A 72,089-nucleotide genomic window follows, 5' to 3' on the forward strand; every position below is an offset into this window, starting at 1 on the left:
TATCTCATTAGTGGGCTTTTAGCAAAAATCCGAGGTGGGTCATGGACATGTCCATACTCGTCTTTTTAGCCAATGAATACCCTTCTATTTCCATATGAAGGGGGATCATAACTTAAATAGTTGTAGCTCTCCCAATATTGCTCTAAGTCTTCTTCTTTAAGAGAAACTAAGAGTATAAAGTTAGGGTTTCCTGGAAAAAATTAAAAACACATTGAACACGCCCTTAGAGGCTAATAGACTGAACCACATAAAAATCTCCATCTAGTAAATTTCTGTATTTTATTATTTTTCAAGTACTTCAGTTTAGTTTCTAAAACACTCGGTAAATATTATGTATGATAATTTAAATTTTAGTTAAATAAAGAATTCATTTATTATTGGATAAACTTCAAAAAAAAAAAAAAAAGAACAACAACAACAAAAACCAAAACTTCATCCTCTCTCTCCTTAAGGGTCAGCCAAGAGAAAACTAAGGAAAACTAGAAATTTTCCCTCCATTTTTAAACCAGAAATGAAGAGTATATTAGCAAGAATTTTTGTGCCTTTCTTGTTGAGAACCAAGGTAAGCTCCATTCCTTTTTTTCTCTTTGAATATTTTTAATTGTGAAAGCTTGGTTTGAACATGCAATACTAGGTTTTGGTTTTTGTTTGGCTTTAGATTGTTTGGAGTCAATTTTCGGTGATTGATTCGAGTTGTTGGAGCTAGTTTAATTGCTTCTCGAGTGTCTTGGTGTTGGTTAGCTAAGTTTGAGTTTAAAGGGTTTAAACTTAGGTCATCAATGGAAAAAACTTGATTCAGTTCCTTAATGATGCTATTTCTGGTTGGGTTTGGTCCTTTATATGTTAATTAGGTGTTCTGAAAACTTCAATTAAATTTGGGGTAGTTTTGAGAAAGTTTTCAAGGTATGGTGTTTACTACCATTTTCTTATAAATGGTGAACCAGTTTTTGTGGCAGAACTTAGAAATTGCTAAACTATTTGGGGTTTCGATTCACAAGATTTTTAAGATTTTGGAGCCTAGTTTTTCACATTTTATCGATATATTCCACGCTATCTATCGGTACGGAAACTCTTAGTTTTAAGTTTAAGTTCCCAAAAAGTCATTTAGCAAGTCACTTACAAGTTTATGCAAATTGTGACTTAGGACCTTAAATCGTCGAACAACAGTTTTCACTCAGGTGGACCGACACACTTGAATTTGGAATTCAAGTAAGATTAGTATAATTAATGATATGCATGCTTACATGTTGAGCGTACATGTTTTATATTTTCCTAGTAGATAACGTATCAGTAAGTGTACATAGAGCTGCACTGAATAGTGATGCATAAATATTTGGCAAAGTATGGATTGATGCTATCACATCGGTACGAATAAAGTGTTGAGTATAGACTTATATTATGGTCAATCGTACTATTGTACAAACGTCTAGACTTAGTACGCATTGGACGTGGGATAGGATTGTGATTAGGTGTATGGGTGCCTGGCTATGATTTGGTTATATGATTATGTTTATGTTTATACTTTTTTTACTGAGTTTGTTGACTCACAGATATCAATTATTTATATGTGTAAAAGCAAAGGTTGAACTGCAGTGAACTCAGACTAGATGAAGATTGTACATATCGAGGCAGTTAGACCTAGAGTGTTTAGATCTTAGGGATAGTAGAGCTTTATTTTGATAGTCGCTAGGCGACAACTTTTGAATACAAGTATTTTAGAAAATAACTGTTACTTTTTAAATGGGATTCCAGAATATGTATTCTATATTTTTATTTCTGTTTAAGTTAAAATTTTAGTTATTCACGTTTTTCAATAAACCTTTTGATTAGCAAATGAGTGCACAATAATTAGAAATTACAGTAATGTGCCTAATCTAGTAGGACGTTATAGTTTCCCTTGCCAAGATGAAGAACTCAACCCTAGAAGACCTACTGGGTGAGCACAAAATGATAATGGGACATCAGTGGCTCGGGCAGCTGCAGCACTTGGAACATTCATGGCAGACAAAGAAATCGACTTGCCAAAAGTGGGAGTAAAAAAATTTACCAATTGAGGGCACAAACAAGATCTTGTCTTGATAAAAAATCATAGTAAAATCTCTTTGTACCACCTTGTTGTTCAAACTTAAGGAAATAGATGGTGTCCGACCGTCTTAACACCTAATATTTCTAGCCTTTTATCTCAATTATTTTTCCTGTTTTTTTAATATGATAGAAAAAATTTAAGAGCATAAATAATTATTTTTGTTATATAAGTTAGAACTGATGAACATTTTTTTTGGTTATGTTCGTGGATGTATCTCAAACTTTTAAATTGTGTGTGTGTGTGTGTGTGTTTTTTTTTTTTTTTTGATGAATCAAGTGAATTTCATTGCTCAAAAATATATTTATACAACCAAATAGCATTCTCCAAAGTAGAGAAGAACCTAAAAAATAATAAACTTTACAATGCTTCTAACCATTCTTTATCACTAATTGACGCTTTCTTTGGCCATGTACAAGATATTCTCTTCTTTGACACATTTTTAACTTTACACACTATACTATCTACACTCGGCATCAAGTTTTTCCATAGAATGTCATTTTTAGCTCGCCAAATGGAGTATACAAGGGCTGCCAAGACAGCAGCAAGAATCATCTTTTTAACCTTGCTAACCTTCATTTTCACTACAACATTTAGCACAATTAGCGGCGGACCCCTCCGTCGCTATTGGTCCACCGACTGGCCGCTAAAGGGCATTAGCGGCGGACTTCGGCCGCTATTGGTCCGCCGCTAATGCTTGGCCGCTATTAAAGGTATTAGCAGCCAAAAAAGGGGTCCGCCGCTATTAATAGTATTAGCGGTGGAGCATTAGCGGCGGGGTCCCGCCGCTAATGCCCTTTGTCAGTTCGGTATAAGAACTGATTTCCCAATGGCGGAGCGAGGTGTTATTCTGTCTTTGAGGAAAGCTGCTGAGGAAAAGATTGGGGTTGCTGCAGCAAAAAATTTTCAAATTGCTGCTGTGACAAACTTTGGAATTGTTGTTGCAAAGACGGCTGTTGTGGTTGAGGAGGTTGTTGTTGCTGTTCCGGAGGAGCGACATAACTCTGAGAAGACGAACCACCAGGCGACTGCGACTGACTATACGTTTGAATAAAATTGTCAAAGCCTGGGTCAAATATATGAGCACGTTGTTCAGGCGTCAAATTACCCCCCCCCCCCAAGTGGCACGCATAGTTGAGAATATTTCTGCCACAGTGCTCATCATATCAGTAGTTGGTTGGGGAGGCACCGTCGATTGAGTTTGAGGGATCGGTTTCTTTCCTTTGCCCTTGAGCCTTTTACCCACGCCTCTTTGATAGTCAGATCTTTGGCCTAGAACTGTTTCCAAAACGTCAAACTGATAACCAGTATCAGATTTAGATTCAGTTCCAGTATCGCTCTGGGATTGTCGTTCAAGTCTTTTCCTATCAAGCTCCTTGATCAGTTCCTCCTATTTAAATCAAAATTATTAGAATATATAATTAATATAAAATATAAATTTTAATAATAAATCATTTTATTCACTTACATAATCTTTTGCAGCTAATTCATTAACGAAAGTGCCAGACGGCTTTTTCACATGGATCTCCTTCCGTGCTTCAACTACATGCTCTCCAGGAGGACCCCCCCCCTATACGAACATAAACAATTTAATTAGTTTATTATAAGAGAAAAACATTATTAACAATTAAAGAATTAATACATACCATTCCGTGGCGTATGGAAGCCAACGATTTTGTGCCTTGCGTTGTTGGATATTTCATTAGTTGCCGATTCGATTTATTTTTAGTTGAACGATTCAAAAATGCCTCGCTAACGAACAATTCGCAAATCGGTTTCCAAGTCTCGGTATTCAAGTAGTCAGGGGGGAATTTGAGAACTGTCTCCCAATCTTCTGGTTTTTTGTAATGTTGTTTAAAATGCTTGTGTCTGAGTGTTTTTCGCTCACTATACCGCTCAGCCATCACCGAATATAAAGTCTCCATAAGTAGGTCTCGGTGGGGATTCCTGCCATCACCATCCCCACCATGGTATGTCGCTAACGTAGCTGACATTGTACTTTACTTTGAAGACGGAAAAAAATGTAAGAATTCACAAAATGTGAAACACATAATTGAAAGTTCACACAAATGTTAATGCAAAAGAAATTAAAAGTCATTTAATTGTAAAATGTTTAAGTAACAAATGTTTACAAAATAAAAGTTACACTGACGAATCACTATCATTTCCATCATTCACCAAGATTACATTTTCATCCTCCACATGTTCAACTAGTAAATTATCTACTTCTTCAGCAATATAATTTTCATCAAGTTCATTATTCTCTATCTTAGAATCCACTAACTGATCGGACGATTCAACAATTACTGGAGGTTCATTCGATTGCATAATCAACTCTCCAAGATCAACAGTCAACACAAAATTGGAAGAGTTAGAATCACTAACAACATCAACATCAGTCTCATCTTCATTTTCATTAATGTCCCAAATTTGTCGATGGCTAATATCTTCAACAACCTTCCAATCGCGACCTCTGAGTGGATCTTCAAGATAGAAAACTTGCTTCGCCCGGTTAGCAAGGATGTACGGTTCATCTTGATACCAATATCCACGAGTATTTATACTGGTTATATTATTTTCAGTGATTGTCTTCTTTCTTAATAGATTAGTGTTATACCATTTACATTCAAACAATGTCACTGTATATGCACCAGTATAAGATATAGTGATTACATCTTCAAGTGTGCTGTAGTAATTAAACCCTTCAGTTCCAGCAACAGTAAAACCACTATTTTGTGTCTTCCGCTTTTGGTCTCGCTTCGACGCACTAAACCGAACACCATTCACTATACAACCTTCGTAAAATGTTGCTAAGTAATCGGACCCAGAAGCTAGAGCGAGTAACTCATCACCATTTTGTAAAGTTCCAAGCTTCTGCAACTCATATATCTAAATACATAAAATGTATTAATATGAGAGGAATATAAATGGTTGAATTAAAACTTTACAATTTTGTCATTATACCTTCTTATGAAACCACGGACGGAAAGTTTGCCTATGCAAGACATTGTGATTACCATTAGGATATTCATGCATGATCTTGTCCAAATGTTCACTGTGAAGTATGATAATTTTAAGGTACGATAGAGGGAGATAGAGAATAAAAACTAAAAATTTAATAAAATAATTTATAAAAATGTAACAAACTTACTCTAAGTAAGCTTGGATTTTAGGAGAATTTTGAAGAATGTACCACTCAGCTTTTTCACGACCGATATGATCAAGAGGCTTGATAATTCTGCTAGTTAAAGGACGGGATTGAGAATTAAAAACTGAGAGATAGCGACACACAGAAGGCGCATCTTCATTTCGATCAAGCCGATTAAATCTTGTTTCACACCCTTTAAAGTACATTGAACAAAAGGTTACTGCCTCATCAGCAACATAACCTTCTGCAATTGACCCTTCAGGACGTGCCTTGTTTCTCACATAATTCTTCAATTTTTTCATGTACCTTTCAAAAAGATACATCCATCTCATAAAGACCGGGCCACCCAATATCGCTTCTTCAGGCAAATGCAATACCAAATGTATCATTATGTCAAAAAACGCTGGAGGAAAAATCAATTCCATCTTGCACAATAACATAATTAAATTATTTTGAGCATCCTCCATATCTTTTACATTTAGAGTTCTAGAGCATAACTGTCGAAAAAAATTACACAGCTGAGTAATAGTTGTTGCAGTGTCACGAGGTAGAAATTTACGGACACCAACCGCTAGTACTCGCTGCATAATGACATGACAATCGTAGAATTTTAACCCAATAATGTTAGACTCATCTGGAGAAACTTTGCTCTTTAAATTTGAACAGAAGCCATCGGGAAACTTTATTCCTTTAACAAACTGACAAAAAAGTTGTCTTTTCTCACGAGTCAAAACATAAGGAGCATGCGGTTTCATTAGCATCCCATTCCCATCTTCATAAATCCACAACGATTCCCTAATACCCATCTTCTTTAAATCATGTCGCGCATTGGTTGTGTCCTTTGATTTATCATTATCCAAGATGGTTCCTAGGAGACTATCACACACATTCTTCTCAACATGCATGACATCAATGTTGTGTTTTAAAATATTCGTGCTCCAATACTCCAACTCGTAGAAAATACTTTTTTTCCTCCAATTACAAGTTTCTGCAACTCTTCTACGTTTCACGCCCCCAAAATTTTCATGATGTCCGGGAATTTGGGGTTCGAGAGTATTAACTTGTGATAATATCTCTTCACAAGTAAATCGTCTTGGAGGAGGTCGTCTTTCAACTTTACCATCAAATCGAGTATCCCTTCTCATTGCATGGTTACTTGGCAAGAACCTTTGATGACCAACATATGATGTCTTCCCGATCACTCGAATGGACGTCGTGTCTTCATTACAAGTAGGGCAAGCTTTATAACCTTGACCACTCCACCCAGACAAGCTACTACGAGCAGGAAAATCATTCACTGTCCACAAAAGCGCAGCACGCATGGTGAACATCGAGTTGGTCGAACTATCTCTCGTTGGTACCCCAAAGGTCTTAAAAATATATCCATGTCTTTACCAGGAGATTTTGCACCAAGAATTAGGGTAGATAGTAAAAAATAATTATCTTTCATACATAACCAAGGTGGTAGATTATAGTTAGCCAACACCACTGGCCACATGCTGTATGCAAGACTCATGTTGCCAAATGGATTAAATCCATCAGCAGCTAACCCAAGTCGAACATTTCTTGGGTCCCTTGCAAACTCGGGATGTTTTGCATCAAAGTCTTTCCAAGCTAAACCATCGACCGGGTGTCGCAACACCCCATCATCTTTTGATTTTCCAGTATGATGCCATATCATGCTCTTCGCTGTAATCCTCGAACTATATAATCTTTTAAGTCGAGGTGTCAACGGAAAGTATCGCATGACTTTGCAAGGAACTTTTTTTGCTTTGCCGTTCTCGGAAGTAACCGAACGACTAGTTCCGCAAACTGGACAAGCCTCCTTGGATGCATTCTCCTTATAAAATAGGCAACAATTATACAAACAGACATGGATAGAGTGATAACCCAAGCCTAATTTCTTCAATCTCTTTTTTGCCTCGTAGTAAGTTGCTGGAATATTATTTTCCTTCGGAAATGCAAACTTTAAAAGCTTCAACAATTCTTCAAAGATGTTATTAGGAATTTTTCCTCTAACTTTTAAATGCAATAGCTTTTCTAAAAAGTTGAGAGACGAAATCCAATCACAACCTGGATACAATTCAGCTTCAATTTCCTCAAATAAGTCATCAAAATGAGGGTTTGTGGTTGGTTGTTCATCTTCTCCTTGTACATCCTCTGTTGTCGAGGGAAAGAAGTCTTCTAGAATAGGAATCATTTCATCCTCTGATTCAACATCGACAACTGCTACATCATCGACAACATCCTCAGGCTCGCCGTGATAAATCCACTTCTCATATCCTTTCATGAAACCTCGATCAAATACATTTGCTCTAACCCTATCTATTTTTTCAAACCTACTATTTATACATCTCACACAAGGACATCGAATTCTTCCATCACAATCCTTATGTTCTGATGCCATTGCTAAAAAGGCTTGTAGACCATTCCAAAATTCATGACAACCATGATTTCTGATTTTGGTCCAAGACTTATCGATTGTCGCCATCTACAATTTAGGCGACAAATAAAGTGTTACAAATTTGAATGATTTGTAAAGTGTTATGAAATATAACAAAGCTATGGTATATATTTATAAGTATACCAAAGCATTGAGATATTCTTTTCAACATTAATAAAATTTTATGAATATTTTATGAATTACACACATTTAAATAAAAATTTTATTTATTAAATTATAATTACAACAGTTTAATTTTTATGTTATTTATTAATTTATATAAAAAAAAAGTAATAAATTTAGTTTCTAGATTTAAATAATTATTTTTTAAAACAATTTATTAAAAGTTGATAAACTTATCTATTTTCCCTATCTACAATATAAACCACAAATGTAATATTAAAAGTTTAATAATTTATAGTTATATGAACGTTTTTTAGATTACACACATGTATTTCAACTTTTAAGTAAGATAATAATATTAGCAATTTCATTCTAATAAACTTTTAAAAAAATTTATTCATTTAATTACCAATTACTTTAAATTAAAAAAATAAATAATTTTTTTTTATGAATTATTTATTTTTAAAAAAATATATCATTTAAAAATTTATATAATTTATTATAATTTAAACTAATTTTTTTTATTTAATTTATAAAATTAAAAGTTTATTTTTATAAAATAAATTTATATTAAATTATAATTTTTTAATTCTATTATTAATCTCAATTTTTTATAATAATAAACTTATCACAACATAAAATTCCATTAACATATTTTTTCTTAAAACTAAACATAAAAGTTTATTAATTTAATTACAATTTATATTAAAATTAAAAAAATCATTTTATTTAACTTTTTAATTTTTAATATTTAAATTATTATGTTATATTATACTTTTTTATTTTTTTCATTGTTTTCATTTTTCTTTATTTAAAAAATAACAAATTACAAAACTTACAACCTAAAATTATATTTGATAATTTTTTCACTATTATCACTATATTATGATAATATTACATATTTAACATACCAAACAAAATAATTACATCAAATAAAAATTATAATATAACAACAACAAATAAACATTAATAAATACATACAGTTCACAAAAGAAATTGTGTGTCCACTTTCTTGATCCTTTCACTTAATCTGAAAATAACAAAAATAAATAATTTCAATTCCACAAAATAAATTAAAAAAGTAAAAAAAAAATACAACAATAAAATATTTATATAAACTATACAAAATATAATCTTTTAGCATATATAATATTATCAAAACAATATATATAATATACACTTATATAAACAAAAATAAAATTATATATATATAATATACAAACAATACATTATATTTCAAAAATATACCCAAATCATATATATATATACACAGTTAATATATAAACTAAAATAAAACAATAAATATCGAAATTATATATATGAATACATACAGTAAACTAAAAATACCCAAATAAAACAATAAATACCCAAATTATATATATATACACAGTGAACATATATACCCAAATAAATCAATAAATACCCAAATCAAATATAGATATATAAACAGTCTACATATACACACAAATAAAATAATAAATACCCATATCAAATATATATATACACAGATTATATTATATAAATACCTAAATCTTATATATATACACAAAATAATATATATATACCCGAATAAAATATATATCTATAAATACACATTATATTATATATATACCAAAATCAACAATATATATACTGATCTAACACAAAACAAAAAAAAAACAATCTAAATATACATATATACACAGATTATACATACCATAATAAACAATATATATAGATATAACTTATACATTTTTCAATTTTAGATGAAAATAAATCACAAACAACCCAAAAAAAAAAATTCAAACACAAATAAAAATGAGAAAGTGTAGATTCAATACCTGTGTTGGAGGGCGCCGTGCGATTGTCACCAAAATCAGAGGCGGAGGGGAGGCGGAGGCGGTTGGGGGAGGCTGATGGTTCGGAGTGGAGTTTGAAATGGGGATTAGGGTTTGATTTTTTTAAGAAGAGAGGAAAAATGGGAAAGTTGGGGCTGATGGGGTTTATATAGGGCTATTAGCGGCGGGGTATTAGCGGCGGACCCCGCTGCTAATAGTAATTAATTTATTTATTTTTTTTTTAAAAAAAAACAAAATACTATTAGCGGCGGGGTCCGCCGCTAATACCCAGCCGCTAATACATTCAAATGTAATGGGCAGGAATTTTCCCGCCCACTCATTAGCGGCGGGGTATTAGTGACGGACCCCGCCGCTATTACTATTAGCAGCGGACAGCCCGCGACTATTAATTTTTTCAAAAAAAAAAAATATCAGCCCCCCAATAGCGGCCAAACAGGGTGTCCGCCGCTAATGCGGGCATTATTAGCGGCGGAGGAGCTCCGCCGCTAATGTGCCCGCCGCTATTAGGGGGAATTCTTGTAGTGATTTCGGATTCACCTTACTATTCGATACAAAGAATTAGAAGTCATCCTCCAAGAAAGCCAATCTTTTATTTTCCTTTAGCAGTCAAACGAGAAGGGGTAATTTGGGTGTTTTGATTATATTATATTTTGTAAATTTTTATTAATTGTTAAATTTAAGAGATCAATATTATTTTCAAATTAATGTTTAATAATCAGTATATTTTAATTTTATAAACTCTATTTTACTTAGGCAAAATATATATGTATAAACTCTATTCTCACAAGGATGCTTTCATGCTCTCTCGTTTTGAGAAGAGCCTTCTGTTCAATATGCTGAAAAAGCCTGTAGAAACCATGGATGATCTTCTTGCCAAAGCTTCAAACTTTACTGTCTTGGATGAAGATGGATGGGAAAGTAATGCCGCTGGGAGCTCTGTAGTCGGCGAACATTGTGCGAAGGCTAGGATCTGCTCAAACCGTCCGATGAGCCGTCCTCTGCTGAAGACAATTCTAGGTCGTGTTTGGGGCATTGCTGATAACAATTGGGGAGTGGAAATCAAATTCAACAACAACCATTCTAGTTTCTTGGTCTTTTCTTTCAAATCGGCTGAAGACTTGAACCGTATTTTAAATAAAAGTCCTTGGTTCCTTAATTATGGAACTCTAATTCTTGAAAGAATGGTGAATCTGCCCTGCGATTGGGAACAAGAACTGCTCCGATTTCCAATTATTGGGAGAGTTCTCCACCTACCCTCCTGCTCGATTACAAAAGGCAACTTGGTCAGATTAGCAACTATGGCTGGTGAAGTTATAGAGGTCCAATCCCCCGACATCCCGAAAATCGCAACTAAAGGTTATTTCAAATTCAAAGTTTGGTGTGATATAACGAAACCTCTGTTTACAGGGCTCTTATTTCCTACAGAAGGCAGAAAGATATGGCTTCCCTTCAGGTATGATCGCCTCCCCTTTATGTGCTTTAATTGTGGTTTTTTGGGGCATATACTCGGGTTTGTGCAGAGACGCCCAAGATGTTTAACGATGGCCTTGGAAACTGGAAACCGAGTTATGGACCATGGTTAAAGGTTGATGACAAACGTGATACTAAAACTCAGAAGAATGCTGCTATGGATCCCCCTATAAAGACCACATGTGGTACTGGTTCTTTTGTTCAAGAGTCCCCCATACCTACGGTCTTGTCTCAAGATCAAGGTCAGGGAGGTTATCCCATTCACTCTTCGACTTCAAAGCATATGTTAGAACTCAGTTCGGGTTTGGCTTGTACTGATACAAATAAGACTGCTTTGTTCGAGAAGGAAGTGGAAGGAATGAAGGCAAAAATACAGGGTCATAGTGAGACTATGAATGTCAACAGTAAGAGAATGGGCTTATGGGGTGAAGACAGTTCAAATCATCAAAGAGCTACAGCTATGGACATGGAGGTTGGACTCAATTCTGGTCTGGGAAAGGAAAGCACAGAGGCTTATATGCATAATCTTAATTTGATAGATGTCCCTATAACTTATGCAGATAAATTGGGTAATGACACTAAGGTAGAAGGACCTTTAAAACGAAGGAAGGTGACCCCAAAAAGAATCAAGAACAAAGGAAAGGAGGGCATGATCGAGAAAAAGTTAAAGGAGGTGGCTAAAGAAGATGGGGGTAATTCATCAAGGGGAATTTCTAGTTTTGTGGATTTGAACCTTGACACTACAATGGAAACGGCAAACCTAGATGTTCTAGGTCGCCGAGCGCCATGATTGCCATGTTTTGGAATGTCCAAGGCCTTGGGAATCCTTGGACATTAAATTCCCTAAAGTCCCATGTCAAAGATTATCATCTCGGGATGATTTTTCTTTCGGAAACTCGTTTGAATAGCTGTGGTATGGAATTGGTTCGGGTGCAATTGGGATTCGCTTGTTGCTTTACGGTGGATGCAAGGGGTAAGAGTGGAGGTTTAGCGCTTCTTTGGTCAGAAGATTTCAAAGTTGAAATCAAGTCTTTACGATCTCTCACATTGATGCATTGGTGGAAAATGACCTGGGGTTCATTTGGCATTTCACGGGGTTCTATGGAAGCCCGGACCCCGGAGGAAGGATGGACTCTTGGAAGCTTCTGAGAAGACTAAAAGATATGTTCACTAATGCGTGGATTTGTGGCGGCGACTTTAACGAAATCATTAACCAAAAAGAAAAAAAAGGGTGGAGGTCAAAAGCCAGACTACCTTATGAAAAACTTTCGATCTAGCATCTCGGAGTGTAAGCTGAAGGAAATCTCCTCGGATGGAAATTCTTTTACTTGGTGCAATGGTCGAGCTTCTAATCTAATTTTTGAAAAGCTGGACAGGGTGTTGTGCAATTCGGCTTGGCTGGACAGATTTAAATCTAACAAAGTTACTCTTCTAAAATGGTGGAATTCTGACCATAGACCGGTACTGGTGGAAGCTCATTTCAGCAACAAAAAGGATCAGTTTCAACGAACTTGGGGGTCAAGATTCCACTTCAAACAAGCGTGGGCGGATAATGATGATTGTAATAAGATTATACAAGAAGCTTGGGGGATTAAAGTGTTGGAATTTATTTTACCAGGAACTTAGATCTACTCACAAGTATGTTGATTTAACAACCTAAATATGAACTTCTAAAACGATAGAAAATTAAACACATAAGAGTATCAGAAATCTTACATTGGGTGCAGCGGAATATATGTTGTTGGTATTATATTTATCCAGGATCTTGGATCTATTGCAAGTATGTTGATTTAACAACCTAATATTGAACTTCTAAAACGATGAACTAAACACATAAAAGTTAAGAATAACTTACAGTGATTGCAGCGGAATTTATGTCTCCTTCCACTCAGATCTCTAACCCTTGATTCCTGTCTGTAGCAGAGTATAATCAAGATCTGAGCCCGAAAGTTCTTCAGTTGGATGTGATCCTTCACAGTCTTCCAAACTATGATGAGATACTGAATGATGTGAGTGGGCACTTCTCTCTCACTAGGGAATTTCGAAATCTCTCTTTATTTTTCTCTCTTATTTTCGTGTGATACACTTTGCAGAGCAAAGTTTCTCAAGCAACACATATGCATGCAAAGAGAAGAGAGGGGCTGCTATATATAGGAAAAGAGAAGACCACAACTTTCCAAATAAACAGTTTCCTCTTTTACTGTGTAATAGAATAACTGCTTTATTTAGTGTTGTTGTTACTGATATTTCGCAACACCAAAAAGTACAATTTAACTGGTAAAAGAGAGAATTATTTGAGAGATGACAAATGCGAGTATTCAACCTAGAATGGCGAGTACTCGAATAGGAATGCGAGAGTAAACAACAAAGCTGGAAAAATAAATGAGACGTTGAATTATAGTGGTTCAGTCAGATTTCGTTCTGCTTAGTCCACTGTAGCAAGGGATTCGTAGGTGCATTTTCACGGTGGATCACCCCTTTATATATAAAGCAGGTGCCCAATCGGTTACATGAGGATCACATTTATTGTTAATCCATTATTTACACATTGAATTGCAATGACTAAACTCAAACAACGTTAACATTAATAAATGTATGACAGTTACTGAATTCATCAACGTATGCGTCTTTCGCATCTGCGAGTTGACCGTTCATGTTCCGTCTGTTGAGCTCGTAGGATCGCACATACGTTTGGAACGTCTGCGTCCTTAAGTAATCGCCCGTTGTAGACGTCGCATGTTGAAGCTGGTAACATCTGGACATGCGAACTTATATTGGTCTGTTAGGGCTGTTGGGTCGCTGGGACCAAAAACTACCTCATAGGGCATCGGTCTCCATACTCGTCGCGGAGGTATAGAGGGAGACACTCGCACATGTTCTGACATATGCGAGTTGGGTCTACCCTGCATAATGAGGATTATGGTTATGCGGTGTGAATTAGGTCGCACCCGCAATATCTCGCTGGTTTTATCCTGGGCGAGGTCTAAACTTCGAGAAGTCTCTCACGGACATTTCAGCTTTCATTGGGAATCTGAATACACGTGTCCTTTTAAAGAGGAGTCTGGTCTCGAGTTTCTAGGTGAGAGAAATCTCACTATAACACATGCCCCTAGTTTCGCGACGTGACTAGAGCGGTCACTGAGGGAAACTATTGCTCGAGAGACAGGTGAAAGGTTGTCACGAGGAGGTGACCTTTTGGTTGTCCCATCGAGGGTTTCGAAAAATGACGGCTGTAATGATTAATTTTCATTATCTCTAGGATGCCACGTCACAAAACCCTTCGGTTTTCGTGTAGGCGTGGCCATAATTGGCCGTTAGATTGGACGACCTTAGGCATTCTGACTGCCACGTGTCACGATCCCAATTAATAAGGGATATGGGTATTTAAACGCTTTGATACGAATCAAATTTCCCATTTTTCCCTCTTTTCTTAACTTCCCTCCAGTGCATACTCTTCAGACAAAATCCACTCCCAGATTTTCTGCCACTTTCCACAACATTTCCATTCTCAGAAGTGATCGAGAATAACCGCAGGAATCAAAACTAAAGGTTAGCTTCTAAATCACTGCATTTTCGCTTTCTGTTTTTGGAGAAAATGTGCTTTGTTTTCTGGGTTTGGATGTTTTTGAAAACTTTTAGGAGTGTATGCTAGTGGGTATTTATGTGTTTTGGGTCAATGAAACTGGGTAATATTCATAGTGTAGGACCTGTAAACTGACATAACCGTATACAATTCATAGGCACTGATTCACGTCTCGAATGCTCGCGGACATTCGGATGAACAATTTGAATGTTCGCGGGTATTCGGTTGAACAACTTGAATAATCGCATATTTCCAAGACTTATTTCCGCTTATCTGTTGACTAGACCTTTTAGGATCTTTACATGTCGCGGGCTGAGTGGTGAGAGTATTAATTGCCATTCCAAATGGTGGGTGTGTCACAGTATTCTAATGGCTATATATGCGATTATATGTCCCTTGAGATACTGAGATACACCCAGCCATTTGTTGACGTGCGTTAATACTCGAATGATCGTACTCTTTGGTTGGTAGGTTGTCTCGAAACGGTGGGTGTCTCCCAGTAACTTCAGGGTTATGCTCGAAAATGCATACTTCTTGAGTCACTGGGATACGCCCAGCCGTTTCTGGAGGTATACCGCACAACCGAGGATGCGTGAATTACTCGCCCAAAGATAGTTACATTTCTTCTTGCATGCTGATAGGAGGGTCAGTGTTCGCATGGAGCCTGACTTTCTTGTCGAAATGCGACTTTTATACTCTAATGCGGGTGAGATCACTTACCTTTATTTTTTCACACATCCATCACGCTGAAAAGATCTTCTATCTTTCAGATGAGCGATCTATCGGACAGCCAGCAGCTCGGCTCAGGAGGTCGCGCTTTTGACGGGGAGTCGTCACAAGAGAGAGATAGTTTTCTCCCTACGGACATCTCCGAAATGGAGGCTGCGGAGATAGAGTTAGGTCCGATGTCTTCTGTAGACATCGAGAGGATGGTACAGGAGCTCGCTGAACCTGGGACAATCGATATCCGAGATAGCGAATCCACAGTGTCAGCACGCGACTACCTCATCCATACGAGACACGCTCCCGACATCGAGGTCGAGGAGGTGGAGGAGGAATGGACTACTCCAGTCCGCGAATCAGGTGGGGAAGAAGAGGAAGCGGAAGGGAGTGGGACGGACTCGGTCGACGACTCCCAATTGAACGAACCTTTCTCATGCGAAGACCTAGTCTCGAGAGTCGTCAAATCTGACTTCACCACCTTCGTGAGGTTGAATTTGTTGCGACTCGCGTTTCAAAGTCCCAAACCCTCTCAGAGAGCGCATCTTCCGTTCACCAACCCTGCGATCATCCCTACGGAGGACGTGGTCATCTCAATACCCATTCTTCGATGTGGTGTATCGGTCCCATTTCATCCTTTCGTCGCAGCCATTCTCAGACGTTATGACGTATCGCCTTTTCAGCTAACACCCAACAGTTATCGCACTGTTCTAGCCTTCTATGCGATGTACATGGAGTATGCCCATAGGGCTCCGTCAGTAGAGGAGTTTAGTTACTTCTATGACATAAAGAGCGTGGGTCTTCATAATGGCTTCTTTTGCTTTAGTAAATGGGCGACTTCTGAAATAAACGGTGTTGAGGGGATGGTCTCGAACATGGGCGACTGGAAGTCGAAATGGTTTTATGTTTTTAAGGTTCCTGGGATCAGGACCGACTTTAATCGCAGACCCAGTATGTCGCATATTTGTTGACTTAGATAAAATCTGTTACTTTGTTTTTCGAGATCTTTTGCTAACTCGTTTTTTTTTGTTGTCATCGCAGATAGACCAGCTCGACCAACGCTTGACGCGAATAAGAAGGGGGTAGCTGAAATTCTTGGGAGTCTTCCGGTACAAGATCGCGACTGGCGATTACTGTGTACGACTGCCAAATTACGAGAACATAAACTGATCCCTGAGAACGCGAGTCTTCAACGGGAGCCAGTATATAAAGAACCTTCTGAGAAACAGCAGGAGCGGATAGATAAACGTCTTTCTAAGCAAACTCCTCGACAAACTTCAGGTAACTCGTCCTTTTGCTATAAATTGACGGGTAGGATTGTGATTTTTACTTATCTGTTCCTTGTGTTTGTAGACATGACTTTCTTGAAGTCTGCCCCTGTCCTGAAGATCAAGCAAAAGGGTGGAACACCGGCGACTTCGCCGGTCGTTGCCCAGAAGAGGAAGAGCGATGTGATGACTTCGCTTGCTGCAGATTCCTCCAAGAAGTTGGCTAAGACTACTCAGGACAAGGGGAAGAAAGTCGTGATCGACTCTCCTGTTCGTGCTCGCGACTTTCTGTCCATGCAGGAAAAATTACTGGCTGAGATTCCTTACGAGGATCTTGCTTCTCGATCTACTGAACTGGCCGTGCAATCCATGGCTTTGTTCATGAAAGCCGCGGCTACTCCTTCAAAGGAAACTGATTCGCTGAAGAGGCAGAACGTCCATTTTCAAGAGAACATAAAGAAGCTGAAACAGGAGGTGGCGAGGATGGAGGAGCTCAACAGGGCCAAGGAGAAGGAGCTCGAGGAAGTCAACAGGGCAAAAGAACAGGTGGAGCTCGAGCTCAAGAAGTCGCAGGACACGGTCGCTGAGATGGCTCGCGACTTGGAGGCTGAGAAAGAGGGTGGGAAGAAACAGTACGATCAGGCTGTGTCTGACTACATTTACACTACTCTTTCCAAGGTCCCTGACTTCGACTTCTCGCTGCTTGGAGCTGAAGCTGCTGAAATGGCTGAAGCCTTTCGCGCGATGTCTCCTACCCAGACTCAAGGTAACCTTCCGGATGAAGTCGAGGGAGTACAGGCTGAAGAGGTCGAGAATGAAGTTGCGAGCAAGATTGCAGACGAGGCTGCTCCTGATGAGACTACTCCCGTTGCTTGATTATTTTCTATCTTACTTTTGTCTTTATTTGCGGTACACGGGTACTCGCATTTCTGTACTTAAAGAAATTTATCTTACTTTTTGGACAAATTTCTATCCTCGCAGGGATAGCTTACATTTTAATATTTACGCAGTACACGGGTACTTGCGATTTTATATATATTTAACTTTGATCACAGCTTGGTGTGAATGCAATTATATATATATGCGACTTTAATTACAGCTTGGTGTAATAAAGTAGGAAAAACTCGGTAAATTAAATTACTCGAAAAACTTAATAAGTGATTTTATTCAAGCAATCAGTAATACATGCGGGTACACATGCCCCTATACTTAGGAAGTATTTTGAACAAAAAATATCTAAGTATAAGTACTCGAATTATCATAACTGAATAACGCGAATATTACTGATAATAAAATTTCAAGCTCTCGCTATTCCATGCTCGTGGAATCGCGGTTCCATCGAGTGTTGCGAGTCGATAAGTGGCATCACCAATTTGATCTGCGATTTTGTATGGTCCTTCCCAATTGTCTCCAAAGACTCCGTGAGCTGGGACTTTGGTATTTGGCATTACTTTTCTAAGGACCAAGTCTCCTACTCGCAGAGGTTTTATCTTTACTTTCGAGTTAAAGTACCTTGCTGTTCGTTGTTGATAAGCCGCGTTTTGTAGTTGCGCTTTATCACGCTTTTCTTCTAAAAGATCAAGGCAAAACAACTGATTCTCGCTGTTCTGCGAGATATCGAAAGCATCTCTGCGCAAGGATCCTGCCCCAACTTCTACTGGTAACATGGCCTCGCACCCATAAGAAAGTGAGAAGGGTGTTTCGCCAGTTGTAGATCGAGGGGTTGTATTGTAAGACCATAGGACTTGCGGTAATTCATCTGGCCATGCCCCTTTGCGGTCTTCTAATTTTCCCTTTATGGTGTGCTTAATTATTTTGTTGACTGCTTCAGTCTGCCCATTGCTCTGCGGGTAAGCGACTGCAGAAAAGGCTTTTTTAATTCCTAAATCATCGCATAGCTGTCGCATCTCTTTACAGTCAAACTGTTTCCCATTATCTGAAATGAGCTTGTGCGGAATGCCAAAGCGACAGATGATGGAAGTGTAGACGAACTCGCGCAACTTCGTTGCTGTGATGGTCGCGAGTGCTTTCGCTTCAGCCCACTTTGTGAAATAGTCAACCGCGACTACAGCATATTTGACTCCGCCTTTTCCCTTGGGTAACTCGCCAATTAAATCAATTCCCCATATTGCAAAGGGCCAGGGACTCGTGATAAAATGGAGGTTACTCGGGGGCTGGTGTGTGTAAGTGGCTATTCGCTGGCATCTATCACACCTTTTTGCAAATGCGAGGGCATCTTGTCGCAATGTTGGCCAGTAATACCCTTGCCGCATAATTTTTAAGGCAAGGGAATTACCTCCAGTATGATTGCCACAAATTCCCTCGTGTACTTCACGCAGTATGTAACCGCAGTCTTCTCCACTGATACATTTGAGAAGTGGTTGACTAAAACTTCTGCGATACAAGCTCTGGTCATATATCACATAGCGGGCTGCTCGTTGTCGCAATTTCCTTGCTTCTATTTTATCATTAGGTAAGAGCCCCTTGTCAAGGTATGCGAGGATAGGGGTCATCCAGGTAATCTCCTGAACGTCATCGATCTCCATGATTGTTTCTCGATCTATGGTTGGATGAGACAATACGTCTACCGGAATTACATCGAGTAATTCGGCTTCTCTAGTGGAGGCCAGTCGGGCCAAGGCGTCTGCATGGGCATTTTGAGTACGCGGTACTCGAGACACAACTACATGTTTGAACTTCTGCATGATTTCGCGAACGATGGCTAAGTATTTAACCAATCTTCCGCCTCTCGCTAGGTATTCTCCACTTACTTGACATACCACGATTTGAGAATCGCTAAATGCTTGTAGGTATTCGACTCTCATCTCGAGAGCCAATTTCAGACCTGCGATTAAAGCCTCATACTCGGCTTCATTGTTAGATGCAGAGAATTCGAAACGTAGAGCAGCGTGTACCTTGAAATTATTGGGACTGATTAACAATATCCCACTGCCAGAACCTTCATTATTTGAGGCCCCATCGACATACAATGTCCATACCTCTTTGTCTATCGTGGCGATGTCATTTCCACCCTCTACAACCGCTACCTCTGTGCTCGGGAACTCAAGTATAAAATCTGCTAGGGCTTGCCCCTTGATCGCGGTTCTTGGTTTATACTTGATGTCGAACTGACTCAACTCCATAGCCCACTTTAATAATCTTCCCGATGCCTCTGGCTTTGCCAAAACCTGTCTTAAGGGGAAGTTTGTCAAAACTTCAACGCTGTGAGCCTGGAAATAAGGTCGCAATTTTCTTGAGGATATTATCAAAGCAAAAGCTAGTTTCTCCATCTGAGGGTAACGCGTCTCGGCGTCCAATAATCGCTTACTGACGTAGTACACCGGGTGCTGACGTCCTTGGTCCTTGCAAACAAGTACTGAACTGATCGCATACTCGGAGACTGCTAAATAAATAGACAAGACCTCTCCGGGCAACGGTTTTGATAGAATTGGAGGTTGCCCCAGATGCGTTTTTAGCGCTTGAAAAGCCTGCTCGCATTTCTCATCCCATTGAAACCTCTTGTTACCCTTCAGGATCTGAAAAAACTCTTTACACTTGTCAGAGGATCTGGATATGAAGCGGTTTAAGGCTGCGACTTTGCCTGTGAGGCTCTGAACCTCCTTTGGCTTAGTCGGAGACGGCATTTCTACCAACGCTCTAATCTTCGCAGGATTGGCTTCTATTCCTCGCTGATTTACCATAAAACCGAGGAATTTTCCGGAACCCACCCCAAAGACGCATTTTAAGGGGTTTAGACGCATCTTATATCGTCGCAATATGTCGAACATGGCTTGCAAGTGCGTGATATGATCCTCCGCATGTTGCGACTTTACGAGCATATCGTCAACATATACCTCCATTGTCTTTCCAATCAGATCTGCGAACATCATATTCACTAGCCTTTGGTAAGTCGCACCTGCGTTTATTAAACCAAAAGGCATGACCTTGTAACAGTATAATCCTCGATCAGTAATGAACGAGGTATGTTCCTGGTCTGGTTCGTACATCGGGATTTGATTGTATCCCGAGTATGCATCCATGAAGCTTAAAAGTGCGTGGCCTGCAGTGGCATCGACAAGCTGGTCGATGCTAGGAAGAGGAAAGCTGTCTTTGGGACAGGCTTTGTTCAAATCTGTAAAGTCAACGCATGTACGCCATGAGCCATTGGGCTTTGGCACGAGTACCGGATTGGCTAACCAGTCGGGGTAAAATGACTCCCGTATAAAGCCGCAGGCAAGGAGGCGGTCAACTTCTTCTTTCAGCGCTTGCTACCTCGCGGGGTCCATTTTGCGGCGCTTTTGTCGGACACCTCGCACTTCGGGGTCAATGTTCAAGCGATGACACATGACCCGTGGAGATATCCCGACCATATCTGAATGTTTCCAGGCAAAAATATCAAGATTTTGTTTCAGAAAAGTTGTTAATTGTTCTCGCAACTGTATGTTTAATCTAGAACCAATTTTTAAAACCTTGGTATTATCTACAGGATCTATAGGTACCTCAATTGTGTCTTCCGCGGCTTGGGCTGCGGCGGTGTGATCAAGGATTCTCGGATCCAAATCCGGTTTGTCTATGTGCGGTACCTCCTCGATCCTGAGGATCTCCTGGCGAGGTGGTGGTGCGTCCAAAAGGTGGATAACATTCACTGTCCTTTTTTCTGCGAGCTTGACAGCCGCGTTGTAACATTCTCGAGAGTCAGATTGGACTCCCCTCACTGATCCTACTCCAGAGGGAGTAGGGAACTTCATTGTTAGATGATAGATCGAAGTTACGATCTTCATCACCTTCAGAATTGGCCGTCCAATTACGGCGTTATACGCTGAGTATTGATCAATTACTGCGAAGTCGGCCATCGACTTGGCAGTTATTGGGGCAGTTCCCAAAGTGATTGGGAGTTTGATCATCCCTTTGATAGCTATGACATCTCCCGTGAAACCATAGATGCTCGATGTCATTGGCCGCAAATCTTTTTCTTGTAGCCCCATTTGCTTGAAGGCTTGGAAGTTCAGTAAATTCACCGAACTTCCATTGTCGACCAAAATGCGATGGACGTTATCTCCACCTATATTGGCGACTATCACAAGTGCGTCAGAATGCGGGTGGTGGACCCATCTCGCATCGCTCTCCATAAAGACAATGTCCTCGCATTCTCTCTTGAAGAGCTTCTCTGGCCGTTCACCAAGATTGTTCACATTGGTAAGCGGCTTCTCTTTGGCTTCTCTGGCATATCGTTCTTGTGATTTGCGAGAGTCGCCTGCGATGTGTGGTCCTCCGATTATAGTCAGGATATTGCGAGGTGTTCTGGAGCCACTCGCATTCTGGTTTTCTCCTTTGTCATCCGCTCGGGGGTGACTTTCCTCGCTCCTTTTATACTTGTCGAATTTTCCCCTTCTGATCAATTCTTCAATTTCGTCCTGCAATACCCAACACTCCAGGGTAGTGTGGCCGATATCCTTGTGGTACTTACAGAACTTTTTGGGGTCTCTTCGGTCGCGATTTCCCCTGATGGGGGGTGGCTTCTTGAAGACGCCGTTCCTTTCCTCAACCGCATAGATGTGGTCTCGAGGTACGGCAAGTTCGGTGTAATTGACGAAGCGAGGTCCTCCTTTTCTTTTGGGTGAGGACTCCTTTTTTGGAGGCGACTTAGCCAACTTCGGGCTTCGCGGTTTGCGTGGGCTGCGTCTTCTGGGGCTTCGGCCCCTGGAATTCTTTCCTCGCGGACTGCGGGACCGTGACCGCGGTATGGGTGATCGCCGCTTGTTCTTGCCCTTCTCCAATTCCGCCAAGGAGTTCTCGATTCTCTTATGAGGTTCGGCCATGGCGAAGAATTCTACCAAGGATTCTGACCTTCGGGCCTGTAGCTCCTTCCAAAAGTCGGTTCTTGGCAAGACACCTGTTATTAGCATGCAAACAAGCGAAGACTCGGGGGCCTTCTCAACTTTTGTTACTTCAGCGTTAAAACGCTTGAAATAATTCTGCAAAGACTCACCAGGTTCTTGCTTGATGTTTGCCAAAGTCGTATAGGGTGGCCTATACGTCATCGTGGCCTGGAAATGTGTGAGAAATAGATCGACGAAGTTCTCCCATGTCGATATCGATGCCTCTGGTAATTGGGTGAACCAATCATGGGCATTCTCCTCCAGTGTGGCCGCGAGAATGCGACACTTCGCGAGTTGCGGCACCTGGTCCACTTCCATTATGGTGTTAAATTTTTCTAGGTAGTCTAACGGGTTAGAAGTACCTTTATATTTGAGGGATTCGGATAAACGGAACCCCTTTGGAAGTTGGGCCTGTCGCACTTCTGCGGTAAAAGGCGAGGTGCCGTGCAGCTTGTATATGGGCTTACGCTGCTGCTCGAGCATCTTCAAAGCTTGCAGAAGCATACTTTGGTCGATTCCTCCTGTCGCAGGAGGTGGAGTTGCTACAACAGTGGGGCTCGCAGCCACTGCGGCAAGGTTCGAAGGGATATTAATCCCAGTGGTCGCGATCGGCGCGATGGGCGGGTTATTAACTGTGTTGACACCCTGATCGCCCGTATGGGGATCATGGAGCGTCTCCGTGTTATGCGGGCCGCGGGAGCGCGCCCTAAAGACTGCATTGAGATGATCACGCAGATCACCTCGGTGTACACGGTAGCGTCCTCCTTGCTGTGTTTGCACAGAGCCAGACCTCGTATACCTGCTTGGAGTACGGTCATGCGAGGATGAAGAGGCTGACTCTGCGTCGTTATCTCGAGGGTGACGACTGCGAGGGTTGCGGCGCTCAGGATCCTCGTCGGTTTGTGCGCTCTGGTTAGGCAACCTTGCGTATTGGTCTCTTGACGTCGGGTGATTCAAATCCAAGATTTCAGGATCAGTTCTTCGTTCCCTGCGTGTATGGTTAGTTTGACGTCGAGAAATCGTTACCTGAGGGTTTTCGTTACGAACAGCAGGGACCCGAGGAGGGCGTCGAGCTCGGCTCTGTCCGTCCACCTCGGCTTGTAGTGCTCGCAGCTGGTCCTGGATTGCGGCGTATTGATCAGTCGTGAGCTGGACCACTCCTTCGGACACGACCGCCGGGGTGACAGGGGGAAAGTGCATGGTTGCTGGTGGTGTGGACGTGCCTCCGACTTGAGGACCAGTTGTTTCTGGAAATAGGTTGAGTGGTCTGATGTTGCTCCTCCCTACCCCGCCGTTGATGACGTCTACAGGTGGCACTCCGGTTCCAGGCAATGGTACGCTCATCGTTCCAATGTTGATGGATTCATTGTTAGCTCCGTTAGCGTGATTTCCAGCCATGTTGAGTGATGTTCTTTGAAGTGAATAGGATCTTACAGTCGATTTCCCACAGACGGCGCCAAATGTTGTTACTGATATTTCGCAACACCAAAAAGTACAATTTAACTGGTAAAAGAGAGAATTATTTGAGAGATGACAAATGCGAGTATTCAACCTAGAATGGCGAGTACTCGAATAGGAATGCGAGAGTAAACAACAAAGCTGGAAAAATAAATGAGACGGTGAATTATAGTGGTTCAGTCAGATTTCGTTCTGCTTAGTCCACTGTAGCAAGGGATTCGTAGGTGCATTTTCACGGTGGATCACCCCTTTATATATAAAGCAGGTGCCCAATCGGTTACATGAGGATCACATTTATTGTTAATCCATTATTTACACATTGAATTGCAATGACTAAACTCAAACAACGTTAACATTAATAAATGTATGACAGTTACTGAATTCATCAACGTATGCGTCTTTCGCATCTGCGAGTTGACCGTTCATGTTCCGTCTGTTGAGCTCGTAGGATCGCACATACGTTTGGAACGTCTGCGTCCTTAAGTAATCGCCCGTTGTAGACGTCGCATGTTGAAGCTGGTAACATCTGGACATGCGAACTTATATTGGTCTGTTAGGGCTGTTGGGTCGCTGGGACCAAAAACTACCTCATAGGGCATCGGTCTCCATACTCGTCGCGGAGGTATAGAGGGAGACACTCGCACATGTTCTGACATATGCGAGTTGGGTCTACCCTGCATAATGAGGATTATGGTTATGCGGTGTGAATTAGGTCGCACCCGCAATATCTCGCTGGTTTTATCCTGGGCGAGGTCTAAACTTCGAGAAGTCTCTCACGGACATTTCAGCTTTCATTGGGAATCTGAATACACGTGTCCTTTTAAAGAGGAGTCTGGTCTCGAGTTTCTAGGTGAGAGAAATCTCACTATAACAAGTGTGATTCACCACTTTCCTATTTAGGCTAGGCTTTGATTAGCAATTAAATGACAAATTAAATTGAAAAATAATAATTGGGAAAAGGTAATCATGTGGCCGGCCATGGTGTGAAAAGGGCCTCACATTGATTTTGCAGTTTCCTCAATTTTATTTCTATTTCTCCAAAAATGCCATTTTTCCAATTCTAATCATTTAAATGCCAAAACCAATTATTTAATAACTAAAATAGATTATTAAATAATATTGCCATTTAAAATTAATTATTAATTCAGACATGCAAAGTCTCATAATTAATAATTAAACCTAGAAACCCTCTTATTTACGATTTCATCCCTAAACTGTGAGAATTCACAAATTATACATAGTCTAACTTTTAGAATTATAATTGATTAATCATAAATCAATTATAGAGTCCTACAAACAGTATAGTCTCAACTAGAATGGGGACCATGGATCTATATTCTGAGCTTCCAATAAGTTGAACCGATTTACCAAGTAAATTCCTAACTTATTAATTCCTCGTTGAATCCACTCTTAGAACTTGGAATTGCACTCTCAGACTTATATAGAGCATATCATATGTTTCACGATATCAATATGCTATCTCATTTAACCATTGTTATAATCTTAATGTGATTTAGGGATCCTCTATATAGATGATTTACATCGAGACGGGACTAATTTACCGTTTACACCCCTCAATGTATTTTGCCCATTTGAACACTTAGTTACCTGTAAATGATGTTTTAGTGATCTAATAAATAGTCACTGAAACAAGAGCTCATCCATTTACTTCTATTCAACTAAGCTCAAAAGGAATCATCACTTTACTTCTATACACCAGTAGAAGCTATAGATTTCCATATTTATGTTTAGCACTCCCTATTCAGTTATGCCATCATGTTCCCAAAATATATGTATTATCCTGACTCAAAACAGGCTTTAACTAATAAATCAAAGAACAAGAATAGCACTCCTGAAATTGAGCCTAAGCATATCAGGATTTAGATTCTCTTAATCTAAGATCAACTTTTGACATTGACTTGGAAAGATACAACGATAAGTTTACAATATCTTTAACCAAGTTCAATATCGGTCCAGTCCAATGCATACTCCATGCATTCGAAACCAGTATACTTTACCAATGTTCTGGAAAGAACATAACACTTACTCCAAGTGTAAGTATACTTCATCGCTGATTATCACATCAGTGTAAATCCAAAACACTGATGAACAGGGACCAAATCTTTTGAATCATATAATCACAATCACATTCCACTGTATTGACGATACTGTAATTGTGAATAACTATATGTTCTGGATTTAATTGATTTTGTGCATATATCAAATATATATATTAAACCATAAACATGTAACATACATGTAAACATGCTTCACTTCTAAATTGATAACTAATCAGATTGTAATGAGTTTTATTTAGGGCATAAAACCCAACAAACTCCCACTTGCACTAACATAAAACAAGTTGTGCATTACAATCAATCTTTTGTCTTGATCCTCTGATCAAGTGTAGTATCTTTGAATCCACCCATATATCTGGAATCAGGTTCATGAGATACATGAAACCTTCCCTAACTTATACTTTACTCGTCAAGGGATACTGAAATCCTTACTGCCCATTAAGTACATCTGAATAACCAGAAGACATATCTCTCAAATTTTAAAATTTGGAATTGAGATAAAGCAGTGTAGAATTTTCTTCAGTAAAATAACTTTCTGGTAATTTTGAATTTACAAAGTTATATCTTTTCTGATGAAGCTTGAATTATTATAGATGGGTTTTAACACTCTTCTATAATGATTCCTCCACCCTCAGAGTAACCACCATCTCACAATGAGTCGGTGTGCATATCAGGACCACTAATGAATAGTTCCTTAATAACATATACGTCACTTTTGTAAATCTTTCTTGATTGTCTCCTAATGTTCCCCATTTGATTACATCTCAGATGGCTCCCACTCAATAGCAGATGTCTGGTTAGAAACTTTTAACCTTTTACTATTGTTTCTGGGAACATCTCGTTGTGACTTATTATCTTAAGCCGAAACCGTAAGTTTCTTTAAGATTAGTTCAACAACATAGCAGTCTAGTATTTGAAGTGAAAAAATACTTTGCTAGAGATTTAAGCAATCAAATCAAGATACCACAAAATGTTATGAGAAATAGACATCTTGAATCAGTCTTTCGAATAGACTATGCAAGAATTCTTCTATCTTACTCTCATAATTCTGATAAGTTATTTCTATCCATGTGAATGGTTAGACTTGTTTTTATCAGAGGTGTTCTTAAGTTTCTATCACAATTATCAACCAAACGAAGATGGGTAAAGAATTTTAATATTCTCCCACTCAACCAAGGTAATGTGAAACATTATCAAAGAACTTTAATGGTATCAATAACTATTACAACAGTGAATCTAAACTGGAACATATAATCAAGATCAAGGATTTATTCTGATAATAGCTAATTTATTATATTATTTCCATGTTTAAAATTATGTGTCACAAAGGGTACTGTAGAATAAAGTCCACCCCTAAGTTTATAGAGATTATGGTCCACCCCTAAAGGTTGTAAATCTCTAAGCGTGATAGAGAGTCTGTGGAGTTGAATATAATCCAGAGTTCATTAGATATAAAAAATCGTTTGAACTGCATATTATTCTTAACTTTTCTCCACCCCTATCAGATCAAAAGATCTTTTTATTAAACAAATTCTCAAATAATTGTTTTTGAAACACCCAATTATTCATAAACATAGAAAAAACTTCTAGTGTTTATGTAGTAATAACTCTGTAAAGAGTTTAAATACTTTTGAATTTGCATCAATAATAAAAACACATACACATTCAAACATAATAAATATAATAATTGGTAATAGATAAAATAAAGAACTGAAGCTCAACTCATAAATTGCAATATAATTGAAAAAGATATTTTATTATAAACCAAAAATTGTTTGCAATATTTATGAGAACCAAACAGGGAGATAAGATCCCAAAACTTTGAAATCCAAATTGTTTGATAAACTAAACAATTAATTCAAATGAAAGAGCTTCTTCTTTATTATAGACAATCTCCATCCACCATCCAGCTTTCTAATCCAACTCGTTAAAACAGCACCCGAGTTTAAGAAGCTTTAGCTATAAGAAGAATAATAAACAAGGTTAGTAGTCCAGAATTATTAATCCAAAAGGATAATAATTCACTAAAAACACATCAGTTTATAAAGAAAATACCTTGTTTCTTTGCAAGATACTTAGGACATTGGGATTTCCAATGGCCTTTCTCATTGCAGTAGAAACATTTTCCTTTTTGTGTATTGCCAGAAGCTCCAGCATTTTTGTTTCTAGCTGCATTCGCAGCTTAAGCTCGCTTCTTGGCATTTTTTCACTTCTTCTTATGATGGGATTTGGAAGTAGAAGCAACAAGTGCCTCAGGATTACTTGTCTTATTACCATTTCCAGAATTCTGAGGTTTATTCCCTCTTTTCTTGGGACCTCCAATCAAATTTTCATATGTCTGAAGGTCATTGACTAAAGTATGAAAGTCTTGTTCCTTCTTATTCATGACATAATTTGATGTGTAGGGCAGAAAATCTGGAGTCAGGCTATTCAAGATGAGACTCACTTGAGTAGTCTGATCCATTTCAGCACCATGATTCTGGGCTTCCTGGAAATAACTAGCCATCTGGAGAAGGTGATCACGCACATTCTGATGGGGTTCCATCCGTGCATTGATAAATTTCTTAGTCGCGTCGAAACGAGACTGAATAGATGCCATACCGAATAGCTCAGTTAACTGCGTCATGATTTCTGCAAAGTGACAAGAGCTTGTTTGCAAACCTTGTTTTCAAGGTGTCAACCATGCTGGAAAGCATGAAGTAACGAGCTTTATTGTTAGCATTATGCCAACGCTCAAACTTCTCTTTTACAGCTTTGGTTGCATTGTCACTTGGCTGCTCAGGGGACGGCTCAGTCAACACAAACGAGGCACTTTCACCTATGAGAGCAATATGAATGTTCTCTCTCCACTTTGGGAAGTTAGACCCATTTAGCTTATTTTCAGTTAATAGTGACAACATGGGATTTGACATTTCAATTCACGATACTACAAGATAATACATAGATATCAGTTATGGTTTATCACAAAATCTCATTCATAAATTATCAGCATACAGCAAGTAGGAATGATTAGAGAAAATACAAAAAAAAATTCAATCCTAAACAATTTTCAAGGTTTTCAACAAACTGATATCAGTGTCCCGTTTAGGCGAGAGTCAAAGCTATCATTCATTGAACAGAGTTGTCAGCTCATCTAGAATAGCAAACCTTCTAGCAACCTTTTATTCGATCGAAAAGAGAATCCGACGTTGTCCCGTTTAGGCGAGAGTCAAGGTCATTCTTATTTCATGAGCTTCTACCATTGTTTCATATGTTTGTAAGTCTTATACAGTACCCACCATTAGGGTGGTTAATACTAATATAAAACACTTACAAACATACTTATCTTTCGAGATTAAACGGCGCTAACTTGCTAATGAACGTTCCTCCATTAGGGAGGATTACTCACTAAAACAATAGCTATGTAAAACCAACAATGGAGATCGAATATCTCAAAATAATAAAGCTCATTGTTTAAATTGTATTTTCTTCTATTATTTATTTATTTTGAATCTATATATATTTATTAAATTTTAAATTTAGAATAGAATCTAAATAAAATTTAATTCAATATTTGTAAAATTAAACTTAGATGGTTAAGAAAATAAAATGAATTATTTCCATCTTAGTGTTAATTTTCCAACAAATATTAAGAAAATTACTTAATTTAAGTTGTATTAATTTAAATTAATTTGCAACTTAAATTAAAATTTTCTACAAATATATATATATATATATATATATTGTATTTCCAAAAATACACAATTTTTGAAATACATTTAAAATAAATCAAACTTTAAAAAAATACCTCAAGCAAAAATATTATCTATCTCGATTTTTTTGACTAATTAATCCAATTTCTAATAATATATTTCGGTTCCTTTATTAATCATTAAATGAAAAAATCATTGATTTAAGTTGATTCAAAATTAATTAAAATAATTAATTTACAACTTCAATCTATCTTTCAAGACAAATTCAAAATCACCTTGCATAATTAAATGCTATTTTGAAAAATGATTAATAAAATAAATAAAATATATTATGAAAATTATTCAAATTTAAGCTGTTATGGAAATACCCAACTTAAAATAATTTTCTTATTTAATTAAATATCATGAAAATATCAATATCCAAGTATCATTATGAAAATCAGCTTGGACATTTAATTTTCAATTTAATTAAATGTACTAAATTCAGGAAATAAATAATTAAGTATAAAGAAGACTTAATCATTAATTTCCAATTTAATACAAGGAAAAATATCCTTAATTGAATTGTACTAAAATTAATTATTAACCAATTAATTTCACAATCAATGATATTTTCCTAGATTAGAAATAATAATTAGTATGGAAATAACTATCTAGAAAATATCTCAATTCTTACTAAGTATCTTTTCAAGATCTGGAAAATATCTGATTTAAGTTATTATAGAAAGAATCTATAATTTACTAACTTAAAATTTTCCAAATATCATTTAATTAAATATCAAAATTAGGTGGTGACTACCTAATTTAAAGATATTCCCTTTTTAAGTTTAAAACCAACTTAAAATAATATCTTCTAAGAATCTTCAATAACTAATTCCTAGAATTCCTCAGCTTAACATTATTATCACAATATATTCAAATTTAGGTTATTATTAGTAATTACTAATTCATAACTTAAATAAGAATATTCAATGAAATAATAAAATAAGTTTCAGAAAGAATCTAGTTAGTTAAAATTCTTTATTTAATTAAATACAAGAAAAATACAAATAGTTTATCCAGAAATGAAATTCATTAAACTATGTTTTTCTTAAATTAATTTCGAAGAAATTAATTATGTTGCTATTCAATTTTTTTATTAGGTCAAACTAATATAATTAACCTAGCACAGTTATCCAAATTAGGCAAATGGGCCTTCACAATTGGGGTTGTTCATGTGAGGGGGAGCTGGGTCCAGTATGTCGCACCCACTTCTAAGGCTCCCAACTCTCACACAAGGCCCAAAAGAGAGGAATTTAACCTTAAAATGAACAACTGTTATTAATTGAATAGGCCCATTAACTAAATGAGCCTAAATAAAATCTATCAGGTTATGACATTTTATTTAGCAACAACAACCTATATGTATCTATAATAGAAATTAAACATATAGGCTCACACAGGCACACAGATTTGGATGGATCCTATCATGTTTCTAGGTCATACACAGATGAAAGAAGTTTGTAAAAAATTACCTGTTACAAATTATCAACTTGATCTATCATCAATTGAACCATGGGTTAAAATCAGATCAGTTGATCTGTCAACAAGTTAACCCTGGCAATTTAGATCAAGTAATAATAGGTTTTAGAAAAACTTACAAACAATCTAAAACACATACTCCTGCAACAAGGTTAGTTCTGGATAGTTGGATGTAGGATTTATTTAATTTTAAATCTATATTTCGAAAAATAATATTAAAATTAAACCTACCATTTTGAAAAATTAGGTTTTGGGTAACCTAAATGTCATTTCAAAATAAATTGCTAACTTTCCTTTTAAATTTCATGTTATTAATAAATTAAATAATAAAATAGAAAATGGTAAATACATACCCTTTTCATATTTTACAACTTAATTTAATTAAAAAATAACAAAATTTAAAAAGTTAACAAAAATACCTTATTTCCTCTTTTAAAATTATCATGATTATTTGGATCTTATTTTAATTAAGGTCAAGTTACCAAAAAAAAAATTAATATCTGACCTTAAAAAAAATAAAATAATCAAATTTTAAAGGAAATAAGAAAAAGGTAAGCAAAACTTGATTTTTCCCATTTTCAAAATCAAATTGCACTAATATCTAAAATTAATTTTAAAAAATTAAAATTAATTTATTTCTGATAATTAGATTTGAAATTTGAAAAACAAAAATCAACATACAAAACTACACAAAAAATCGAAATTTAATTCCATGAAATAGCATGAAAAATCGAAGAAAACGAAGAAAATAGCAGGTGGTACGGACAGCATGCAAAGCATGCTGTCCGCGCGCGTAGGAGAGGAGCCACAGCCCAGAAAACTGGGTGCAAGCACCCCTGCGCATGATTTCCGCGCGCGTAGGGGAGGTGCTCACCACCTAGGTTTTTCCCGATTTTCAAAAATTCATAACTAATTCAAATTAAATCGAAATCGAGTTCTGTAAAAAAAGTAAATTGCTTAGAATTTTCCACACTATCCAATAAAAATAATTCCAGATACAAACAATCAATTATTTTTCCCAGAATTCACAAACATCAATATGACACAACATGAAACCATCCAAATCACAAGCAAATCGTTTTAAGTCCAAATTTCTTGCAAGTAAATCAATTACCATGGCTCTGATACCAGTTGTTGGTATTATATTTATCCAGGATCTTAGATCTATTGCAAGTATGTTGATTTAACAACCTAATATTGAACTTCTAAAACGATGAACTAAACACATAAAAGTTAAGAATAACTTACAGTGATTGCAGCGGAATTTATGTCTCCTTCCACTCAGATCTCTAACCCTTGATTCCTGTCTGTAGCAGAGTATAATCAAGATCTGAGCCCGAAAGTTCTTCAGTTGGATGTGATCCTTCACAGTCTTCCAAACTATGATGAGATACTGAATGATGTGAGTGGGCACTTCTCTCTCACTAGGGAATTTCGAAATCTCTCTTTATTTTTCTCTCTTATTTTCGTGTGATACACTTTGCAGAGCAAAGTTTCTCAAGCAACACATATGCATGCAAAGAGAAGAGAGGGGCTGCTATATATAGGAAAAGAGAAGACCACAACTTTCCAAATAAACAGTTTCCTCTTTTACTGTGTAATAGAATAACTGCTTTATTTAGTGTGATTCACCACTTTCCTATTTAGGCTAGGCTTTGATTAGCAATTAAATGACAAATTAAATTGAAAAATAATAATTGGGAAAAGGTAATCATGTGGCCGGCCATGGTGTGAAAAGGGCCTCACATTGATTTTGCAGTTTCCTCAATTTTATTTCTATTTCTCCAAAAATGCCATTTTTCCAATTCTAATCATTTAAATGCCAAAACCAATTATTTAATAACTAAAATAGATTATTAAATAATATTGCCATTTAAAATTAATTATTAATTCAGACATGCAAAGTCTCATAATTAATAATTAAACCTAGAAACCCTCTTATTTACGATTTCATCCCTAAACTGTGAGAATTCACAAATTAGACATAGTCTAACTTTTAGAATTATAATTGATTAATCATAAATCAATTATAGAGTCCTACAAACAGTATAGTCTCAACTAGAATGGGGACCATGGATCTATATTCTGAGCTTCCAATAAGTTGAACCGATTTACCAAGTAAATCCCTAACTTATTAATTCCTCGTTGAATCCACTCTTAGAACTTGGAATTGCACTCTCAGACTTATATAGAGCATATCATATGTTTCACGATATCAATATGCTATCTCATTTAACCATTGTTATAATCTTAATGTGATTTAGAGATCCTCTATATAGATGATTACATCGAGACGGGACTAATTTACCGTTTACACCCCTCAATATATTTTGCCCATTTGAACACTTAGTTACCTGTAAATGATGTTTTAGTGATCTAATAAATAGTCACTGAAACAAGAGCTCATCCATTTACTTCTATTCAACTAAGCTCAAAAGGAATCATCACTTTACTTCTATACACCAGTAGAAGCTATAGATTTCTATATTTATGTTTAGCACTCCCTATTTAGTTATGCTATCATGTTCCCAAAATATATGTATTATCCTGACTCAAAACAGGCTTTAACTAATAAATCAAAGAACAAGAATAGCACTCCTGAAATTGAGCCTAAGCATATCAGGATTTAGATTCTCTTAATCTAAGATCAACTTCTGACATTGACTTGGAAAGATACAACGGTAAGTTTACAATATCTTTAACCAAGTTCAATATCGGTCCAGTCCAATGCATACTCCATGCATTCGAAACCAGTATACTTTACCAATGTTCTGGAAAGAACATAACACTTACTCCAAGTGTAAGTATACTTCATCGCTGATTATCACATCAGTGTAAATCCAAAACACTGATGAACAGGGACCAAATCTTTTGAATCATATAATCACAATCACATTCCACTGTATTGACGATACTGTAATTGTGAATAACTATATGTTCTGGATTTAATTGATTTTGTGCATATATCAAATATATGTATTAAACCATAAACATGTAACATACATGTAAACATGCTTCACTTCTAAATTGATAACTAATCAGATTGTAATGAGTTTTATTTAGGGCATAAAACCCAACATATGTCTCCTCCCACTCAGATCTCTAACCCTTGATTCCTTTCTGTAGCAGAGTATAATCAAGATCTGAGCCCGATAGTCCTTCTTTGTTGTTTCTGAATTCTACACAGCCTTCCTCACTATGATTGAGGTATTACTTGATGTGTGTGGGCACTACTCTAGTACTTATAGATTTCGAAACAGTGAAGGAAGAGAGAGAGAGAGGGTGGCGGCTCAGAGAGAATTTTCAGAGAGAAAATTCTGTCAGAATAATGTTGTGAATCAGTTGTACAGTTGTGTTCAACTCTGAAGCCTTTGCCTTCTATTTATAGAAGACCACCCAGGGCTATGATTGAATTAATTGACATTTAATATTGAAAAAATCAAAGGGAAAAGGGAAGCTAAGTGGCCAGCCTAGGCAATGTGGAAACAAGGCTTGCCACTTTTCCAACTTTCCTTTTCCTACACTCATAGTTTCCTGTTTTGTCAAAAACTGCCAATTCCTTTGTTCAACCACATAAATGTCAAATCTAATTATTTAATAATTAAAATTAATTATCAAATAATATATTGTCATTTATTTTATTAATAATGAAACTAATTAAAGTTTCCTAATTAATAAATATGCCCTCCAAAATCTCTATTTACTGTTTTGCCCTTAATAAGTGATAAATTCTCAAATAGACAAGTCTATCTTGAGAATTTTTAATTGATTAATTAAAATCAATTAAATGAGTCTTACAAGTAATATTATCTCAACTAGTGAGGGGACCATGGGTCTATATATCCGAGCTTCCAATAAGCAGATCTAGAATTTACCACTTACATTCACTGACTTATTAATTCTTCGTTGAATCCACACATTGAACTCAGAATTGCACTCTCAGTATATAGAATGCTCTATATGTTCCACCATATAGACACATCATTAGTTATCCATTGTTATAGTCCTAATGTGATCAATGATCCTCTATATGGATGATTTACACTGTAAAGGGACTAAATTACCGTAACGCCCTACAATGTATTTTATCCTTAAAACACTTAACCCTGTATAAATGATATTTCAACTAAGTGAAATGAGTACTCAATCATTTATCTCGTTTGGTTAAGCTCGAAGGAAATCACCCTTTGCTTACTATTCGCCAGATAGAAGCTATAGATTCCATATTTATGTTAGCGCTCCCACTCAATCGCACTACCGTGTTCTCAAAATGTATGTATTGCCCTGACTAAAGATTAGGCTTAACTAACAAATCAAAGAACACGAATAATACTCTTGAAATTGAGCCTAACCATATCAGGATTTCGATCATGTGATCTAGGATCAACTTATGATATTGAATTGAATAGATATTTACGGTAAGTTTCAAAATCTATTTCAAAGTTCAATATCGGTCCATTCCAATGCATACTCCATGCATCCAACCTGAGCTTTACTTTAACCTATGTTCTGGAAAGAACATAACATTTCTCCAAATGCAAGTAAACTCTGTTTAGATTGTCATATCAGTAAAACCCAGTGTTTTGATAAATCTAGGAATACTTTATTCACATAGTCATGTTTACTTTCCACTGTGTTGACAACACAATAAACATGATCAAGTATGTGAAAAGGGGTTTGGATGAATTTATAAATCAAATAGACAAGCAATTGATTAAGTGAACCAAAACATACACAAATGAATGAAAAAATACTTCTGTTACTTTATTGACATTGAATAATCTGGATTACATTGAAACAGAGTTTTATTTAGGGCATAAAACCCAACAAACTCCCACTTGCACTAATATAAAACAAATCAGTACATTTCAATTAATCCTAAATTCTGACGGTGCTTTTCGAATGAAGTTACAGCCAAGACTTTGGTGAATGGATCAGCTAAGTTATCCTACGTATCCACTTTCTCCACCAGTACATCCCCTCTTGCCACATATTCTCTGATAATATGATACTTTCTTTCTATATGCTTACTTCTCTTGTGGCTCCGAGGTTCTTTACTGTTGGCTATAGCTCCATTGTTATCACAAAGCAGGACTAGAGGCCTTTCCATTCCAGGAACTACACCGAGACTGGTGAAGAACTTCCTAAGCCAGACAACCTCTTTAGCTGCTTCAGCCGCAGCTATGTATTCTGCCTCCATGGTAGAATCCAAAATCGCAGTTTGTTTAGCACTTCTCCAAACCACTGCTCCACCCCCAAGAGTAAACACCATCCCAGATGTAGATTTCCTGTCTTCAAGACATCCCTGGAAATCTGAGTCTGTATAGCCTAAGGGATTTAAAGCACCACCCTTGTAGACTAATACATAATCTCTTGTACTCTTTAAGTATTTCAAAATATACTTAACAACATTCCAATGTACCCGTCCTGGATTTGACTGATACCTGCTCACGATTCCAACTGCATAGCAGATGTCAGGTCTAGTGCATAGCATAGCATACATTAGACTTCCAACTGTAGAAGCATAAGGAATTTTTGCCATGTCTTCTATCTCTTGAGGATCAGTAGGACACTGTTCCTAAGATAGACGGATACCATGTCTAGAGGGCATGTTTGCCCCATTGGTATTGGTCATGGAAAATCTCTCTAGAACTTTGTCAATGTAAGCTGTTTGAGAGAGAGCAAGGGATCTGTTCTTTCGGTTTCTGACAATCTGAATACCAAGAACATAGGCTGCCTCACCCAAGTCTTTCATGTCGAATTGAGTGTCAAGCCATTCCTTGATGTGAGTCATTTTCTTGACATTGTTGCCAATGATCAAAATGTCATCAACATAAAGGACCAGGAATACTACTACTTGGTTTTCCTTGAGTTGGTAAACACAAGGTTCATCTTCATTCTGATGAAAGCCGTAGGTTTTGATGATCTCATCAAACCTTTTATTCCATGAGCGAGAAGCTTGCTTAAGTCCATATATGGACCTATTTAATTTGCAAACTTTATTCTCCTGCCCAGGAAGAACATAACCTTCTGGTTGCTCCATATAGATGGTTTCTTCAAGAAGCCCATTAAGAAAAGCTGTCTTGACATCCATTTGCCAAATTTCATAATCTAAAGCGGCAGCTATGGAGAGAAGAATTCGGATGGATTTGAGCATGGCAACCGGACTAAAAGTTTCCTCATAGTCCACACCTTCTCTTTGGGTATAACCCTTGGCGACCAGTCTAGCTTTGAAAGTTTCAACTTCGCCTCCAGCACCTCTTTTCTTCTTGTAGACCCATTTACATCCAATTGGACGAAAATCATCAGGTGGTTCTACATATTCCCAGACTTTGTTCTTTTTCATGGAATCCATTTCTGAATCCATACCGGCTGACCATCGCTTCCGTTGCGGACTTGCCATTGCCTGTTTATAGGTTAATGGGTCGTCATCAATACCGTCACCAACGACCCTATTGATTTCACCATCCAAGCCATAACGAGATGGTTTTGTAGAAACCCTCCCATTACGACGAGGAGCGGTGACCTTCTGAACAGAAGCTTTGGTAATAGTTTTCTCAGTTGCTACAACTGAGGGAGTGGGATGTTCCTCTTCTTGAGTAGAAGAGGATGGTACATTTGAAGGAACAGTATCTTTGAGCATTTCCCCTAATACAATTTCACTTTTCGGTTTGTTGTCTTTCATATAGTTATCTTCAAGGAAAGTAGCATTTGTAGAAACAAACACTTTGTTATCCTTGTGACTATAGAATAGTCCACCCCTAGTCTCTTTAGAATTTCTGACAAACATGCAAACTTCAGTTCGCGATTCCAGTTTGCCTTCTTTCTTTCTCAAGACGTGAGCAGGGCACCCCCAAATCCTATAATGGCGCAAACTAGGTGTACGACCATTCCATAGTTCGACGGGTGTCTTAGGGACTGCTTTAGATGGTACAACATTTAAAATGTCGTTTGCCATTTGAATAGCATATCCCCAGAAGGACGTAGACAGAGTTGAATAACTCAGCATAGACCTAACCATTTCTAAGAGAGTGCGATTTCTTCTTTCTGCAACTCCATTCTGCTGTGGAGTGCTTGGGGCAGTATATTGGGATTCAATTCCAAGTTCAGTTAAATGATCTTTGAACTGCATATCCATATATTCTCCACCCCTATCAGTTCGCAAGATCTTTAATGTTTGACCTAATTGGTTTTGAGCCAAAGCATGAAATTCCTGAAACTTTTCAAACGTTTCAGATTTCTTTTGCATTAGGTAAGGAAAACTATATCTAGAGAAATCGTCAATGAAAGTGACGAAATACTCATAACCTCCTCTGGCTTTTACATTCAGCGGTCCGCAAACATCTGAATGTACTAACCCTAGGGGTTGTTTGGCACGCTCTCCCTTCGCAGAGAAAGAACGTTTGGTCATTTTTCCTTCTAGGCAAGACTCGCAAACTGGCAGTTCTCCTAAGACGACATTTTTCAATGGACCGTCTTTGGTTAGCCTATTGAGTCTATCAAAACCTATATGACCTAAACGTAAATGCCATAGATAAGTTTGATCATCATTATCAATCTCTTTTCTCTTAAGGCTTCTAGGTTTAGCTACATTGAAAAGTTCAGTATTTAGTGAGATTTGAGTATCAAGTCTTAAAACATAAAGCCCTCGTTCCATGTTTGCAACACATATATGAAATCCATTACGAGAAATTGAACAATTTGAACTCGAAAAATTCAATATATAATAAAGTGTTTGTAAACATGAAAGGCTAATCAAGTTTCTACTAAAATTAGGAATATAAAAAACATTCTCTAAAAGTAAAAACTTCTTAGAATTAAACTTGATTCGGGCTGTTCCTCTTGCTTTAACTGATACCATCTCGCCATTTCCAACTTTAAGCTTTAACTCATCTGGGTGAAGATTCTCCCAAGTTTCAAGCAGCTGCAATGAAGAACATACATGGTTAGTAGATCCAGAATCAACAATCCAGGTGGATTCGTTCTTCTCTATAACACATGATTCAAATACAAAAGCATCACCTTCGCTTGAATTGTCTAGAAGCCTGGGACATTGTTCTTCTTTATGTCCCTTTCCATTACAATTCACACATAGAACATGATGTCTGATAATTGTACTTGAAGAAGCAGCTTTGTTAGAGCCCTCATGCTTAATCTTCTTCCTCTGATTAAAGTTTGCAATACCAGGAGGTCCCATTGCAATCAAATTCCGCTCATGGGCCCTTAACTCAGTCTCGAGTTTTTCCATGTCAGAGGAGTGAGGATTGTTCAATAAGTAATATAGAACAAAACTGTCATACTCCTGAGGAAGACTATAAAGTATGAGTCTTACCCATTGTTCCTTTGATAAATCAATTCCTAGTACATTTGCCTTTTGGAATTTCAGATTCATCAACAATAGGTACGAGTTAATGCAACTACCAGGATGCATTTTCACACTATTGAGTTCTTTTGCAAAGATACTAACTAGGAGTGGATCAGGATGAGGGTTATTCATATTGGCACTACAACATATCAATAAACTGAAGTAAAGTTTTGGTTCTATAAATTCATACACAGGTTCAGAAAACAAATAATCACATATGTTATAAAAATACTAAATCTAACACAGTTTATTTTCCAAGGTTTCCAACGAACTGATACAGTGTCCCGTTTAGGCGAGAGTCAAAGCATCATCCATTGAATAGAGTTGTCAATTCATCTAAAATGTCAAACATTCTAGCAACCTTTTATTCGATCAAGATTGGAATTCAGCGTTGTCCCGTTTAGGCGAGAGTCAAGGCAATTCTATCTTATGAGCTTCTACCATTGTTTCACACTCTTGTAAGTCTTATACAGTCGCCACCATTAGGGTGGTCGTAAACCATATAAAAAAAAAACTTATAAGAATACTTATCTTTCGAGATTAAACCGCGCTAATTTGCTAATGAACGTTCCTCCATTAGGGAGGATTACTCACTAAAACAATAGCTATGTAAAACCAACAATGGAGATCGAATTTCTCTTGATTAAAGCTCATTATTTAAAAAAAAAATGTATTTTGTTTAATCATTTATATTCCATATCTCAATAATGAAATATTACAAATTAAAGTAAGAACTTTAATTAAATTTCAAAAATGGAATAATTTTGAAAAATATCTTATTTAAGTTGTTTAGAAAAAATCTAAATACCCAACTTAAAATATTCTTCAACCAATGACTTAATTAAATATTACCAATTAAGTAGTAACCACTTAATTTAGAAGATATTCCATTTTAAGTTCCCATATTTATAAAATATCAACTTAAAAAATATCTAAACAATCTTAATAACCAATTCCCAAAATTCCTCAACTTAATTTATAATAGGGAATTCAAAAATATTCAAATCTAAGTTGATTTGATAGATTTAACTAAATCTCAACTTAAATAAGAATATTTAATGAAATTATAAAATTAAGATTCAGAAAGAATTTATATGGTTATAATTCCATATTTAATTAAAAACAAGAAAAATACATATAGCTTTCCAGAATATAACTATTCAAACTATGTTTTTCTTAAATTAATTTCAAGGAAGAATGAAATTAATTATGTTGCTAATCAATGTTTTATTAGGTCAAACTAATATAATTAACCTAGCACAGTTGTCCAAATCAGGCAAATGGGCCTTCACAATTGGGGTTGTTCATGTGAGGGGGGGCTGGGTCCAGTATGTCGTACCCACTTCAAAGGCTCCCAACTCTCACACAAGGCCCAAAAGAGAGGAATTTAACCTTAAAATGAACAACTGTTATTAATTGAATAAGCTCACTACTAAATGAGCCTAAATAAAATCTATCAATTATGATATTTTATTTAGCAACAACAACCTATATGTATCTATAACAGAAATTAAACATATAGGCTCACACAGGCATACACACTTGGATGGATCCTATCATGTTGCTAAGTCATACACAGATGAAAGAAGTTTGTAAAAATTACCTGTTACAAATTATTTACTTGATCTATCATCAATTGAACCTTTGGTTAAAATTAGATCATAGGATCTATCATATGTTTTAGAAAACTTACAAACAATCTAAAACACATACTCCTGCAACAAGGTTAGATTTGGATAGTTGGATGTAGGATTTATTTAATTTTAAACATTTATTTCGAAAATAAAATTAAAATTAAACCTACCATTTTGAAAAATTAGGTTTTGGGTAACCTAAATGTCATTTCAAAATTAAATTGCTAACTTTCCTTTTAAATTTCATGTCATCTAATAAATCAAATAATAAAATAGAAAATGGTAAATACATACCCTTTTCATGTTTTACAATTTAATTTAATTAAAAAAATAACAAAATTTAAAAAGTTAACAAAAATACCTTATTTCCTCTTTTAAAATTATCATGATTATTTTGATCTTATTTTAATTAAGGTCAAGTTACCAAAAAAAAAAAATTAATATCTCACCTTAAAAAAAAATAAAATAATCAAATTTTAAAGGAAATAAGAAAAGAGGTAAGCAAAACTTGATTTTTCCTATATTCAAAATCAAATTACACTAATATCTAAAATTAATTTTAAAAAATAAAATTAATTTATTTTTGATGATTAGATTTGAAATTTGAAAAACAAAAATCAACATACAAAACTACACAAAAAATCAGAATTTAATTCCATGAAATAACATGAAAAATCGGAAAAATTGAAAAATTGGATGAACTGTACGGATGGCATGCCATGCATGCTCATCTGCGCGCGCCCAGGGGTTGCACGCCGAGGAATCACGGCGCAGGAAGGCTGCTTGCAGCCATTTCGCGCGCGTGATGAGGGTGCTCATCATCCCGATTTTTCCAATTTTCAAAAATTCATAACTAATTCAAATTAAATCGAAATCGAGTTCTGTAAAATAGTAAATTTCTTAGAATTTTCCAAACTATCCAACAAAAATAATTACAGAGACTGAAAAGTAACTATTTTTCCCAGAATTCACAAACAACAATCAAACATCAATATGACACTCAAAGCAACATGATACCATCCAAAAAACAAGCAAATCGTTTTAAGTCCAAATTTCTTGCAAGCAAATCAATTACCATGGCTCTAGTGCCAGTTGTTGGAAGTTATTTTACCAGGAACTTAGATCTACTCACAAGTATGTTGATTTAACAACCTAAATATGAACTTCTAAAACGATAGAAAATTAAACACATAAGAGTATCAGAAATCTTACATTGGGTGCAGCGGAATATATGTCTCCTCCCACTCAGATCTCTAACCCTTGATTCCTTTCTGTAGCAGAGTATAATCAAGATCTGAGCCCGATAGTCCTTCTTTGTTGTTTTTGAATTCTACACAGCCTTCCTCACTATGATTGAGGTATTACTTGATGTGTGTGGGCACTACTCTAGCACTTATAGATTTCGAAATAGTGAAGGAAGAGAGAGAGAGAGGGTGGCGGCTCAGAGAGAATTTTCAGAGAGAAAATTCTGTCAGAATAATGTTGTGAATCAGTTGTACAGTTGTGTTCAACTCTGAAGCCTTTGCCTTCTATTTATAGAAGATCACCCAGGGCTATGATTGAATTAATTGACATTTAATATTGAAAAAATCAAAGGGAAAAGGGAAGCTAAGTGGCCGGCCTAGGCAATGTGGAAACAAGGCTTGCCACTTTTCCAACTTTCCTTTTCCTACACTCATAGTTTCCTGTTTTGTCAAAAACTGCCAATTCCTTTGTTCAACCACATAAATGTCAAATCTAATTATTTAATAATTAAAATTAATTATCAAATAATATATTGTCATTTATTTTATTAATAATGAAACTAATTAAAGTTTCCTAATTAATAAATATGCCCTCCAAAATCTCTATTTATTGTCTTGCCCTTAATAAGTGATAAATTCTCAAATAGACAAGTCTATCTTGAGAATTTTTAATTGATTAATTAAAATCAATTAAATGAGTCTTACAAGTAATATTATCTCAACTAGTGAGGGGACCGTGGGTCTATATATCCGAGCTTCCAATAAGCAGATCTAGAATTTACCACTTAAATTCACTGACTTATTAATTCTTCGTTGAATCCACACATTGAACTCAGAATTGCACTCTCAGTATATAGAATGCTCTATATGTTCCACCATATAGACACATCATTAGTTATCCATTGTTATAATCCTAATGTGATCAATGATCCTCTATATGGATGATTTACACTGTAAAGGGACTAAATTACCGTAACACCTTACAATGTATTTTATCCTTAAAACACTTAACCCTGTATAAATGATATTTCAACTAAGTGAAATGAGTACTCAATCATTTATCTCGTTTGGTTAAGCTCGAAGGAAATCACCATTTGCTTACTATTCGCCAGATAGAAGCTATAGATTCCATATTTATGTTAGCGCTCCCACTCAATCGCACTACCGTGTTCCCAAAATGTATGTATTGCCCTGACTAAAGATTAGGCTTAACTAACAAATCAAAGAACACGAATAATACTCTTGAAATTGAGCCTAACGATATCAGGATTTCGATCATGTGATCTAGGATCAACTTATGATATTGAATTGAATAGATATTTACGGTAAGTTTCAAAATCTATTTCAAAGTTCAATATCGGTCCATTCCAATGCATACTCCATGCATCCAACCTGAGCTTTACTTTAACCTATGTTCTGGAAAGAACATAACATTTCTCCAAATGCAAGTAAACTCTGTTGTAGATTGTCATATCCGTAAAACCCAGTGTTCTATAAATCTAGGAATACTTTATTCACATAGTCATGTTTACTTTCCACTGTGTTGACAACACAATAAACATGATCAAGTATGTGAAAAGGGGTTTGGATGAATTTATAAATCAAATAGACAAGCAATTGATTAAGTGAACCAAAACATACACAAATGAATGAAAAAATACTTCTGTTACTTTATTGATATTGAATAATCTGGATTTCATTGAAACAGAGTTTTATTTAGGGCATAAAACCCAACATAAAGTACCGGGTAAACCTCTTGAAAATCTGAACCATCTCATACAAAAGTGTGGCAGGAGCCTCTTTGAGTGGAACTTGACACAAAAAAAAGTTAACTTTGCTAGATCCAAGGAGTTAAAAGAGAAGATTGATTGGCTTTCCAATTCGCCTAATTTAACGGATTGCTTAGCTCGTCAAAAATTGGAGAAGGATCTCAATTGCGTGGAAAAAAAGGGAGATGTATTGGAGACAAAGAAGCCGTGCACTTTGGTTGAAACATGGGGATCGAAACACAAAATTTTTCCACTTTAAAGAGTCAGCTAGGAGGAAAAAGAATACCATTTTGGGGCTGTATGACAGCCAAGGTCGATGGCGCACTTCTGAAAAAGACCTGGCTGATATTGCCATCAGCTACTTTCAACAACTATTCTCGCAATCTAATGGGGGATCCGAGATAAGCGAAGAACTTAGAGGATGTGTTCCTTGCCGAATCACTTCAGCTGAAAACCGAGCATTACTAGAACCTTTTTCAAGTGAAGAAATAAAGTCTACCTTATTCCAAATTCATCCCTTAAAAGCCCCGGGAAAGGATGGACTACCGGGCCTTTTTTCCAAAAAAACTGGGATTTAATAGGCCCGGATTTAACTGCTGCCTGCCTTGACATCCTCAACAACAACTCGGATTGCAGCTCCATTAACGAGACTCTTATATGCCTTATTCCAAAGGTTAAACAACCCTCTAGGATGACCGAGTTCCGTCCTATTAGCCTTTGTAATGTGGTCTATAAGGTAGTATCGAAATGTCTTGCCAACCGAATGAAAATAAGTATGAATTCAGCCATTTCAGAGAATCAAAGCGCGTTTATTAGTGGCCGAATTATTCAAGATAATGCCATCATTGGGTTTGAAAGTCTTCATAGCATGAGAAAAGGTCGCTTCAGGAATGGGAGAAAGATGGCTTTAAAACTTGATATGTCTAAGGCATATGATCGCGTCGAATGGAATTTCTTAGAGACTATGATGGATTGTTTGGGATACGAGGAAGAATGGACTAAAAAGATAATGAATTGTGTGAGATCGGTTTCCTTCTCAATTCTCTTGAATGGCTCTATCAAAGGTCACTTTCGACCTACAAGGGGATTAAGGCAAGGGGATCCCCTCTCGCCTTTTCTCTTTCTCCTATGCTCCGAAGGGCTATCTTGCCTTATTCATGAAGCGGAAAGGGCTGGTCGCATTCATGGATTAAGGTTCGGTAGCTTTTACCAAAGGCTTTCCCACCTATTTTTTGCCGACGACAGCCTTGTATTTCTTGAAGCTACTTTGGAGGAATGTAATACAATCAAAGAGGTCTTAAATAGGTATGAGCTTCTTTCGGGTCAATGTATTAACTATGATAAATCTAAAATGTGTGTTGGGAGCAAAATTAGTTCAGATTCGGCTGGTATATTGGCTGCTCATTTGGGAGTTAGTTTAGTTGAAAATCATACTAAATACTTGGGTATGCCTTCATTTGTGGGACGAAATAAACAGCAAGTTTTTGGTAAGATTAGGGAGAAGGTTGAAGCAAAACTACAAGGGTGGAAAATGGGCCTCTTCTCTCAAGCCGGAAAAGGAAGTTTTGATTAAAGCGGTAATACAAGCTATTCCTTGCTATATAATGAGTTGCTTTAGAATTTCCAAAGGTATTCTCAAGGATATTGAAAGCATGATCGCTAGATTTTGGTGGGGATCTACAACAAAAAATCACAAAATCCATTGGGGAAGTTGGACAAAACTTTGTAAACTTCAGGAGCAAGGTGGTATTGGATTTCGTGATTTAGAAGATTTTAACCAAGCTATGTTGGCTAAACAAGGGTGGAAGTTATTGACTATGCCGGATTGCCTAATGGCTAGAATATTAAAAGCCCTTTACTTTCCTCATGGCACCTTTTTGGAAGCAAATATAGGCCATTTTGGTTCATCGGTTTGGAGAAGCATTCTTTGGGGTAGGGAGGTTTTAATGAAAGGATCGCGGTGGTGTGTTGGTGATGGCTCTTCTATTAGAATTAATGATGACCCTTGGCTCCCTAGAGGTACTCCCTTCTCTCTCCGATCTAAAGCCTCTCTTCCCAAAGGAGTCACCATAGACAAACTGCTCACTGAAGATGGAACTTGGAAAACTGCTGAAGTTTGCAGCTGGTTTCATGTTGATGATATCCCTTGGGTGCTTGGTATTACCCCAATCACATCAAGACCCGATTGGTTTACTTGGAGTCTAACCAATCATGGTCAATACACAGTTGCAAGTGGTTATAAACTAAGATTCTCAAATCCGGACATTGCTGAATGCTCGAACAAATCAACACTGAAGGCTTGGTGGAAGTTTGTTTGGGGATCCAAGCTATCTCCTAAAATGAAGAATTTTATTTGGAGAGTCTTTAATCAATGGCTCCCAACGAAAGTGGAACTCACAAAGCGAGGTATGACTATTGACCCTATTTGTGCTTGGTGTAAGAAGGAAAAGGAAGATATTTGTCATGATCTTTGGGTGTGTCCAAAGACTAAAAGGTTATGGAAATTGTTCGGGGCCCATTATCTGGTTTGTGAAGGTTATCCCACGGCTCCTGATGTAATTTTTTTTCAGTGGAACAAACTATCCAAGTCTGAAATGCTTTACTTTATTGGCTTTTCATGGCTCCTATGGCATCGCCGCAATAAGTTCCTCTTCCAACATAAAGTTCAAGAGGACCATGCTTGGGTGAATTGGGCGCAGGAGTTTCTGCACGAGCAATTTGGGGCAGTGATGCAGAGTCGGCCTGAGCAGAATATTCGCCCCAAAAGATCCTGGCAACCTCCTCCTCCTGACCATGTGTTAATTAACACAGATGCCTCTGTGATTCAAGACAAACCTGGGTGTGGTTTAAGTGCAATAATAAGAGACCATAACGGTCAATTAATTGTTGCTGAGTCTCGTTTCATACCAGGGATGGTTTCTATTCAATTGACTGAGGCTTATGCCATTCGAATGGGGCTGTTATTGGCTCAAAAATGGTCTTTAACAAAGGTTCATGTTGCAGCGGACTGCTTGGGAGTTGTTTCGGCATTGCAAGCTTCTCCTAATTCTCTTTCGGACTGGGGAATGATGATTCGGGAAATTCTTGTGTTGCAGAAACATTTTACTTTTGTTCAGTTTTCCTTTGTTCCTCGAGATTGTAATGTTGTGGCTAATGCCTTAGTTATTTGGAGTCGTAAGACTCAGTCTTGTAAGCTGTGGACAATTGATTTGCCCGACTGTGCTGCTACCCTTTTGCTGGTAGAAAAGCCTCTTGTGGCTGTTTAATAAAAGCATTTTTCTCTAAAAAAAAAAAAAAAAAAAACTCTATTCTCACAAAAGAAAAATTCTAAATTGTATTAAATTATAAAAATATGAGAAAACTATTTTTAAAATTTAGAAGTGATGTACATGATTTCAAAAAAAAAAATAATAAATAAAATATTAGAAGTTGTTATACATGAGTACGTAATACTCCATTACTATTAAGAGAAAAATCACGTCACACGACTACAAACATATATATAACAATTTAATAAATAAGAATGATAAAATATAGAAATTCTCAATTTGATGTGCTACCCGGAATGGTTTTTTTTTTTCCTTGTAATATAAGTTTATAATGCATTATTATAATAAATTTTATTAGTATTATTCGTTGGCCAACGTGCAACCAAGTAATGTTAATAAACATTGTTTTTTATTAATTTAGGTGTCGTTTGGTAACACTTTTGTTTTTTAATTTTTTAATCACAAAATAAAAGTAAAATTTTTGTTTTTGAAAAATTTATTTTTTAAAAATAAAAATGCGTTCTATAACCACTTTTATTTTTCAATTTTAAAAACAGAAAACAAAAGTGTATTCTGTAAAGTTCATTTTTATTTTTATTTTTTGATTTTATTTAAGTCGGGTCTAGATCCGGAGTCGGATTCGGGTTCAAGTCAAAAGTCGGGTTTAGCGCCAGGGCCGTAGGGAGGGGATTTGAGTCCGGGTCTGGTCGTAATCTAAAAGATTGATTAAGAAAAAAAACTGTTTAAAAAAATATTGAAAGTGATTTTTTTTGTTTTTAAAATTTTGATTTCTAATTATAAAATTGAAAAGTAAAAACAGTTTTATAGAACATGTTTTTGAAAAATATTTTTTCACTTTTCTACTTTTAAAAACAAAAAACTAATTAAAAAAGTGTTACCAAACACCACCTTATTTTTTTAAAAAAAGTAATGTTAATAAACAATTATATGATAAAAAAAATCGTATAATATAAAATGTAGTACTACTCATCTATATTTGATTGACCAAGCCATTTGTAAAATCAGTCCTCTAAGCCATCATCTATATTGAAAGTAGTACTACTAGATATATCAAATTCATATATATATATATATATATATATATATAAGCAATTTATATATTTATAATATATGGCTCTCACCATGCTGAAGATCATAATCATATACCCTTTGTTCCTATCTTCTTTACTCATTATTGCCTCTGCTAATTACTATCCAAAAGATGGAAATCACAATTCATATCATGTGAATTACCTGAAATATGACCATCTTTTTGACCATCTGAAGCCACAACAAACAAAAAACACCATTGATCCAATAGTTGGAGGAGTAATCCCCACCATGATCCATACCATTGGGATTGAAGGAGTTATTCTTTGCCACACAGCACTTAATACATATATTCCAATCCAAGGTATCCTTACCCAATCATATTTTTGCAGAGTAATAAGGGAAAGTAAATTATTTTTACATGTATAATTGAGTAATTTCTAATAAACAGATTTTTTTTTTATATATATATAAATGATTTTTTTTACAAAATAATGATCTTGTGATAGGGTGTTTATTTCCTTGAATACGGAGTCGAGTGTGTATGAAATATGGTCATCTAGGTACCTTATTTATACTTGTACTACTATTTTGTAGGAGCCGTGGCAAGAGTGACATGTAGTCCAAATTACTCATCATACGACAAAGATGATGTTCCTTCATCCATGTTGAGTTACGAAAGTGACGTAAATGGTTTCTTCCTTGTCAAGTTATTAGTTTCACAGCTCAAAACAGGGTTGAATGTCAAAGAAGATTGCAAAGTATTTCTCGAGTATTCTCCACTTCAGACCTGTAATCTTCCAACCGATGTTAACGATGGAATTACTGGTGCAAATCTTTCTTTCTTCACTGCTTTCAAGGACAAGGTTTTCTACACTTTGGGAGCAGGACCTCTCATCTATACCACTACCCCTAAAACTGACAATACACGTGATCAATATTCAGCACCCACTCCTGGATATTAAAAATAGGCAAAAGCACTATTCTTTTTTCTTTTATAATTTCCAATTCTTGCTAATTTTTATTTATTACATATATATCAATAAATTTGATATATTTCTTGATTCACCAAAAGTAATTTGTTCCTTCTTCATAGTTGAAAAGGTTGTGTGAAATTGTTTATTGATTCAAAGTTTTAATAAATTGGTTCTCTCATTATAATTTTTTTTATAATATATATGTTGATGCTCAAAATTAGTTCAATAATAAATTTATAATTACTTCGAATTCTTTACATTAAAATTTTTTCAAAATTCTATTATTGCACAATTTCTCCTAAATTATTTTTGGTTCTGTCTTCGTGTGGTGGTCTAAGATTCGAGTAGATTGTGCTGTTGGAGATACAATTCGGCAAAGTTTTGTGCGGACTATTATAGTCATGAATCTTTCCTCTCTTTGAATATTGTGGTCTTTTATTTATAGTCAGCAATTGGTGTCGAACGATTTTTATTCTCTCATCGGATTGTTCCTCGTGGGTCCGTTCTCCTATTCCCCCACACATTTTTTTTTCTATTCTAGCTATCAAGCTCCGTCCTCAAAGCTTTTTCGAACTTAGCTCAACTCTTTTGCTTTTTCCTTCTTCTTAATTAAAACAATGTGTTTCTACTTTCTTTGCCATTATTCTTTATTAATTTTCATGCTTCCAATAGGATGAAATTACCTTTATACCCAAAGAGTACTTTTATCCCTTACAATTGCCCATAAGTTCTACAATTTCTAAGCTCTTGACCGTTAAGTCTAAGTTTAGATGTTGTGGAATCAGTTACCTAACATTATTCCATACATATCTTTTCAAGCCGCGGACTTCTAATTTAACAATTATTCCTTTTCGATTTGGTATTGCAACGACTCAAGGATCATAAGTTGTATGCGAAGTTCAAAAAGTGTGAATTCTAGTTGTCAGAGGTATCTTTTCTGGGACATATTGTCGGGAAGGATAGAATTATGGTTGATCCAAGCAAGATTGAGTCAGTGAAAAATTGGCCGAGGCCAAAATCTGTGACAGAAAATCGAAGTTTTCTCAGTTTAGTAGGGTATTATCGACGTTTCGTCGAGGGTTTCTCTAAGATCTCTATGCCACTGACCGAGTTAACTAAGAAAAATCAGCGATTCGTGTGGTCGAACAAATGTGAATCAAATTTTCAGGAGTTGAAGCAACGGTTGATAACAGCTCCGGTGTTAGCTTTGCCATCAGATCAAGAAAAATTTGTTGTTTACTTTGATGCATCCAAACAGGGTCTGGGATGTGTTCTGATGCAAGCTGACAAAGTTATAGTTTATGCCTCTCGTCAGCTAAAAGGCTATGAACAGCGCTATCCAACACATGATTTAGAGCTTACTGTTGTGGTTTTTTCTCTTAAGATATGGCGACACTATCTTTATGGTGGAAGATGCGAGATTTACACTAATCATAACAGTCTCAAGTACTTTTTTACCCAGAAAGATTTAAACATGAGGCAGAGAAGGTGGCTGGAACTGGTTAAGGATTACGACTGTGAGACTTCGTATCACTCCCGGAAAGCCAATGTTGTGGCTGATGCACTGAGTAGAAAAGATTTCGGGCAGGTTTTCACCATTGTTATGATAGCTCCTCGATTGGCTTCAAAGATGGTCAGTGCGGGAATTGAGTTGGTAGTTGGAAAGTTGCACAACTTGACACTCCAGTCTGGTTTGCTTGAGAGAGTCAGAAAGGCGCAACAAGAAGATCTCGAGCTAGTCGAAATTCGAGATGAGATAATAGCTGGTTGACCTAAAGACTTTTATATCTCAAATAATGAAATGTTACTGTATAAAGCTCAAGTTAGTGTTCCTGATGTTGTTGAACTCAAGAAAGAAATCCTTGATGAAGCTCACACCACACCATCTTCACTGCATTCGGGAACCACCAAAATATATCAGGATCTAAAACCCTACTTTTGGTGGTATGGAATGAAAAGAGATGTGGTAGATTATGTGTCCAAGTGCTTAACCTGCCAACAAATCAAAGCTGAAGATCAAAGGCCAGTATGATTATTACAACCTTTGGTCCTTCCTGAGTGGAAGTGGGAGGACATTGCGATAGATTTTGTAACTGGTTTGCCTAGAACCACAGGAATGTATGACTCAGTATGGGTCATAGTGGACAGATTCACAAAATCAGCTCACTTTCTGGCAGTGAAAGTTACTTATGTAGTGGATCAGTACGCTGAACTGTATGTAAAGGAGATAGTTCGTCTCCATGGAGCTCCTAAATCCATTGTTTCAGACAGAGATCCAAAGTTTACATCAAAGTTTTAGGTGAGTCTTCAGAAAGCTATAGGTACAAAGCTGAAGTTTAGCACAGTTTTTCACCCTCAAATAACAAATGGGCAATCAGAAAGAACAATTTAGATACTGAACAATTTACTGCGAGCCTGTGTCATGGACTTTGAGGGTTCATGGAGTAAGTACTTGCCTCTAATTGAATTCTCCTACAACAATAGCTACCAGAGTACAATATGGATGGCTCCTTATAAGATGTTGTATGGTAGGAAATGCCGCTCCCCTATTCATTAGTACGAAACTGGAGAAAGGAAGTACTTAGGTCCGGAGTTAGTTCACAGGACCAATGAAGCTATAGATAAGATCAAGTCTCGAATGCTTGCTTCTCAAAGCAGGCAGAAAAGTTATGCTGATCCGAAGCGCAAAGATGTCACATTTCCGGCAGGGGAACATGTTTTCCTGCAGGTTTCACCAGTGAAAGGTATTAGGCGCTTCGGGAAGAGGGGTAAGTTAAGCCCTAGGTTCATTGGGCCATTTCAAATACTTGAGAAGGTCGGGCAGCTAGCGTATCGGCTAGCCTTACCACAAGCACTATCGGTTGTTCATAATGTATTCCATATTTAATTGTTGAGGAAATATGTTTCAGACCCGACTCATGTCTTGAGTTATGAAGCCCTCGAACAACAGTCAAACTTACCATACGAAGAGCAGCTAGTTTAGATCCTTGATAGGAAGGAAAAAGTTCTTATTAGAACAAGACAGTTGTCTTGGTCAAAGTACTCTGGAGGAACAACAAGGTGGAGGAAGCCACCTGGGAGTTAGAGTTTGCTATGAGGACTCAATATCCAGAGCTATTCAGGTTAGATTTTGAGGACGAAATCCTTTTAACAGGAGAATAATTGTAATGACTGCATTAGTAATTTGGACTAGATAAGGCAATTAGCACTAATTTCTGATATTTTTATAATTTTTTATGATTTTAATTATTTGTGGGCCCCATTGCTAGAAATAGGCACTATAGTTATAATTTCTCAATTCTGAAGATTTTATTAAATTCTAGGAGTATTATTTGAATTATATGTGAATTATGTAATTTTTACAATTTTTGCTCGGCGACAACGGAATATGCGATGGATTGCTAGTTTAATCACACGGGTAAGTGTAGAATCTTGTTTCTTACTGGGATATATATATTGGAGAAAATAAAATACCGAGGTTGAGCGGGATTATAATTTTTGACCATTTTACCCCTAGGTTTGAAATAGCTTAAGATTAAGCACCAAAGGGCATTTTAGTCATTTTAATTAGGGGATTAGGTGGCTGTGTGAGGGTGTGACAGCTACCCTTTCTTTTTGGTTGAGTTAGTGATTGTGAAATGTATTATGTTGGATAATGAAGGAGAATTATTGAATTAAGAAAATTAAGGAAAATACAAAATTAGAGAACTCTCTCTCTTTCATTTTTGGCTGAAGCAAAACCATGGGGTTTCATCTTCAAAACCTCGTGTTTTCTAAGTATTAATCAAGATCTTTGTGAGTTTAAAGAAAAGGTAAACCCTAGAACCCTTGACTATGTGTTTTTAGAGTTTTGAGTTTGTTTTAGTATGCGGATTTGAAAATTAGGGACTGTTAGGATTTGATTTGTGTTTGCTTCGAATTGTGAGCTTTATTTATATTGATTCTAAGCCCTGAATATTATTTTTGATGTATGGTAATATAATTGAGCAAGCTTGACCTTTGAAACTCAAGTTTAGGTCTTTAATGGCATGTTTGGTTTCTGTGTGTTTTTTTTTGGGATTTTCTTGTTGGAATATATTGTGTATCTCCTATTTAGGTACTGTGGAAAGTTTGGAGGCAATTGGACAAGTTTTGAGCAAATTGGAGATTTTTTAGGGAAGACTGGTAGAAACCGGTTAACCGATTTACCAGTACCTATAAAACCGGTTAACTGGTTTTGGCAGGTTCCCCAAAAAACTAGTTTTCTCAATTTTCGTCCATTACAGTGCCTTTGTTGGATGTTTCCCTATTTCCTAAGTTAATGTAATCCCTAGAGAGTATAACAGAGCCTTGAGTTGTAGACTCAGGTTTCCTGAATTAGGGTTTTAGACATGTGATTTACTCAGTTTTAATATGTAATTAGAGCATCCATCCAGCACGAGACTTTCTGTTCAGGTCGGCCAACTCACTTGAATCTGCAAAGGAGGTAAGAACTGTATATAATGTGTGATATGAATATGCGAATTCATGTATGTGTTAATGTATATGCATGCTTGTTGTGATTCATACACTACCAACACTTATACGGTAGCGGTACAGAGTGCATTGGTAAAGTGTATGATGTCTGAAGAGTACATCACGGTGTTACCAGTACTAGTACGGAAAGGTACAAGGTGTATGTGGTACAACACTTAACAGTACTTAAGGTGCGGTTCATACTCTACCTACACTAGTACGATGGTAGTACTGAGTGCATGTGGTACATTGGTACATGGTCGTATCTTAGTTAGAACGTTCTTACTCATTTGTAAAGCCTTATAAATAGGTGTATGGGCACCTAGATACAAGTCGATATTATGATATGTTATATGCTTTTCTTACTGAGTCTGTCGACTCACAATTCTGCTTCCATGTGTAGGTAAAGGAAAGGCGAAAGCTGAAATGAGTGAGTCTGAGCTGGGATGAGGTTGTATATGTCATGGCAGCGCGACATGGAGTGTTCGGTCTCGGGACATCTGGGAATTATTATTTTGTAGTCGTTGTGCGAACTGGTTATTGTATTTTGAATATTCTGTATAAAAGTTAAAAAAAACGGGATCCCGGTACTTGTAAATGATTTTGTAAGCTATAAAGTTTAACATTTAATATAAAGATTTTAATTTGACACGATTTTTGAGTAAGTTCTTTGATTAGCAAAGATAACACTGTAATTGAAAAATCACTAGAGCGTGACTTAGCATTAGGGCGTTACAATATATACCTGAATGGAAGAGAGAGGGGGCAGGCTTGGCCTTCGACAACCGATTTGGTGGCACCACCGATCAAATAGAAAGAGGGAGAGAGGGGGGAGGGGGTCCGGGTTTAGGTTTCGTATTGAGAGAGAGAGAGAGAGAGAGAGAGAGAGAGAGAGAGAGAGAGAGAGAGAGAGAGAGGGGTCTGGGTCACCGAGAGGATGAGCTACCGGTTTGGATCACCGAGTGAGGAAGAGAAGGGGCTGGGTGCGGGAGAACGAGAAAAAGGAAAGGAGTCTAGGGGAGGTGGAAGGAAGAAGAAGTAGGAATAGAGTTTCAATGGGTCTGATAGATATTTATATTGATTTTAAAATCTAAACTTTGGTCTCAGTTTGATATCGATACCAAAGGAGTATTTAATTTTAAAAAATTTTCCTTTTAAATTTTTCTAAGTCTCGATTTTAGCTTTGGTGCAGGTTTGTTGACTGATACCATATGGTTTTTTAAATGTCAATTTTAAATTAACACCTAAACTAAGGGTACTCTATATTTTTAGTTTTTCAAATTAAATAAAATTTGAACCGACACCAAAAGTGTCTTTTGTAGTAGTGGTTGGTAGGGGCCCCTCTAATTGTCATTTCTCCTCTTTAGTCACTATTTCTTGGATCACTGCATTAACTTTCCTCATTAGTGTGTAACATTTTCTTGCTTATTTTTGGCATCCTTTAATGTCTATGATGTGTGTCCAATTGGGATATGGACATCTTAGGAAGTTGAGGCTACTCCTTGCATCAGATGTTACCAAACTCTTCCTATGATCACATTATAACAAGACACAACTTTGATTACAAGGAAATAACCTTTCAAAGTCCTTCCTATGACTTTTACATCAAGCTCAATTTCTCTCATAGGATAAACTTCATTATTTTCAAAGGATTGTAATGGAAAGGTCGAAGTTATAATTCTTTTCTCATCTATTCCCATGTTAACAAGTGCCTCATAGAATAGTATATTCACGCTACTTCCTCCATCTACTAAGATTTTACCTATGAGTCAGTCTTGTATTTGCAGCTAGACTACTAGAGCATCATCATGAGGAAACTTCACTCCTCAAAGATTATTCTCTGTAAAAGTGATTAGAACAGCTGGAAAATATGTTTCCTTAGGAAAAATGTAGTTGGCATTATGCTACTAAGTTGATAGTCTTTTTAACCCTCTCAAAAGTTCACTTTTCATGAGGGGTAAGGTTTTCCTGGCTCTACACTCCTCAAAATCATGGAACTATGTTTTAATAATGTTGCTTTCCCTTTGGACAATTCGGGCTCTTCCCATGCTTGCTACCTCAACTGTCCTCTAGTTTTCTCCTCAGTATAAAGTTCCTCAACTCATCTATCTTGATTCTTTTTGATATATTTTTAGAGGTCTCGTGCCTTGATCATTGATTTTATTTGTCTGATGAACGACCTAAAATCATTTGTGCAGTTGACTACTTAGTTGTAGAAGGCAAAATGTTTCGTCTGATATATTATTACAACTGGTGAAATAATCTTACAAGGCTCCCTCCATATTGACTTATCTTTGTTTTCTCAAAAGATCTGAGTAGGTGTTGTATTGAGTTTGACGTCAAAGTCCAGTTTGACTCTCTACCCTACCTCTTATCCATGTATCTCCTTTGGTTATGTTCTAGTCTCATAATGGAGCTCTTATATATGTCGTTTCTCTCCTATGCGAGGAGGTTGATTCCCTTCTTGAGGCATCAAGATTAGAGAAAATCTCCCTTCTCTCTGTCTCTTTTTCCTTTCTTGTTTCCTCCTTTTCGTCTCTTATTCCCATTGTTCTATCAGCTCAAAGTCTGTTGTTGCTCTTTCTATTACCTCTGTCATTAGTTTTTCCTTTTTTAGTATAAGCTGCTAACTCAGTAATGATCCTTTAATTGAATTCTTAGTAAAGCAGCATCCTTCGCGATTACATTATGTTTAAACTTCTATAAGAATTTTCAGAGATATTCTCTTCTTCCAACTCAGTGTGGTAGTGGTCTTTTTTTTCACTTTTCATGTTTTCTGCCATAATGTATGGCGAAATGTTGAGTGAGCTCTTCAAATGAGTTAATCGACCATTCCTTCAATAGCTCGAACTAGAGCACATGTTCTAGTGAAACTCCTTCTCCATCAAATAATGTGAAAGTTGGCATCATGAATTCCATAGGCTTCGACACTTCGATGATCCATTTGGCAAATGGAGATCTCACTACATTTCTTACAGTTGCTCTAATTGGATCATCTAGCTAGCTCTACATCTATTTCTTTTCCAATTTTTGGCAATGACCTCTCTCATAACCTTCACTTTCCATTGTATCAAGTCATCTTTAGATTGCACTGGGTGTCAGAATGCTGAGATTGGATCATAACGAGCGGTATCTTCTTTATTGCTCTATCTTGTGCAACATCATATTCTATTTTATTTTTATTTGTCATTGTTGATGGATTGAAAGTGCTTCTGAGGTGCCTGCTCTGTCCTAGCAATATTTTTTTGAAATCGGTAAGGAAGCATATCCTCTTCTCTTCGTAGTGGCTGATCTCATCTTTTTTCAGGTAGCTCTTTACTAATTGGTATCACCTATGGTTTGTCTTACTTCTTTTGCAACGTTCTAAGAGATTCTTGTTTGCTTATACGACTGTTCAGATGAAATCTCTCTTCATCTCTTATTAGATTTCCATTTCTTGTCTGCCCAACATCATGCATGCTTGCATTTTCTTTTCTGCGTGCATATCTACCATTTCTTGCATGAACTTCTTCAAACACTAAGTAACATCCTGATGATGATGTCGGCTTTTATCCTGATGATGTTGACATCACTCTTCAGTGATCCATTGTTCTTATCAAAATTTTCTCTCTGCGAGGCATCATAATTCGTTATTGTGCTTATCTTGTGCAATAATTCTTTGATTTTATTTCTCTTATTTCTTTTGCCAGAGTATAGTAGTTAGATCAACGATCCAATTTGATGTGTCTCCTTCACTTGTTACAATAATTTTCTGCATATTCTTCGACACTTTCTTAGATCTCATCCTAGATTGTAGTCTAGTCCTTAGCTTTTCGTTCTTGTGATTCCCACATGATAGTGCCAACTATTGATGTTGAAAATTAGCTCAACAACAAATTAGTAATTGTACTTCAAATTATTTACACTAGGATTGTCCCAATCAAAGGTTATAGCTCTGCTTTATCGTACAATTTTCCTAAATTATTTCTTGTATGTTATTCTCTCTTTGTACGGTGATCTCATATTCGAGTGAAGTGTGCTTCTGGGGATGCGATTCAACTGAAGTTTGACTAGGCTGTTAGACTTTTATTTGGGCTTACATTAAATTTTATTGGTTTTATTAAAACTTGGGTTGATTGGATAGTTCTTTGCTGTGTTAGCCCATGTTGTTGGTGATCAATTGTTAATGGACTTAGCATCTGTGTGTAAAGTCTAGGTGAAGCAGAAGTGTGGGCTTTTCTAGTTGACTGAAGCCTTTGATGAGCAGGCCCAGCCCAACTAGGGTTTTGTAGCTAAGTCCCCTCCCTAACTCTATAAATACATATTGTCTCATCACAATTGTATACCTTTTGATAATCGGAATAAAATAAGCGCTTCTGATTTAGAGATCTAGGGAGGAAGACTTAGTTGATAGTATTGCACTATCAAATTGGAGTAACTGCTGTGGATCAAACAGAGATAATTGCTATGGATCAATCAGGTACACATACCTAATTATTATATCTTATTATTGTGTTCTATGTTATATACAAATAGATCTTGAGTTAATTGTTAATTTATCTAACATGTGGTATCAGATTGCCTATTGTATATGATTTAGAACCTATAATTAGTATAATTAATTAGTATATGTTAATTATCCATAATTACATATTAATTTCGTTATTATTTTATGTTCAATTTTTTGTTTTTAAATCTTAAAACTTTAGGGGTTTTGTTTATCATTAAATTCTCGTTCTATTGATATATTATATGCATGAAATCATTGTGTATATTAAGAGAATTTTTAACTTTAAAGTTTTAGGGTTTATATAATTACATTATGAAATTATAATTTGTGTTTTTTGATTTTATTGTTTTTGATCTAAAATTAATTATAGATATCTCATTATTAATTGTTTATGAATGTTCTTAAATGATTAATTTTGTATTTTAATTAAGATTGATATTCCAAATCAATTTTTTTATGTTCTTTATTTTTTGGATAGCTTTTCTTTAGATCTATTATTTTTTAGCAATTAATAGCCGAAATTAGACACTTAGATTGATTAGAAATTCCATCCCGACCGAAACCCATGAAAAATCTGGTGTTTTCGTCGAATTTTGGCCGGAAAACATCACGCCAGACCCGACTGGGCCAAACCGGGTCGCGTGACCCGCCTCCAACCCGGTTGGAGGAAGAAGAAGACTCCCAGCCGCGAAGCCCACTCGCGCAGGTGGCGCGTGGGGGCGCGTGCGGCCGCGTGGGTTGTCGTTTTTTGACGTTTTTTTTTCCAGCGTGCTTAGAATTTAATTTCTGATTTTTCTATGATTTTTAATTAATTTTTTGACTCCATTTAATAATTATTATTATTTTAATGATAATTATGTATTTAAAAAATTACTAAAAATATTTTTTGATAATTTTTCGAAATTTGTCAATCATAGAAAATTTTTTGAGTTTCTTCTCGTTCCATAAGACATAGTCACTCTCTTATTTAATTTATTTTGACTATGTAGTCTCCACCAATTTTCTTATATTCAAATCTTTTGATTATTTGTTGTTCTAAACTTACAAAACTTGGTTGTTTGATACAAAAATAATGTGTTATGGTGGACACTTTATTTTTTTTTATTATCAATATAATAAAAGCAATTATATATCTCTTTTGGAAATTTGGTTGAAAATTATTAATTTTCAATGCTTGTTTTATCACCAAATTTCACATGTTGAAGAAAATATTATATCTTTTGGTTGACTATATGTGTAATTACTTGCCCAAAGGTAGTATTTACATATATTAGTTCACATTCCATGAAGTGCGTTAATATTAAATATATATATTTTAATTATTTGCCCAAAGGTAATAATTTAAATATATAAATTTATTATTTTTTTGCTTGAATTAATACATATTTTTAAGAAATTTATTTGCCCAAAGGTAATAAAATTCTTAAATGATATGTATTTTTTCTTTGTTGTTAACTTCATGAAGGTAGATCATGTGTGTGTTATATTCTCACCCCAAAGGGGAGTTTATAATGACCAGTTGATTCTACAATATTTTCTAATACATTGCTCATATTGCTTATTCAAGTTTTAATTTTTGAATTTTTCAATCTCCTTTTATGTGAACAACAATAATGCTTCCATCCATATTTTGAATGCTTCCAACTACAAGACATGGAAACGAGATGTGGAATTTACTTTAGGCATAATGGATTTGGACTTGTGCCTACGAGAAGAAAAACCTGCTGATCTTACTGACTTCAGTACAGCTGCCGAGAGAACTCATCATGCACAATGGGAAAAGTCAAGTCGTCTTAGTCTTCTTACTATTAAAAGATCTATTCCTGAACATCTATTAAGTGGTTTGCCAGACACTACAAATGCCAAAGAGTTTTTCAATGCTGTAGAAAAACTATATGACACTGGTGAAAACGCTGAAGCTGGACATCTTATGGATGAAATGACAACCATTAAGTATGATGAATTAAAAGGAGTGCGAGATTTTATTCTGAAATTGGTGAATGTTCAGTCCAAGTTGAAAGATCATAATATTCCTCTTCCTGACTCTTTCATTATTCATCGAGCTCTTCATGCTCTTCCTGCCTCTTTCAGCCTTATCAAGACAGCCTACAACACTTACAATCAAACATGGACTATCAGCGACCTAATTTCTCAGTGTGTAGCTGAAGAAAGCAAGCTTAAAAGGGAAAAGAATGAATCTGCTAACTATGTTTCTCACCTCAAGCCCAACAAAGGAAAAGAAAAATTCAAGAATAAAAATGATGGTGCTACTAAACAGAATGGTAATGGTAAGGAGCATAAGAATAAACAGAAGAATAACAATGGAAAGTCCAAATACTCTAATGTGAAGTGTTACTTTTGTGAAAAATTGGGGCATCGGAGAACGGACTGTCACAAATTTAAGACTTGGTTAGAAAAGAAGCAAGCACAATCAGGTAATCCATTAGCATGTGTTTGTTTTGAATCTAATCTAGTTGATGTTCCTATTGATTCTTGGTGGTTAGACAGTGGTGCTACTGTTCATGTTTCTGCTTCCTTACAGGGGCTAAGGGATCTCAGGAAGCCAAGTGAGAGGGAGTCCAAGCTTAAAGTGGGCAATGATGTTGGAGTTGACGTTATCTATGTTGGAACATTTATTCTTGAATTACAATCTCGTGATAAGATTATTCTGAACAATACTTTTTATGTTCCTACTTTTAAAAGGAATTTAGTTTCGCTTCCGCTTTTGGTTAAACAAGGATATTCTTTTCATTTTGCAAATGATAATGTTGACATTATGCTTGACTCTCGAATTATTGGAAATTGCTTTTATTCTGATGGTCTTTACAAGTTGTCATTGGCTCCTTTAGATTCCTCTTTTAATGTTGTGAATACTGTGGGTAAAAGACCTCATATTAAGGAAACATCCTTATTGTTATGGCACAAAAGATTGGGTCATATTTCCAGAGAAAGGGTTGATCGTTTAATTAAATCTGAAATACTTCCTCCTCTTGATGCTTCTGATTGGGATACTTGTGTTGATTGTACTCGTGGAAAATTGACTAAAACAAGAAAGAAGACTGCAAACCGCAGTCAATCTTTATTGGAAATTATCCACACGGACATCAGTGGTCCTTATTCCACCACGTTGTGCAGAAATAAGTATTTTATCACTTTTATCGATATTTTTTCTCGTTATGGATTCACCTATTTAATTAAAGAAAAATCTGACGCCCTTGATAAACTCAAAATTTTTCGAAATGAGGTTGAGAAACAATTAGGAAGAGTCATCAAAGTTGTTCATTCTGATCGTGGAGGAGAATATTATGGTCGTTATACAGAATCTGGACAACACATGGGGCTTTTTGCAGAGTACTTACAAGAAAATGGTATAGTTGCTCAATACACTATGCCTGGTTCACCTGAGCAAAATGGCGTTGCTGAAAGGAGAAATCGCACTCTCATGGATATGGTTAGAAGTATGATGAGTAGAACAAATCTTCCAGAGTTTTTATGGGGTGAAGCACTTATGACTGCAACTTATATTTTAAATCGTGTTCCCAGTAAATCTGTTCCCAAGACCCCTTTTGAGTTGTGGACTGGGCGGAAGCCTAGTCTAAATCATCTTCGTGTATGGGGTTGTCCAGCTGAAGTAAAGATTTATGATCCTAATTTGAAAAAGTTAGATCCGAGAACAAATCGCTGTTATTTCATTGGTTATCCAATGCGCTCGAAAGGCTATCGCTTTTACTGTCCTACTCGTGGTACGCGAATTGTTGAATCTCAGACTGCTAAATTTCTGGAATTTGATGTTGCTGAAAAAATTCCTTCAACATCTCTTGAAATGGGGGAGTCATCTAAAGGAATTTGTATTCCTATGTCATTTTCAAGAGATGATAATAGTAGTCTCCATCCTACTCCAGTTGGTAATACTCCCATTGTTGATGAATACATTGCTCCCGATATCGAAGATGATGAAGGTCCTATTATTGATGAAGGGCCTATTAATGATGAAGCTCCTATTGTTAATGAGAATCCTGTTATTGAAGAAATTCCAGTTGTGGAAGATGTTATTCAAAACAATGATCAACAAAGAGAAGTTATTCCAGAAGTACCTCCTCTAAGAAGATCTCAGAGACAAAAGAAGTCAACAAAGTGTCATGATAATTTTGTTTATCTTGGAGAAGGAGAATATGATATTGATCATTTTGTGGATCCTGTCACTTTTAGTGAAGCACTTAATAGTCCACAATCTTCAAAATGGTTAGCAGCTACGGATGATGAGATCGACTCCATGAAGAAAAATGGTGTATGGGAGCTAGTTTTATTACCTGATGGTTTTAAACCAATAGGTTGTAAGTGGATTTTAAAGGCTAAAAGGGATAAAAAGGGACAGATTGAAAGGTTTAAAGCGCGTTTAGTGGCTAAAGGCTTTACTCAAAGAGAAGGTATTGATTACACTGAAACTTTCTCACCTGTTTCCACTAAAGATTCATTCAGAATTATTATGGCCTTAGTTGCACATTTTGATTTAGAGTTGCATCAAATGGATGTTAAAACTGCTTTTCTGAATGGAGAATTGAATGAGGAAGTCTATATGTCTCAACCTGAAGGCTACAAGGAGAATGGAAAAGAACACTTGGTTTGCAAGTTGAAACGATCCATTTATGGTCTCAAACAGGCATCTCGCCAGTGGTACTTGAAGTTTGACAAGGTTGTGACATCGTTTGGTTTCGTAGAGAACAAGTTTGATCAGTGTATTTATATGAAGATCAGTGGGAGTCGTTATATTTTTCTTGTTCTTTATGTAGATGACATTTTACTTGCCAGCAGTGATTTGTCACTACTAAATGAGAACAAAAATTTTCTGTCTTCCAATTTTGATATGAAAGATCTTGGAGAGGCATCCTATGTTTTGGGGATTGAGATCCATCGTGACAGGAATCGAAAAGTTCTTGGCTTATCTCAAGAAGCTTACATTAATCGTGTGCTCAAAAGGTTCAACATGGATTTGTGTAAAGCTGGTTCTGTTCCTATTCTGAAAGGGGACAAGTTCACTAAGCAGCAATGTCCTAAGAACGACTTGGAAAGAGGAGCAATGAAGAACATCCCTTATGCAAGTGTAGTAGGGAGTTTGTTGTATGCTCAGGTTTGCACTCGACCTGACATAGCTTTCGTAGTCAATGTTCTTGGGAGATATTTATCTGATCCTGGCCTTGATCATTGGGTTGCAGCCAAGAAAGTTTTGAGATATTTGCAAAGAACGAAGAGTTTTATGCTTGTGTATAAGCATGTTGACAATCTTCGAGTTGTTGGTTATTCAGATTCGGATTTTGGTGGTTGTGTAGATGATTTAAAGTCAACTTCGGCTATATTTTCACCTTGGCGAGTGCTGCTATTTCTTGGAAGAGTGTCAAACAGACTTTGATCACGTCATCTACTATGTATGCTGAGTTTGTTGCATGTTATGGGGCATCTTTGCAAGCTTTGTGGCTGAAGAATTTTATTTCGGAGATACGAGTGGTTGATTCTATTTCCACACCTATGCTAATCTATTGTGATAATAATGCTGCTGTTTTCTTTTCAAAGAATAACAAGATTAGTAGTGCTTCTAAACATATGGAAATAAAGTATCTCACTGTCAGAGATTTGATCAAGAAAGGAGACATTGTTATTGAAAATTGCAAGACCGAGTCGATGTTAGCAGATCCTCTAACCAAAGGGTTAAGTGTCGTGCTGTTTAATAAACATGTTGTTAATATGGGCATTTTAGAATCTTTTGATCTTTTGGGTTAGTGGGAGTTTAGTTTTCTGTTTGTTTTTAGAAATTATTATTTATAATTTTCTGAATAAAGTTATGAACTACATTTTATGTTTCAATATTTTATTATTGAATGGATATGTTTTCAATTATGTTTTGTTATATTCTCGAGAATGATTGAATTGAAAGCATGTGGTTCATATTGTTGTGATCATTGTCTTTTAAATTTATTTGCTTAATGACAATGATATGTTGTTGGCTTAATTCTTTAAGCAAGTTTAGTGACACTTACTTATTTTAAGTGGTGTATGTTTAATTTCACTGGCTTATTTATTAAGCATCACGGTATCAGTGAAATTGAGGACTGATAAGGATATTATGTTATTTTAAATTGATCACATGTTGAACATAATTTCTTACCACACTACTAGACTTATTGACCATGTCGATTTAATACTTTGGTATTTGTGATTATGAATGTCTTTTGTTGAGTTAAAAACAATATGACTGTCATAGTTCATTATCAAAGGTTAAATTGGACCGGTATGTTGAGATGCTATCAGAGAACTATCATTTTTTAAAGTGGCCACAAATGTTTTCTTGTTGTTCAACCCATGAGTCGTTTTCAAACAAAATTATTTTGATATATAATATATATGTATTAAAATCAATGTAGCCCAAGTGGGAGAATGTTAGACTTTTATTTGGGCTTACATTAAATTTTATTGGTTTTATTAAAACTTGGGTTGATTGGATAGTTCTTTGCTGTGTTAGCCCATGTTGTTGGTGATCAATTGTTAATGGGCTTAGCATCTGTGTGTAAAGTCTAGGTGAAGCAGAAGTGTGGGCTTTTCTAGTTGACTGAAGCCTTTGATGAGCAGGCCCAGCCCAACTAGGGTTTTGTAGCTAAGTCCCCTCCCTAACTCTATAAATACATATTGTCTCATCACAATTGTATACCTTTTGATAATCAGATAAAATAAACTGCTTCTGATTTAGAGATCTAGGGAGGAAGACTTAGTTGATAGTATTGCACTATCAAATTGGAGTAACTGCTGTGGATCAAACAGAGATAATTGCTATGGATCAATCAGGTACACATACCTAATTATTATATCTTATTATTGTGTTCTATGTTATATACAAATAAATCTTAGGTTAATTGTTAATTTATCTAACATAGGCTAGTTTGGTCACTAATCCATCATCTTTTTAAATATTAATTGCAATTCTCTATTTATTGGTGGAAATTGGTATTAGACGATCTTTATTCTCTCCTCATATTGGTCCACATGATTTTGTTCTCCTATTCTAGACACATTTTGTTTTCTGTTTTACTTATCAAGCTCCGTCCTCGACGCTTTTTCGAGCCCAGTTCAATTCTTCTACTTTTCTCTACTTCTTAATTAAATGATAATGCGTTTATACTTTTCCTGTCCTACTTCTTTATCAATTTTCTGGCATTCAATAGGATGAAATTACTTTTATACTCTCAAATTATTTATATTCGTACAATATAAGATGGATGCAGAAAAATAGATATGCGTGATGATATATACACTCTTAATTATAATATACATTAAATTTTAGGAGCTTTTTCATTTTTACACTTTCAAAATAGTTTTTTTTTTATTTTTGCATTTCTACGGAATTCTACATAGAAATCCATACTGCAACTAGCGCTACAACCACTTTAGAAACCCAAATTGTAAATTTGAAAAAAAAAAAAAAGTCAAAAAAACAGTATGTAGAATAATTCTCCTAAATTTTAATCGGTGATAATTTTAATTATAATATACATTAAATTTTAATCAATGATCATTTTAAATAGGAAGTACATGACATTCAATTGTATAATTAAGTTTATATTATAGAATACAATTCCATGTGTACGTAAATTAAAAGTGAGTCAAGAACACAAGTAATTGATACAACTAAATGAGGAAACATTTATAGACAGGGTACAACCATGTATAATACCAATCTTTTAATATATATTTTGGTAATAATAGAAATATTAAGTTATGTCTAAGAATTGAATTTGTTCCTCCTCCTCAACCTCAAACTAAGATTATCATGGTGGTAGTGAAAAGTAGAAGGCTTGTCCTCATCAATTGTTCCAATCTCACCCAACCCAACACTGTAACTCCTTCCCATCATTCCATAACCCATGTTCATCATCATCACCGGTACATGTCTCACCATAATTCTTTGCGTTGGCAAATTAATGTGATCAAACTCTACATGATTAATATCATTATTGGCTGATTTTTTTACCTCAATATTAGATGATGACGACATTATTCTTCTCAAATGCTGATCTCTCATATTTTTGTTGTCGTTTTTGGTTGACGAATAAGGAACAGCAGTAGTAGTACATAATTCTACAGCAACAGCAACAGACTCAGTACAACCATTCATGATCTTCATGGCTCTGTTTAAAACTCTAATGGGTGTCATCATATAACGCTTCACCTTGCTTTCCTTCCTCATTCTGCAGCTTCCTCTGCTCATCATCATCACCTATATATACTCCCTCTTGTTCAAAATGTATATAGCGATGATATATATATATATGTACATAAATATGTATACATATATATAGTTGGGGTGTACATATGTAATTCTGGTTTTGATTTTGGATTTTCTTGATTTGTTTGGACTTATTAATTGTTTCTTGGAACATGTCAAAGGAAGAAAATGTTTCTTGAGAGTAAGAGGAATGTTAATATGGCCGTTTGAAAATTTTCAAAATTGAAATACCTATATATAAGACATGTGAAAGGGTCCAAATAATGGTAATAATAATAATTATTAATTAAAGTATGCATAATACTACGTACGTTAGTGTTACAAATGTCAATTTTATGGAGGAAATGGAAGACAATTATCGGCTTAATAGTTTTATATATTCAGAAAGATAAATGCTTGAAGGCATAAACAATGTCTTTTTTTTTTTCTTTTTTGAAGATAAGCATAGTAATATATTAAATGTAATTAGATCTCATGGTCGTTACAGAATAAGTTCTCCGGAACGGAGTTGATCGGAATCGATCCATACACTTGGTGGGTAAAAGCCCACTTAGCAACATTATGAGTTGCATAGTTGCAGTTCCTACTAACATTCGAAAAATGACAACAAATAAAATAAGGAGAAAACATAGTACAAAAGGAGACATAGTTCTCTAGGACCCAATGGGACACCTTCCCATTGAGAACGTTGATTGCTAGTCTCGAGTCACTCACCACCTTCCCAATGTCTAACACTATTTAATGTACTTTAGTAATATTGGTGTAATTAAACATTTAATTAAATATAATATAAAAATTGGGGAAATTACATTATAAATCTCATCAATGTGATATAAATAGTCTTCAACTTAAAAAATTAGCGATAATAATTTTCAAAGTCATGATTTTCATAAATTTGTTAGTCCCTAACTTAACGTTTATTTGTTTTAAAAATCTCACAAGTTGAAGTAAGATTAGTTCAAATCATAATTAAAAATTAATTTTTTTCATGTGTTTCTTCTCTTGTCTTTCTCACCCAGCCATCCACCCTCCCTAACCTTCACCCAACCCCCATCCCCATTCGCCCACACACATGGTCCAAACCTACAAGGAAATGATATACAAGCTCTGCAATTACGAAAACCGCAACCCAGAAAATTCGATCCCCCCTCTCACACTCTCTCCTCGTCTCTTTCTCTCTCTTCGTGTCTCCTTCAGCCCGACGAGACGAGCTATCTCTAACCATTATTGGCAAAATTGGAGGCAACGACTGGACTCAGCGTACCTGAAAACCCCAACCCTGAGATCCCAAGCCATGCATCGACGTCCTCTAGTCGCAAGCCACTCGTCAGAGTTCAAACTTCACAACTACGTTATGCTCGCTTTAAGTCTCGTTTAGCCACATGATTTTTAAAAATGAGATCTACTCTTAGAGATCTTCCAGATCCTATAGTTAATTTCTACATGTATTGTCGTTCATGGTAAATGACCACCGTGCACAATGGAATTTAAGTGAGCTTGGGCAGTAGCCATTATAAGGGTTCTAAACTTGCTTAGACTCATTGAAATCACTATAATCAAATCTGGGAGATAGGTGTGGGGTGAGGTTCGAGGTGGATGGGTGAGGAAGACGAAAAAAGAAAAAACAATTAAAAAAGAAAAGAAATTTTTTTATGATTTTAAAAATAATTTTTTTAGTTTTTTTTTTATTTTAAATTATTTTTAATTAAAATTATTAATTTAGACAAATAAAAAATTGACAAGTGACATTTGATTAGTATCTAACGGAGCTATTAAAAAGATGACTAACAGAGTCACAAAAATAGCGAGTTTAGAAATTATTACGGTCAATTTTTTTAAGTTAAAGACTTATCTGCATAATATATCATATTCATATTTTTGAAAACTTATGCTTTTACAAAGTATTATTTCTAGATGGTATTGAGTGAAAACAAACAGAACAGAGGAGAACAGAGAGAAATTTGAGAAGCAAAGCTTGTCTCTTACCAGAGACTTTATTGATATTTATATAGCCCAATTAGGCAGAAAACTAATACAAGACAATTAGTTATAACAGAATTGATACAAAGATTACAAGTGGCTTTAACTGAATCTAAACAGAAATAACAGACCCAAGACACAAACTAACTAATCTTGGCTTTGGTTATCATCCCCCCTCAAACGAAAAGGGGTAGACACCACTTTGAGTTTGGTTTTGAGATAGTGAAAGCGCTCTTTCGGAAGACACTTAGTAAATATATCTGCAACTTGATCAACCGTAGGGACAAAACGCACATCAATTTCCTTATTTAGTAGCTGATCACGAACAAAGTGCTGATCGATTTCTATGTGTTTAAACCTGGCATGAAAGATGGGATTAGCAGCCAATGAAGCAGCCCCTTGGTTATCAACCCAGATGATAGGGACAGCAGGAAGAGTAACTGGAAGTTCACTCAGAAGAGAACGAAGCCACTTGATTTCAGCAGCTGTGTTTGCAAGCGCACGGAACTTAGATCCAGTGGAGGAGCGAGCAACGACTTGTTGCTTTTTAGCCGACCATGAGATCAAATTTGGTCCTAGAAAAATAGCATAGCCTCCAGTGGACCGGTGGTCATCAACACAACTAGCCCAATCTGCATCTGAATATGTAGAAAGGGACATATGCTGAACTGGTTTGATAAGAATGCCATCAGAGATGGTGCCTTTCAAGTAACGGAGAAGCCTCTTACAAGCTTCGTAGTGCACATGAGTAGGGGCATGAATAAACTGTGAGAGCTTGTTTATATATAGGCTACATCAGGTCTTGTCAAGGTTAAGTAATGAAGAGCACCTAACGTGCTTCTATATAATGTAACATCCTCAAAAGGAGCTCCTTCATGAAGAGACAGTTTATGAGCTGTAGAAGTAGGACTAACACAAGCCTTAGCTCCTTCAAGATGCACTTTAAGTAAGAGATCAGTGATATACTTCGTTTGTGACAGATAAAGACCTTCAGAAGATCGATGCATTTCTACACCCAAGAAATAGTGAACTTGTACCAAATCTTTGAGAGAGAACTGAGAGTTCAGATCAGTTATAAGTTTTTGAATGAGAGAGTGATTCGGGCCAGTCACAAGAATATTATCAACGTAAACCAAAAGGATGACAGTATTCGAACCAGTGCCATACACAAAGAGAGAAGTGTCAGCCTTGGATGCTTTGAATCCCCAGTCAATGAGAGTGGATTTCAACTTGTCATTCCAAGCTCTCGGGGCTTGCTTTAAGCCATAAAGTGCCTTATTAAGTTTGCACACATGAGTGGGAAACTTTGGATCCTCAAAGCCTTGTGGTTGGCTCATGTAAACGGTTTCTTGAAGATGACCATTTAAGAAAGCATTGGCTACATCAAGCTGTCTAATTTCCCACTGAAATGAGACAGCAAGAGTAAGAACAAGTCTCACAGTAACCGGCTTGACAACCGGACTAAATGTGTCTTCAAAATCAATGCCAGGTTTTTGAGGATACCCTTTAGCAACCAGTCTAGATTTCAATCGGTCAAGAGTACCACTGGCATTAAGCTTAACCCGATGAACCCACTTATTCCCAATTAGATGCATGTGTGGTTCATATGGGACAAGAGTCAATGTTCCTTGTGAAATAAGAGCTTTAAACTCTGTATTCATAGAGGCAAACTAGCCAGGATGGTTGAGGGAAGCGTTAAGAGATTTAGGTTCAGTTGGGAAAAGAGACTCAGGAAGCTTATGGCGAGTGGCTAAGTAAGTTTTGGGTTTATAGATACCTCTTTGAGACCGAGTAATCATAGGATGAGTTCTTAGAGGTATAGATGAGCCAGAAGCACCAGATGAAGCTCCTGTATTAATATCAGCAGCAGTAGCAGGTTGCTACCAAGCTGTAGAGGAGACTCTGTGTGGATTGGAGTCAATATTAGACAGCACTGGTACGTTAGTAACATCAGTAGGCACAGCAGTAGTGGTGGCAAGATCAGCTCGAGAGTGTTGTTCAGGGTTGGCAATTGGTGTAACTGCAGCAGCTGGTGCAACAATATCTGCTGGTGCAGATGTAGAATTAGGTGTTCCAACTGGTTCATGAGTTGCTGGTACAGAATCATGTTGCTCAGGGAACACAGAGGAATGAACACAGTGAGGAACAGTATTAGAAGCTGCAGTATTGTGAGACGTAGAAAATTGAGCAGTGGGAAAATTAATAGGTGCTAAAGTTACCTGTGATGAACTTGTGATTCTGGTGGCAGGATATACAAGTTCATTGAACACCACATTACGAGCTATAAACATCCTGCCAGTAGGGTTTTCACATAGATATCCCTTGTGTTTAGGTGAATACCCCAAGAAAATGCATTCCTCTGATCTGCACTCCAATTTGTGGTGATGGTAAGGTCTCAAGTGAGGGAAACATGCACAGCCAAAAGTTTTTAGGATGCTATAATCTGGTGGCTGTTGAAACAAACACTCAAAAGGGCTTGGATGATTTAAAACAAGGCATTCTGTTTATATTATAAGTAGCACATTGAAAAGCATGCCACCAATATGACATATCAAGGCCCGATTGAGCTAGAAGAATAAGACCTGTTTCAGTTATGTGCCTATGCTTTCTCTCCACTCTTCCATTTTGTTCATGAGTATGTGGACAACAGTGTTGGAACCAAATTCCTTGATCCCTCAAAAATTTGCCAAATACCCGAAACTCACCCCCACCATCAGCTTGAACTTTGTTAATAGGGAGATTAAACTGTTTTTCAACTAAGCTTTTGAATTGAATAAACAATTCAAAGGATTGAGACTTAGTAGTCATAGGAAAAACCAAAGAAAACCTACTATAGTCATCAATAAAAACAATATAGTACTTGTAGTTATCTTTAGAAGCAATGTGAGATGGCCCCCACACATCTATGTGAATGAGTTCTAATGGTTGACTAGCTGTAGAGGTGGACAATGGAAAAGGAAGTCTATGATTCTTCCCTAATTGACAAGCATTACAAAACTTTAGGTATTTGAGAGAGTGAGGAACATTTGCTTGAGTCAAAATTTTAATAAGTATAGCCGAGGATGGATTCCCTAATTTAGAATGCCACAAGTTTATATCATGAGAAACTGTAGAGATATAGACAACAGCATTGGAATTTGAGGGAAAAGAAAGCAATTCTTTATTAATATATGTTGAGTTACAATAAGTTGGACCATACTGTGAAAGACAACATTGGGAATTACATTGATTTGGTACTAAAG

The 72,089-nt window shown here is 36.3% G+C and overlaps 2 protein-coding genes across 2 annotated transcripts; one reads left to right on the top strand and one right to left on the bottom strand.

Annotated features, from left to right (window-relative positions):
- Positions 1-4,225: 4,225 nt before the first annotated feature.
- LOC133033104 (uncharacterized) lies at positions 4,226-7,638 on the bottom strand. Its single transcript, XM_061107705.1, has 4 exons — positions 6,718-7,638; positions 5,235-6,601; positions 5,048-5,138; positions 4,226-4,972 (listed from the first exon to the last, which is right to left on the bottom strand). Exons 1-4 carry the CDS (start codon positions 7,636-7,638, stop codon positions 4,226-4,228), a joined length of 3,126 nt encoding a protein of 1,041 aa, XP_060963688.1.
- Positions 7,639-48,716: 41,078 nt separating this feature from the next.
- LOC133033105 (protein SEED AND ROOT HAIR PROTECTIVE PROTEIN-like) lies at positions 48,717-49,903 on the top strand. Its single transcript, XM_061107706.1, has 2 exons — positions 48,717-48,999; positions 49,233-49,903. The coding sequence occupies exons 1-2, from the start codon at positions 48,717-48,719 to the stop codon at positions 49,598-49,600; spliced, it is 651 nt and encodes a 216-aa protein (XP_060963689.1). The 3' UTR covers positions 49,601-49,903.
- Positions 49,904-72,089: the final 22,186 nt, after the last annotated feature.

The sequence above is a fragment of the Cannabis sativa genome, unplaced genomic scaffold (genome assembly GCF_029168945.1).
Source record: "Cannabis sativa cultivar Pink pepper isolate KNU-18-1 unplaced genomic scaffold, ASM2916894v1 Contig3, whole genome shotgun sequence".
NCBI lineage: Eukaryota > Viridiplantae > Streptophyta > Magnoliopsida > Rosales > Cannabaceae > Cannabis > Cannabis sativa.

Excerpts from the sequence above, each read along its gene's own strand:
- LOC133033104 (XM_061107705.1), bottom strand. The coding sequence starts at position 7,638 with ATGGCATCAGAACATAAGGATTGTGATGGAAGAATTCGATGTCCTTGT. Across the intron at positions 6,602-6,717 it reads CATACAGCATGTGGCCAGTG|ACCTTTGGGGTACCAACGAG; the intron begins GTGTTGGCTAAC and ends TATATTTTTAAG. Across the intron at positions 4,973-5,047 it reads GTCCGTGGTTTCATAAGAAG|ATATATGAGTTGCAGAAGCT; the intron begins GTATAATGACAA and ends TTATGTATTTAG.
- LOC133033105 (XM_061107706.1), top strand. The coding sequence starts at position 48,717 with ATGGCTCTCACCATGCTGAAGATCATAATCATATACCCTTTGTTCCTA. Across the intron at positions 49,000-49,232 it reads TACATATATTCCAATCCAAG|GAGCCGTGGCAAGAGTGACA; the intron begins GTATCCTTACCC and ends ACTATTTTGTAG.